Source organism: Chiroxiphia lanceolata, chromosome 1 (assembly GCF_009829145.1).
Source record: "Chiroxiphia lanceolata isolate bChiLan1 chromosome 1, bChiLan1.pri, whole genome shotgun sequence".
Taxonomy (NCBI): Eukaryota; Metazoa; Chordata; class Aves; order Passeriformes; family Pipridae; genus Chiroxiphia; species Chiroxiphia lanceolata.
Window position 1 is genome coordinate 58,433,130 of NC_045637.1, and position 72,089 is coordinate 58,505,218.

The window sequence follows — 72,089 nt, forward strand, 5'->3', positions numbered from 1 at the left end:
AAGTAGAACAGCATTGATTGATTCACCTTTTAAGCGCCTAAAGACAATATTCAGGAACACAAAGAAAATTCATGTTTCAGAGAATGACAGACATTACAGTATCTGTGCAAGGAATGATCAGAAGAGCAAAATGGTTCCTGTGCCAGAACCTTTAAACAGTAGAGGTCAAAATTTTTCATGACTGTGCAATGAAAAAATCCATTTCAGAAACCAAATTCTGGATGTAGCTATGTATGCATGCTGTCTTAAAAGGAAGGTCTTTACTACCCCCAAATCACTCAGAAATATAAATTCACTACAATTCCCTAGTACTGATTTTCTATTCCTGAGAGATTTGCAGCCCCAGCTGCTTTCCTCAACACTTCTTTGATGATGGGAGCCAGTTAAAGGGGAGAAACAATATTCATGACCCTCTGCAATTAAAAAGATCTCAGATTTCTGACATTAAATCTAAAATTCTTGCAGCAAAGTGTGTGTGGGTGTGCAGCCTAGAGATTAAATGAAATAATTCTTGCCAGCTTCTGTTGAGCAAATTAAAGTAATAAATACATTTAATTAAATGAATATGTTCAAAGATATTAACTTCTTGCAGAAACTGTATTAACAAAAGCAAGTTAAATTCATTATTGGATATACTTCTATATTTTCTTGTTATTCTCTATAAAGAGCTAGTAAGAATAAGGACCAAGAAAATATTTAGGAAAATATTTCCAGTCCTTGACTGATGGGAAAAAATCTCCATTGACTTCAAGAGCATTTAATCGGAAAGCAATTTATGCCTTTTTTTATCCTCAGTTGTACTTTTTCTCAATTTTCAGCTTCAGAATGTCCTTTGTGGACATTTAGCCATGGTACTAAAACAGCGGGAGACTGCTGCTTAGGTGCAGCTTGAACTGGTGGTTGAGGACATTGTTTCACACTTGAGAACACTCTTTATATAACTGTGCCTCTCTGCCTCTGGCAAGGTAGAGCCACAAGGAATAAAACTGTTCACATACTGCAAGTGGCTTTTATTCTCTTAAATCTCCAGATGTGATGGTTTAATAAGATACATGAATTTAGGGTAGATTTAGCAAGTTGGAAGAGGATGAAAGTTGCATTGGAATAGGTATAATTTAGGTGTAGTATCCTGAAGCTCTTAGACAGGCAAGGTAAGAGTTCTTTGATTCAAAAATCAAAGAGCACTCCTTGCAAGACCATCATGTATGAACAGTAGTTCGAGTGAAAGAGGCTACCTTCTAGGTAAGATTAGTGATCTTGTTCTGAAATCCCATGTTGTTTGCAAGGTCTGGCAGCTATTACCAGTATGAATTTTCCCACTGTTTCATTTTCACTTCCTTTTTGTTAAGGTCTTTAGGTTTCACACGTATGATCTTTCCATCTTTAATTCTTTGCGCCCTTTTCCCCCTTCATCCATTTATTACTAAAATGTTCCTTATTATTTAATTAGGTTCGCATTAATAATTTCAATTGAAAACTTCTCACGATATGTCTTAATTTTCTTGTTCTGGCAGACAATCAAGGATTGTGCCTCCCAGTTATTAAGACTAAGTACAAAACTCAGTTCTAATCAGAAGTATCTAAAAGTTCTTCTGAAATTGGGGCTACACAGACATATTGACTCCTTGCTTTTATGAGAATGAATTAAATTTCAAAATCTGGAAGAGTCTGTAGTGCACAGGCATGACTGGGGAAAGATTCTACATGTATGAACCTAAATGGGGCCACCCATATCACATTGCTCACAAGTCAGGTCCCAGTCAAGATTTTCTTGGGCTGATTTTGGGGGTTTTTTGGAGGTGTGTATTTTTCTTTGGATGATTGTTTCAGTTTTGTGGGGTTTTCTTTGCTTGTTTGTTTTAAATAAATGTTTGTCTTTCAGGTTTGCTGGCTTGGTTTTCTCAAGATATCCTTCTGATGTCCCTCTAAGGCACCTAGGTAGCTATGAGTAACTCAGGTGGGCTGGATCAGGATGATGCTATGGTTTGTAAGTATTTTCAGTGATCTGGTTGTGCCTGTGGTAGAGTTTATTAGTGGAGATCAAGCAGATAATTTCTGGCCATATTTTAGTTTAGAAAGCTGAAGGGAACTAATTTTCTTCTGAAAATTGCATTCACTCTGCTTTGGAGATAGAAGGTTTTAAAAAAATAGATGATTTTTTTATTTAGCATAGCCAGAACTGTATATGCTACCAACCAGGTAAGGAGAATTATCCTTGTTACTGTGTCACTCACATATCACTGTTATGGATATACCCAGCCCTAGAAGAAAAAATCAGATCAATTCTCATAGATATGCATCCTGGAAATAAAATTATGTAACTTACTACTTAATTTATTACAATTGTACAATAAATTGTTATGCATCTAGAATAAAAGTGTTCCGGTTTATTTTACTTTGGATTGGATTAGAGAAATAATATTATTTGTGCTTCTATTTCATTCTGCAAACTAAAAAAAAAATAAATTGAGAGAATGTTGGATAAATTCAGACTTACCTGTCTGAACTGAAATGTAAGTGGGAAAAACTGGTAGTCTAAGAGAAGCAATCTAAAGAGATGGTGAATTGCATCCTTCCTTAGCAGGCTTATGTACCTATTGGCAAACAGAAATGTGCTAAAGATATCTGTTTGGAATCTCACTTGCTTATGACACAGAGCAAACGAAATGATGGTTATGATCAGGCCTACTACATATGGAGAGTTTGTTCTCTTTTTCCATTTTGCAGTTGTCCCCTCTACCTTCTCAAGAGTGTTACAGAAGTGCACAGAGCATAAATTTTATACATGGAAATCTATTGGAATGTGAAAAAAGGGTGATTCAAATTTCTGGATTTCCTCATGTGGATATATACACAACTACATTATTCTGTTGATGCTCAGCATGTATTTTCACTGTTCCCAATGCAAACTATACTGAAGAGGTGTCAGCATTATTAATGTTGATGTTATCAGTACTACTCCACACAGCACTGCAAAGCCATGTATATTTTTGCTTCTGTGCAGCATCCCCTTCTTCCCTTTTCCTCACTCTCGATTGCTGCTGAAGCAGCAGTATGAAGGAGGGAGTTGTGGGGCTGTATAACCCTTTGTCTCCACTTCTATGCCTTCCTAAGAAAACCCTGCATCAGGGTGGAGCAGAAGTACAGCACATATGGGGCTATTGGGAGGCTGCAAATCCCGCAGTGGGACTGGGCAATGGAAAGGATTGTGCAGGGTAAGAGGTCCCAAAACCTTGAGCAATAAAGGAGACATTTTGTAGCTCTTTTAATCCTCCCTCATGGGGACAGAATGGGAAGGGCAGGTTGGAAGAAAAGAGGAGGAAAGGTGAAAGACCTATGTTTCCTCAAACATCAGCTGTGAAAAGGTTACGTAAGGTATTGTTATACTTTTTTGTTATCAGTATTATGAGAAATACAAGTGGTTTTGGCCATTAATACATCATCTTAGTTACAGACTAGATATTTAGTTTTGATGCACACTGCGTATATGTGTTGCGTATACTTCTGCATATAAGAATATCAAATTCATTACTGGTTTCAATCCTGCTTGCAGTCTTCAAAATTTTATGACTTTGTTTTGAGCAGACTGAAATGATGACTACATTGTGAATAGCAACTTCCCAAACACTGCCGGTCTCTCACAGCTCAGTTCAATCAGTTCCATTGAATTTTTGTCAAGAAAACCAGTCTGATGCAAATCTAAATGAATATGACATGTATATAAAAATGTGATACAAACATTAGTATATAATGGTAGCTTTAGAAATGTGGATTACTTTAGATACAGCTTTAGAGATTTAAGTTCTCTTTCCATAGGAAGTTCAAAACCTACAAAAGAGAAAGACTAGTCCAATCTAACTTGAATGTCTTTCATTCTTAAAAGCAGCTGCCAAGGAACTCCCAACAGGGACTTTGGCTTCACAAGATTTATGGAGCTGGGCTCTTTCTTCATACAGTGAAGTGGCCGGATATGAAGTTCTTGCAAGTGTGTGACTGTACCCCTCAGGATCTGACCTATAGACTGTAAATGTCACATCCAAACTTTATTGCAGCAGGGAAGAGAAATGACTTCAATATTTTAAAAAGGCTTCTTAGTAAATTCCGTCTGCTGCTATCAAATCCCAATAAAAATGGCCAGAGCAGCCAAACTAGTCTGCTTCCACATACCCAGATAATTCAGATCATATATATTCATATAACCCTCATGCCAGTTACTAGTAAATCCTACCTGTCTCTCTCTACTTTCACCAGGAAGGTGTTGCTCCCATTTCAGCATGTGGTGTACCAAGTGAAACAGGGTAGATGAAGTGTTTGGAGTGGTATAAAGCAGTAAATCCTAAACCACTACGATGCTGTTTTTACCTGTCTCTGAACAGGCTTGTATACAATTAGAACTTTGGCTAGCTGCTGTGTCTTGCGTAACTTTGAAGCAGTTTTGTCTTGTTAATAATCTTACTTTTGTCTTGTTAATAATCTTACTTTTGTCTGTGTCTCACTACACTCTTGCTTCTTTCTGTATTCCAGTACTAGACAGGAGAGCTAACCTGCAGCTCAGCCATGAGCTCTGCTGTGACATGTGATGTTCATTCAATTCCAGTGGATGGTTTCCATGTTTGCCAGGTGAAAGCATGAACTTACAGTTAGAGGTTTAAAGTTATTTTTCTCTCCTTTTTTTAAGTGGCCATGTAAATTGGCCGAATTGTGAGGACTTGCTAGTTCCACTATCAAGTCAGCGTTTCTCAGGAACTGGTTCCAAAGACTATAAACTACAAGTAAAAGCAGGATTGTAGCAGCAAAGATAAATGACTCTAATACTTTAATATAAATGGAATATAGGTGACTTTTTTTCTTTTGAATGCCAAGAAAAAGATCTTAATGGTAAAACCAGAGAAAAGTCATCTTGACCTCTTTCACCAAAAAATTGCATTTTGAAATATTTATCCTTTCCTGAACTCCACAATAACATACAAACTGTAAAACTACACTTGTGATTAGACAGAAATTATTGAGATATTTGATATTCATTTTACCACTTGATTTTTGTGGATGAGTTTTCATGTTAATAGTAAAACAATGTCTTTTCTTTGTCTCCTTCATTTACATTGATTTGGTTTTGACCTAATTTTAGTATTAAAGAGCTTCCAAAATGAAAATTGCCAGGAGAAATAAAGCTCTATTTTTCATTTTCCCCCAAACAGTTTCTGCGTTTTTCTTCCTCCTCTGTACATCCCACTCACCCAGATCCTAGAACTAATGAATTTTTTTTTTTTTTAGGATGACTACATAAATGTAAATCTGAATTTATGAGAAACAGTGCTAACACAGTTAAGAAACTTCTGGGCCATTATTTACATACCATATTTTAAAATATTTTTTCTTCAGGACTTCACTAACAAAATTTGACCAAACACATCTGGCCTGTTGTCTTTTGGGATAAAGTTCTAATCTGAAACTCAAGTTTTTACACAGAAAATAAGATGACACTGGTATCAGGCAAAACAATTCTGTTGGTTTGCCATCAGCATCCCCTAGCGGTGACAACTATTATCTTCTTATTAGTCTTATCAGACAGATTAGAATGCAAGGGTTAGAAGATCGGGAAACTGGAAATGCCTTATAGCATGCAAGCTGTGGACAAAAAATATTTCCAGGTCTTTCCTGTTAAACTTTCAAAATTAATTTTGACGTGAAAAATACGAGGGAAGAGACAAACCCCCATTTCTTGAAAAATTAATACTTGTAGGGAAATTAAAATATAAAGATGGGAAGTTTAAAACAGGTTTTCATTCTCAAACATGAACCTCTTGTTATTATTTTTTCCTCCTGACATTGCAGCAGAAAGTTAAATATAAAAAATGAATTAACCTGAAAATCTGTGTCGAACACTAACTTTTTCAAAGGTATGTTGAGATTGTGCTGCTGTGCATTTATATTTTACTTAATTTAAATGTTTGCATAATTAAAAATTGTAGACATTTATGTCTAAAACAATTAATGATTTAGTCTTAATTTGTTATACAGCATTTAAGAGCACCTAAAAAGCAGACTTGATTGACTCAAGAATCCCACCATTTTTCACTGATATTCAGGCTTCTCTACCACACTTAGTTAATTTTAATCAGAATAGATTTGTGTACTGAAAACAGACAGTACATGCTTAAAGCTACAATGTAATTTAGACAGTCTAAAATCCAAATCAGTTAACATTAATCTCTGTTTCTTTCATCTGACCAAGGGAAGATGTCAAAAATAAGATAATAATTCTCTTAATTAGAGGAAATGAAAATTAAGCTAGAACAGTTAGTCTCTACTGCTACTGTGTATGTGTTGCTCTTCTCTGCACCTCCTCTAGCTCTGTCTCCTTCCTCAGATGCAGAAAGCAGAACTAGGCATAGCAGTCCCAGTGTGGGCATGGCAAAATTTCTTAAAATGGCCCAGTGATGTCCTGCTCTGAACACCTTTCTGTTGATGTCCAACATCTGATTGGCTTGTTTGGGCTATTGCAGTACAATGATATCAGAGAACTGCAAGCGATGAATCTAAAATCCTTCTTAATTATAACCAAGTTTTTATAAGTGCAGCACTGTGCATGCAAGCTTTAGGATAGTTTTTTCTTATTGTAGCTTTTTCTGTTAACTCATCTGCCACCTTTTTACCCACTTACAAATTTGTCAAGACTTTTTAGCATTCTGGGCCAATGACTTGTCTTTTGGCCACTCGGAAGAGTGGAATTGGCTGCAGGCTCACAGATTTCACAGTACAGTGATTTCTTCAGATCGTTGATAAAGAAGCTGAACGAAGCAATAATCAGCATCAGTCCCTGGGGGACTTGACTGCTGACTCCTCTTGATCCTGAAAAGTGTTCATTAAGCCTTGTGTTTTGATTCATATTAAGATGTGAAAGATTTTTTTCTTCCCTCCAGTCCTGTGGCAACTGTTTTTTTTAATAATAAAATTCTTTTTAAAATCTCTATGAAGTGTCTGATGAATTTTTTTTAGCCACATGCGTATTTAATATACACAGAGAACTCCAGAAGGCCAACAAGTCAGGGTTTTCCTGCACAAAATCCATACTGGCTGCACTGTTTCCCTTGACACACCGACTGACTTTGTGTTGTGCTTTTCTCCTGTGGCTCTGTTATTTGGGATGGGTGCATGCACATAGTGAACTCACATTGGTGTTCAATATGTCTGGTGACTACCCATTGACATACCTCAACTGGCCTGATGTGTTTATCCTAATGTTTCCACATTTGCTGTTTTCCATTGTTTTATGCATTCCCACAGAGTCTTGTGGCTGCCATTCAGGAGTAGGTATAGATATGGCCTATAGGTCACTTTTTCCCCTTCATCCCCCTCTAACACTATCTGCGTAGCTCTGGCTTCTGCAAACTGACCACTCACTCAGTTAGCTATGCCGTGAGTGAGGGACCTCTGCAATGCTGCTTTCCACAGCCTCTGTCCCATTTGGAGTAACGTCAGTGACGTGAGTGTACTTTTGGTTATTATATGAGAGTCCGTGGTAGGGTGGTCCTTTGGTGACTGTGTTTTGGATGGGGATTTGTTTCATAGTTCTTCTTCCTCAAGACAATTGATAGTTTGTTCTACCAGTTCTAGGTGTACTTTTCTTCCCAGAAGAATTCACTTGGCAACCAATGCAGCCCAGTTGCTCCATGTAAGGGTGGTGTTACAGTGGCTGGTTTAGCCTTTCTCTGGATACTCAGAGTGGTATTGGCAATCAGGGCACCAATGTAGGCAGCTAAACTGCTCCCAGTATTTCAGGTGCTGTTTGAACTCCTCCATAGGGAGTAAGTATCAATTTCTCTTGGGAGATGGGATCAGATGGGCTGGGCCACAACACCCAAAGTGTGTGATCAATATGGCAACTGTTATTGCAGTGAGACAATTTCCCACAGCTAGTTTACTATTTACCAGTGCAGAATTTGGGAGATTAAGTACCAGTCTTCACTTAATATAGCTGTAATAGTCCATCAAGTACTTCCTTCCCATCTTCCCAAAAATGAAGGGGAAATATCAGTTTGCTCAGGAATAGAAGGCTCTTGACAGTGTGGCTCTGACAGGTACTGCTAGAGAAGAGTGGGCCAAGTTGGGAAAATCAGTACATGAAAACATTGAAACAGAAGGGCATCCCACTCTTCATTACTTTTGATTGACAGAGACTAAAAGAAGCTCATAGCTGTGAGCAAGAAAACAGTCTCATGTAGACTGATGTCTGCTATATTTCAGAAGACAGGCTATTGTAATTTTCTGAGGTGTGGGAGGGGGAAATCCAAATACTGTTGCATTCAGTATCTAACACCAATTTCTCTTTTGAATTTAAATTTTCTACAGGACTCTAAATTTTGTCTAGCAATATAGATTAAAAGACAGGTAAGAACTCCATTGAAAATAGCTTCAATTTCTCACTGAATGCTTTTTGTATCAGAATTCAGCATAGATACTCAGATAGGAGAATAAAAAAAGCTATCAAAAGTAGGGCAGAAGAGATAAAATGCAAGCCTAAAGTGAAAAAAAAAAAGAGTTGTTTCTGGATTCCTTTTCCAAAACATCTGATTTTTAGGAAAATGAAAATTGTTATAATTCAACTAGCGGTGTGGTGGAGTACATCTCACATCTGGGTGTTATCTGGTATTTGACTCTCCACTAAGTAAAGCTAGACTTCTCAACTGATCACTCACAGGCAACTGTAAAAATGAAAAAAAAGATTTACATTTCTCCTTATCATGAATACCTTCATTTTCCCATACTATACTGCCTAGCTGGATTATTTCATGCACTGTGATGCAAAGAATGATTGTGGACATCCTAGAACAGAATGGGATTTTTAATTTGGATTTTGCTTTGATGTAACTATGGAGAGTTACTGTCACCAGATTGTCCTGTGCAAATAACTCCATCTGGTTGCCAAACAGGAAATAAAGCAAAACAAACCACAAACATTGGTTTAGTTTACTTTGTTTTGAATTGGATTTACAAATGCTTTATCTTTCTGAAATAACCTTTTTATTTATTTCATGCAAAATATTCCATGCAGCTCTAAGAATTTAATTTTTCTGCCTTCATGTCCTTGGAATCGATTTACTTCAGATACAATACAGAGATTTAAAAATACAGAGTATTAAAACCCTTGCTTACAAGGTTGGCAAATGGCAGAGAAAGTTTTAAAGCTACTCCCTGGAAAAAAATTCCTAAGAAGCACCAATACCTACCTTTTTCTCTTATTTTACTTATGTATTCATATTCTCAGAATTTACCAAATTAATTCCAAACTGTTTGCTATATTAGCCCATCGAGTTTGTTTACCTTATATATTATATAAAAATTATACCAGTTCTACTTTAACTGTAATAGGTTACCTTTTTATTGCAATAGAACCTGGTGGCTTACGAAAAAGATCTGATTTTAAACCAGTTCTAGGTCTATGCATTGCTGTCAAACATGGCTTTACGTTTCTCCCCCATTCTCAATTAACTAAAACTTTCTCCTAAAAAAGAAATGATAGCATAATTCAGTCAATTTTATGTCTTCTAATTAAGTGGACCTCTCAAGGGTCTAATTTCCTGCAAAATTAAAACACCAATTGTGTGAATACGGTGAAAGAAGGTCAGCAGCAGGAACTGAAAACATTTTATTTCAGAGTGCTTCATAACATGGACACCTCTGCATTTCCCTCTCTCTAGGGGAGATGAGATTTCAACTGAGGTTCCTCTGTGTAAGGTATGATTCGGGTGCTGCATCTTTCAGCCAGGAAGATGACTTCCACCAGCCTTAAATGAAACCTTAAAGAATCTATTCAACCAAAACTGTTCGTTGAGTTTCCAAATAACTCTGAAATAAGTTTTCAGCAAGTGCAGTTTCTTGAACCCAGTTAAAACACATGTCGAAGTCATGGCTCCAGGCAGGAAGAACTTTTAAAACAACCCTTCTTTGCATGACACCAGCACAAATTGGTTCTCTGCACCAGAACTGTCTGACTTGCTCCAGAAATACTTAGTTACACTTCCTGACAAAAACTGCAGGACTTGCCACTTATAGTTGCAATTTTCAACTATAGAGAACCTCAAGGACTCAACACTCATCTTTTCCTGTAATACAATGTAGTTTCAAAGGCCCTGTTAGTCAGAAGGTACCAGGGAGACTGGGGCTGTTGGTAAATAGGGGTTATGGAGGAGCCACATGACTCCCTCATATTTCAAGGGAACTATTAGTCACTTGTAGTCTAAGCAAACTCTCAGTTCCTGCAAGTTCTCAAGTCAAACTTCCATAAAACCCTCCAAACTTGTTCTTACATAAAGTAAAAAAGCAATCAAGAGTAATGTTTGTGTCAGTAGTGGTATTTCTTTCATCAGAAGAGCGTCTCTAGTAATGTCATGTACAAAATGTCTTTTAGCAAGTAATGACTGCAGTTTGTCAAAATCCTTATTGAATGTTTTAAAACAATGCTGTTACCGCACGGAAATACAAATTGAGAACTTTACTTGGAAGCAAACTGGTAAACCAATGGGTTTTAGTTCTGTCATGAAAGAACTCCAACCTCAAATTTTGAATTTAAATCAATGTAACCTTAACCTGCAGAAATAGAAAACTGTAAGGAACAAGCACTGTACCAACTTTGAAAGTAGGACAGGATCTAAATGTAGAATTCAGCATGATATGATGTTTCTTAAAGGTAAAATTGTGGTCATGCTGAGATGTGTGATTGACAGCAGAAAATATCTTTGGACTACTCAAAGATCAATTTTAATTGGAAGTTAGGTCAGACGCAGGAAAGTAACTCTTAGTAACCAAAAATTTATGCCTAAAACTGACTCAAAATAACAATCAAAATCACAGGATTCTAAGGCCTGAGGTGACCTTAAAAAGTCTTACAATCCATCTGACCACTCTTAGGCAGGATTAACTATAGCTAACCCATTTCTGATGTGTCTAAGCTGTTCTTGGACCTTCAGTGTCAGAAAATTCAGTTTGCCGTCACTAACTACTTGCCAAACATCATTATTCGTAACTTTAAAAAGCTATGACATTCTTTTCTTTCCTTACTTGCAACTGAAATTACTTGTTCTGTCCTTTCCAGATATGGAGAATAATTCTTTTCCTTTCTTTGCAGTTACTTTATTAAGAATTCAAGAATGTTGTCACAAGATTACTTTCTGCTTCCCTCAACAAACCTGAAAATTTCAAAGTTACTGTTTCCTGAAAAAAATGCTTTCCAGACATTGCTGTTAGACTTTTTTCATTGGGTTCATATTTTTATAGTAGTATTGTACATCAGGATGGGTTTTTTTATTTATGAGTGGAGCAGAAATTGTATTTTCTCTGTCTTACATATATATATATATATACACACAATGTATGCATCATTTTTTTAGGAGATTGCTATTGGTTATATTTAGATATACTGCTTGAGAAGATAAGAACCCAGTACTCTTGGTTCTTGTCACCTTGTTTTCCTAGAAATGGCCCTTTGCTACAGCTCTCATCTGGTTTGTATATGTAGCTGTTATGGTACATTTGAGCCAGCAACTAGGAATGCTGAGAATCCCTCAGTGGTGGTGACACAGGTTCTGTAACAAATTCCTTGTTCTTATAGGAATCTCAACCAGGCAGTTTAATTTTCAGAAGAGCCCACTACCCACAGACCTTTCTGATCCCTGAGCACTCTAAAAATCAAGACAGAAGGTGTGGGAAATGGATATTGTTAACCACAGCTCTCTAGAATGGTCCTTTCAGAAGCTGTATTACCGAGCATAACTTCTGTTGAAAGTTCCTCTGAAACCTCAAAGCTGTGACTAACACTCATTGTTAGTGCAAAACTAAGAAAAAAAATTATTTTTCTCTTTTCCAGTTAGTGACAATATTTTTTTGTTATGAAATTAGGGTATTCAGAGGTGACTTTATGATTTATAAAAGGACAAACTTTATCAACACTTCTAAATTTGAGGCCATCCCATCCATCACTTACCTGCTTCCCTCCCAAAATATTCCTGACTACAGACCAGCTGATACAGGGAGGCTCTTTTTGTACCAGTATAGGCAAATATGTATTGAAACAAGAAAGATCTTTTAGATTAGTTTTAGAAGATGTTTTGGACAGTAGAGAAAATGTAAGAGGGTCTATGTATACTCTTAGTTAAAGAACTCAGATTCTAGAATAGGCAGTACATCACTACTTTTTTTTTTTTATTGTTTGGGAATTATGTTTAGAGAGAAAGAGATTATATTCTCCAAGGATTTCTGGAGTCCTTGAAAGAATAACCTTGTTGTAATGTCTGTAAGAGGGCACTTTATAAAACTGTGCAAAGCACTTTCCTTGCTCAAATCTCTTGTAACAAGTTTAAGACGCGCTGATGACTAAAAAAAATTGCCAACAGGTCAAACTCCCATCTGCTGTGATTTGTGCATGTCATGTTGACTGAGACTCACTGTTGTTCCATAATATGTCCATATTGATCTGCTGTGTCTTATCTTATATGCAGATGCTGGTTTCTGTGGGACAGAAATTAAGCTTTCATATTATGTTTGTGCTTAGAATGTCCCATGAAGAAGATCAGAAGTTGCTACAGTAATGTGGATTATAGAAATTCTGTTGCCTGTTTTCTGTAATTCTGCTATGTAGCCATCGTCCTGACAAATTGAGCACATCAGAAATGCTATCAGCATGAGAGATAGTTATATTGCATATGATCTTCCACATTTATCTTGTCTGCATCAAGTGGAATTTGTTGCATTTGAGTAAGGCAGTTTATTACCAAGACCCTGAGCAGCTCAGCTTAATACTGAGTTTCAGTTGAAAGAGAGACCAGGAAACCTAAAGAAGACCCTCCCACTCAAAATTATGTAACAGTTTACATTTGCCTTTTATTCTTTTAAAACAATTTTTCATTTTTGTTCCAAAAATTTTAGTTAGTGAGTTGCTGTATTTTCTTTTTCTAGGCAAAGATGCTGTGCAGATGGCTGGAAGGGTCGCTTCATTTTTTGGCTCTTTTCTGCTAAAAGGAGAGGCACAGTGCTCTAATCTTATGGTTTCAAAGACATGAGACTCCCTTAATGCCGGATCCTCAGATTCTTTAATGGCTGACTCAGCCCTTCACTCTTTTTAGAGAAGTAAACTGCAGTTTCCTGCAGTGTATAAATTTTTCAGTTGTCACGTTAAAAACCCAATGCCTTTACTGTTTGGACATTGTGCCCTTTTTTCACTCCATCCTACTACTGCATGGCTTTCTATATACAGAAAGTTAAGTCATAGTTAAGTGCCAGCACTGGTCCAGTAACATATACAGGAAAAAAGACCCCACTCATGAATGGATAAATTTGGCAGCATACTTGAGTAAGTGGGATAAATTAAAAAAGCTGGTATATTACTGAAAGCTTTAGAAGAAAGTTAAGAAGCAACAGTGAATGACCTTAAAAAAATCAATTTTTTAACAACCATTTACCAGAAAAAATGTCAGAAAAGACTAAAATAAAGAACTTTGATTCTTCCACATAGAATTTTTTAGACTCTTAAAGTCCAAGCTTATTCTGCCTGTCAGCAGTACAACTAATGAAAGGCTTTCTGAGGACTTTTGCTGTGATCCTCTGGTTTAAAAAAGAAGTGTGGAAAAGGAATATTCTGGTAGCTCCAATAGTGATCTTCAGATATTCCTATAATGCCTTGGCTCAAGATGCTTTGCAGCTGCTGCACAAATTTGACTTGGCATGATATAAATGATTTGACCTTCATCTCAAGTTTACATTGTGCTCACAGGAGCAGTGGGTAGTGATGAAGAATATGATTTTTCTCCTAGTGGCAAACAGATTGCTCAGTAGTCAGAGTGCTACAAGGGAGAAGTCTTGCCTAACCATCAGTAAACTTTGCTCAGAACATTCACAGCATTTATGGGCTGTCATTCTTGCTCCCTCCTCCTTTTATTTTCAGCAAGAGTTTTAAGTGCCCTGAACTACAACTGGGTCAAAAAATGTCCATAGTTTGTACCAGGAAACAGCAAATCTAACATCACTTGGTAGGGGCATGGTGCTAATAATGCCAATGTCATGGGTTCAATGCCCATATGGTCCATTCATTTGAGAGTTAGACTCAGTGATCTTTGTGGGTCCCGTCCAACTCTGACTATTCTGTGAATATCTTGGAATATCCAACATCCTCCTTGTGAAAACTAAGGATAGTTTTAAGCAGATAAAATAAGACTGTCTATGTTACAGGATATAAAAGCACATAGTCACCTCATGGCAGCATAATTATCCTTTAGAAGGATGTGTGTATTCCACCATATCCCTTAGGATTAGCTACTGTGAAAGGAGAAATGAAAAATAAAAGAAAACAGAATAAACAGACTGGTGTTTTAAAACGGCCTGGCAAATTCTAATTCTCAAAACAGTAAAAAGATCTCTCGAAGTGAGAAAATATTACCCTATGTTTTCTGCACACTAACCAGAAAGCTACAGGAAGAGGCAGAGCATCTCAACTGAGTTACTATAAAATATTCTGGGACTGACATTTTTCATTGTTTTGTAGAATTTAATTTAAAAAGAAAAATCTTCCTAGTATCTGTTGCATACAGCTAATCAACTTGCTCTCGTAGCAGCAGCATGAATGCAACTGATTGCTGTGAGGAACACTTCTATGTATGTAGCTGAACCTCCTCTCTCAGCCTGTGTCTTACCAATATGTGACATTCCTACACGAAGATGATTTCCAGTTTCAGTTTCTTCAAGGTGCAGAATTTAGTGATGAAATGCTTAATTCTTCTTTGTGTTTTAGAATATGTGTATGCACAGCCATCACTATATTTATAGCTGTATCCATGTCTCTATTGATATAACTATACCAACATATATCTGTATACGTATCTGTATGTATATATAAAAATACATTTATAGATATTGGTACAGTGCAGACACACATATATAGATAAAAGTTTTAGAGGTTAGTATTTTTTATCTGGTTTTCTATTCTATTGTAGACATCTATCTTGTTTTGAAAATTCTTCCATAGTACTGCTCTGCTTTGAAAATAACAGTATGTGACCACACTGTAGAGCTGACAGGAAGTGAACACTGAAATACAAAGTCAGAAGAGGTGGATGGAATTTTAATCTGCTCTGTGAGAACAAAAGGATGTTTCAGATGAGAAAAATAATTAGATTTTCCTGTGCTGATAACTATTTTTGAAACAAGAGCTTTTCAGTGATTTCTCTTTCCTTTACGTAAGCTCAGTCCATGGTTAAAATTTAGAGTTCCTCTGCTGTAATATATACCTCACTGTTTTGCTGGATCTGGAGCACTATGTGAAGGTACTCAGGATAACTTTCTTTGATCTCCAATCATCTGCCCTAGAGCTTCTCACTCAGCCTTTCTGGAAGCTGGCTTCAAATGGCTTCCTTATTTTGAAGTTATCTGTGATTATTCTTTATTTTGATCTCTCTTTTACAGAGGTTTTATGTTTACATTTCCATTTTTTCTGAGTGACATAGTGAAAAAGATGTAACTGCTAGAGTTTATATAACTGAAAATAACACCATAGAGGCATTGGGGAATGTCTAATGCAGATAGCACAGTATATAACTGCAGATAAGCTGTGTAACTATTTTGTTAGTGTAGAAGGAAAGGCTTAGATCAGATGGATTTCATTTCATTATCTTTAGCTTAGCTTTTTCAAGGAGACATCATGAATCTGAGAACAAATGTGATACATGAGGGAAAATGCCTATTTCTCGTCTTACCAACTTTGAAATTATCTAACTTCTGTATGAGACGCCATGTATTCACCCATGTTGTGAGGGCTTCCAGTAAGTCCCTGTCACGTAGTGAGTGAGTTCATTTACAGTACAGTCCTGTCCTAGGTGTGGCCTCCACATGAGCATGCTGCAGTTGATGTTGTAGTTGCTGGGATTACAGTCTGTAACAGTCCAATAAAGCTAACATGATCCCAGACATGGGGGTAAAAAGCAGGAATGATTTATTGAACATGCAAGTGCTATTTAAGGGTCTCGGGGGCTTACATGCTAATGAGGAGGCAGGGTTATTCCAAACACGGGTTTCCACAATCTATTAGCATTACCAGTATTTACATTTTGGGGAAAAAGGTCTCATATTTCCAGTAAGCAGGGTTACACTGGGGAAGAGTGATCAGTTTTACCCCGAAAGAAAGAAGGATTTACACAGGGAGGGGAAAAAACAATATCTGAAAGCATCATGCAAAGTTTCTCTACATCCTGCTGGGGGAGATCAGGACAATCCACACAAATGATGTCAATGGATCTTGACTGGTGTCTTAGATGGTGTTTTTTTTCCCCAGCCCCTGTGGCCCAAGATTTCCTGTTTAATCCTAGCAGTTCCTTTTCTGTTGGTATCCAAATTTTGGACTGCAACAACAGTCCAAGAAACTAGGCTGTCCACCTCCTTAGAAATGGACAAATGGTGGTTCCTGGTTCATATACTTTTCCTTTCCCGTTTGCATGCTTCCCCACTGTGGTCTGTCACTACCTTTGACTCTCCTGAGGCTGATTCTCAGATCCAGCCATGCCAGCCCTGCAGGTGGCACTGCTCCCCCATGAAGAGGCACATCTGCCAGTGACTCCTCCTGGGACCACAGAGGCTTCTTTTCATCAGGCTTAACATTTTGCAGTGAACCTTTTATTTTGTGTTCCAGTGGAAGTCCATAGTGAGAGAGAAAGGAAATGCTCCGAGGAGTGAGGTACAGACGATAGGGCAAGGGAGCATGTGGTGAAGGCGAAGTTGTGGCTGGAACCTGAAATGTGTCACATATTCTTGGCAGTGCCACCTTGGTAGATTTTTCTCTTCATCTTGACAAAAAATTTTCTGCAATATTGATAAGTGATTTCTATTAATTTATTAGCAAATTTGTATGTTTGAGAGAACTCGTGCCCCTCATCCCACCAAATGAAAAGAAAAACATACCCTGAAACCAAGCCAACTCCTCACTTCCTTCCCCCCAAAAGAGTCCACAGATGTAAGCAACACATGTATAAAGGGGAAAAAGACCACTCCGCCTTCTGTGGTGTACTTTTCTGACAAGTATGTTTTTTGAGTTGTTTACCGTTTCCAAAAAATTTTGTGGTGTTGTACTGCATGGTTTGAATTGCAAGGCCAAATGAAATGTGGGGGAAGTCCTGTAGTTTCTCAAGAGGTTTTCTAGATCAACTGTCTCCTCAAATAAACATGTATGTACCACATATCATGGTGTCAATCCAGGGCAAGGCATTCTAGACCTTGAAAGGTCTTCCTCTCCACCTCTGGTGCTTCCAAGTACAAAAAACTCCCTCAGCTTTCCTTTAACATTTGCACCTTTACCTACCTGTCAACAGTTTTCTGCTGAAAGAGTGCAAAAGGGTAGCTGTGGCTGTGATCTGGAATTTTCACCATACTGTTGAACACTACAAAAATGTACATATAATCCACAGCAAATCAATATATCAGGCAATGGGTTTATCTCTGAGGAAAAAAAATCCTAAGGCAACGGCTGAAATCTATAATAAACATAGATATTATGTTATGTATATCAAATATTGCCTCATGCACAGAACACATTTGCTAAACACATTGGAAAACTGGCTCTGACACCCTAGTAGCCAAAATTGAGACTATGCTTAGTAATTGAAGTAATTTAAAATAAAAAATATTAGCAAAAAAATGATCTAGAATGTTTCTCATACCAAGGTTTTGCAACGGAATAATTTAACCTGTGAAAAAATTCAAAATAAAGTGCAACTTTTAAAGACAATCTGCTGTAAAATTCCATAGCATGGGAAAAATAAAAAAGTTTTATTTTTTCTTCTCACTGCTAAACAAATTATAGTTATATCTGTTTTGTGATCAGTGAAATGAAAGTTTGTGTTTTTAAACAACTTAGGGATTGTAACAACTTCATCTGAACTTGTTGTCTCTTTTTAATGATTTGGTGAATTCCAGTATATGAGCTTTGTAAATTATTCTAATGAATATCTACATTTTCTATGGAATGGCAGAGAATTTACTTAATTGAATTGGGAAATTTTAGCTTGCTGTTACAAAATAAAATTTACTTTAATGAATAGAGAGCTAGTTGTCTGCAGTGAGTAAACAATATAAGTATCTTTCTGTATTACATAATGGTTTCCCCTCTTAAAAAGAATAAAATTTTGAAAATGGAAAATACCAAGAAAATAGGACTCTTTTTTTTTTTCCTCAGACGTGAGCATAAGCATCTAGGCCTTTTAGGATGTAATTAGACTATACAGATCACTTGACCCTTGATATTTTTCACAGTGACAGTTTTTTCTTGGAATCAGAAGGTGGAAGAGCTGATTTTAATGAGTTTGTATTTGTAAAAGTCTGCACACACACGAAAAATCTCCAACTGTCACAACAGCCGGTAATTGGCAGAGAGATGCTTTGATAAAAATGGGAAGACATCCCTGCTGGTTCAAGACAGGTGGACATCAACTTGAATCCAATTTACATCTTAAAATGCACAATGGAAAAGATTTACATTACATTGCCTAGATGAAAGGGCAGCTCTTAGTCTGAGCTTCTCATTTACTTTCCCCTCTTCCTTTTTTTCTTGCCCAAACACTCAAACTCTCTGGAGCAAACTTTTAATGAAGATAGCTTGTTCGGCTCCTGTTTGAGGCAGCTATTTACTTGACTAAGACTCAAATCTGAACTCATGCTGGGCTAAAAAAGAAAGCCCAAACTGATCATTGTACAAACCTGAAATTGTATAGTCTGCTTTAACCTCAGCTTGAATCAAGTGAGTCCATCTTCTGTATTAAGTTATTTTTATTTGATTGCCTGATTGTGGTCCCTTGCAACTCTTACTGTGACTTAACAAGAGAGTTGCAGTGAAATGCCTGCACTGAAAGGTACAAGAAATGGCTCCTGATGGGCATCTTTGAACTAAGTGAACCTGGCTGCATGTTTAAATGGTTGATCCATATTAAATTAGAAATTCAGATACAAACTTCTACTGCATCCTAAGTTTTCTGATTAAAAATCCAACACTGTATTGAGTTTAAGGAAGGGAAAAGTAGGCTTATTCTTTTTCAAGAATGGATGCTGGAGAATGGATGGTAGGGAATAGGTAGGTAGTCTGAATTTTTATTTCCCTGAAGTTCCTTCCCATGTGTTTGTTACAGGACTGATAGAAAATGAAAGCTTGCCTACAGAAGCACAGGAATTTTTTTGTATGCATATCTTCAGGTAGACATTCTAATCCTGCAGTCAGCAGTGTGAAATCTGTACAAACTCTTCTGAATTTATACGTGTACCTCACACTGACATTTCACTTTTGGTTAAATATTTGATTCTGTGTTGGCATTCCTTTTTTTAAATAACCTTTTCCTCATAGATAAGCCTCTCAGTCTCTTTGAAAACACAAAGCAGTAAATCACCTATGTAAATACAGTCTATTGTTTATAAATGTAACTTTCCTTCTTACATGATGCATGCAATTTCCTATTTTGTAAAGTTCCTTAAAAAGTGGCTATGTATGACATCAGAAAAATAATCTAATAACGTGCATTACTGCATGTTTTATTTTTTTCTAATTTTAGGGAACTTTTATCTAACTTCAGCATGCATGTGAAACTGAGAATTGAAATGAATGGAGCTACTGAGAACTTTGGGGTTAAATATCAGGCCACTGAGGTGTCTGAGTACAGGCTATTTTTGAAAATGTTTCAGAATCCTTTTTTCTCAAGAGAAAATGTCTTCAATAGGAAATGTTGACAAATGTCACAAGCTTGTGTATTGGTACATTCCAAGATTTATTCTACAACTTCTTATTATAAATATTGTAAATGTATTTTCAAATATTCTCATCAGGCAACTGAGTCAGGCTACCTAGAAAGATTGATAGGAGTGCCTGGTTTCATCCAGCCTGTGCAATGGATTTCCCTTCAGCGGAAACTAGAGTTTGAAGGCAAATATAGATGGGGCATTTTTAAAGTTGTCCTAATGAAGATGCTGCAGGAAAACATTCCTGAAGACAGGAGCATGATTGCAATTCAAGTATTTGAGTTTGGTGTCTGACAAAAAAGTGAAGAATGATGCAATCACTTAAACTGTCTATTGGGTACCTAGAGTACAGATTACTCTGCATAACCCATGGCCAACCTGTTTATTACGTGTTGAGGGAAAGAACCTGGTCCATATAGGTATGGATGAAGCCGCCTTTTTTGTAAGATCATAGTTTTTGTTTTTACATTTCCTCCGGTGAATGTGCTTTGAGGCACAGCTCAAAGTCACTGCCCTCCTATCAAATATTTTACCTCTGAAGACTCACTCATGACTAGTATAAAGGAGCTGCTTCCCATTGTCCAATCTGAACCTTATCGATGGTACAGAGGACAGAGTAGTGAGAATACATTACCTTCACTCTTCCCCAGGGCCCTTTCGTCCATTCTATGTGGGTCGCTTCCATGGAGTACAGTCCTTCAGGAGCAGACTGCTCCAGTGTGGGTCCCCTGTGGGGTCGCAGGTCCTACCACAAACCTGTTCTAGTGTGAGCTCCTCTCTTCATGAGTCCATAGGTCCTGGCAGGAGCCTTGTCCAGCACAGGCTTCCCCAGGGGTCACAGCCTCCTTTGGGCATCCACCTGCTCTGGCCTGGGGTCCTCCATGGGCTGGTTACAGATGGAACTCTGCTCCACTGTGGACCTCCATGGGCAGCAGGAGGACAGCCTATCTCACCATGGTCTACATCATGAGCTGCAGGGGAATCTCTGCTCTAATACCTGGAGCGCCTCCTCTCCCTCCTCCTTCACTGACCTTGGTGCCTGCAGGACTGCTTCTCTCACTTATTCTCACTCCTCTTTTCTCTGGTTGTACTTACTGCCACAGAGGTTATTTTTTACCATCTTAAATACGTTATCCCAGAGGCACTACCACCATCACTAATGAACTCAACCTTTGCCAGCAGCAGGTCCGTTTTGGAGCTGGCTGGCACTGACTCTGTTGACATGGGGAAACTTCTGGCAACTTCTTAGAGAAGCCATCTCTGTAGACCCTCTGTAGACCCTCCTTTACCAAAACTTTACCATGCAAACCCAATACAATGACCTTGTAGTTGAAGGCTTCAGTTGCACTTCACATATGTTCTTTCACTTTATTTGCATAATTTTTCAGGTGAACCCAAGTGGTGAAACATTAAAGACTAGGAAAAAAATTATTACATGCCAAAATTATATTGTGTTGTTAATGCTTTATATTTTGTTTAGTCCTTAAAATTTACCCGTGAGTGTTAGACTATCAGGCTGTACTTTTCTGTGCTGGATAGAGGTATAGACTACTAAGAAAAGAAGCATTTTCTGATTCCTTTGCTGTGTCTCTGCATGGTAATATGTCAATGACTCCAGCATTCCCTGTCCTGGAATATAATCTCTGGTTTATTTTGGAGTCTGAAGTGGAAAAAGGAGAAAAAAAAGGCTCACTGCTGTCATTTCTGATGTTATAAGGTTACAGGCTACAACCTTGGGAGATTTTACACTAAATTTGATTTTTATTGTTTTGCAAAATGGGACCTGTTTTCTGACAGTCAATAAAACTGCAGGTGATACTCCTCTTATAATAGATGTGAATGGACTATTACTCTTTGCTATAGCAGTTTAACTGCAGGGCAAGCTTATAAGAGTTTTTGTTAGAAAAAAACCACACAATCTTTTTTTAGCCACAGGACTGTTTCTTTATTTTTATCAAGTTCCCTAGTAATATTCCCTAGCAAGTCTGAAATAAGCAGAAAGTTCTCTATTTCTGAAGTTCAGAAGAAGCTGAAAACTGAAAATAAGTATCGGTGGGCTAGAATGAAAGTGGTTGTAACACAATATAAATAAGTAATCCCAAGATTTAAAATAATTTATAAAAGAAAATGTTTTATGAATATTATTCAGTAACAACAATGTAGAAATCACCTTCATCTCTTTGTGCTTTCTTTTAAGTCACATGAACAATTTTTATTTCTGAAAATCACTATGTGCATTTGAATCACAGAATCACTGAAGTTAGAAGGGAGTTTTGTGCATGATCTAGTCTAATGTTCTGCTAAAAAGCAGGGTTAACTAGAGCTAGTTGCTGTATCTGGTTATATTTTGAATATCTCCGAGGATGAAGACTTCACAATTTCTGTGACCAACCTGTGCCAGTATTCCAAAACCTCCATGGGGAAAAAGTGTTTTCTTACCTTTAAATGCAATTTCCTCTTTTAATTTTTGTCCACTGACATTTGTCTTGTCACCACCAAGAAGAGTCTAACTTTCTCTTCTTCATTCCCTCCCATCATATATATATTTATTTATTTTTTTATTTATTTATACACATGGATAAGAATGATGGATACTTCTCTTTGTAGTCCTTTGCTGGACTCTCCCCAGTATGTTCATATCTTTCCTAGACTGGGGAGTGTTGCAGTCCAAAATTCCGATACCAACAGAAAAGAAACTGCTAGGGTTAAACAGGAAACCCTGGGCCACAGGGGCTAGGGAAAAACCCACCATCTAAGAGACAAGACAAGATCCACTGATATCATTTGTGTGGATTGTCCTGATCTCCCCCAGCAGGATGTAGAGAAACTTTGCATGACTGCTTTCAGATATCCCATTGTTTTTTCCCTCCCTGTGTAAATCCTTCTTTCTTTCGGGGTAAAACTGATCACCCTTCCCCAGTGTAACCCTGCTTACTGGAAATATCAGACCTTTTTCCCCAAATGTAAATACTGGATCCAAGAAATGTAAAATCATTTTTCCCCTTATGTCACCCCAGTTACTGGCAAGGCTAATATAATGTGGAAAACTCTGTTTGGAATAACCCTGCCTCCTCATTAGCATGTAAGCCCCCGAGACCCTTAAATAGCACTTGCATGTTCAATAAATCATTGAATCATAATTCCTGTTTTTTACCCCTGTATCTGGGATCATGTTAGCTTTATTGGACCGTTACAGGGGAGCCCAGTACTGGACCTAGCATTCCTGATATGGTCTCATCAGTGCTGAGTAGAGAGGAAAGACTACCTTCCTTGATTTGTGGGAAATGCTTTTCTAATGGAGGTAAGAGTATTTCTAGCCTTTTGCTGAAAGGGTGCATTGTTTGCTCATGATCAGCTTGTGGTCAGGAAGGACCCACTACTAGTTCTCTGCAAAGCTTCCTGGCAGCTGGTCAACCCCAAACTGTCCTGGTACATGAGGTTATTCCTACCCAAATGCAGGCTTTGGTGTTTTTTGAACTTCATGAATTTCCTGTCATCCTATATCTCCACCTTGTTGAGTTCCCTCTGAATGGCAAGATGACTCTCTGGTGTATCAGTCACTACTCCCAGTCGTGCAGTTGCTGAGGGTAGAGGCTGTCCCATCATCCAGGTCATTATTGAAGCAGTTAAACAGGATTGGCCCAGTATCGATCCCTGGAGTATGACACTAGTAAGTGGCCCCCAGGTGGATTTTGTGCTTCTTATTCCAATGCATTGAGCCCAGCAGCTCAGACAGTTTTCAATCTCTCACTGTCCAGTATCTAAACTATAATTCCCGTAAGACTTGCTAGTCCTAATACAAACCTTTGTGTTTTTTACTGAGACTATACTCTGCCCCATTGTTTAGATCATTTATTGAACAGGATTGAACCCTGGAGTACATTGCTAGTTACTGCTCTGCAACTAGAATTTATGTTTACAGAGAGGATAATCAGCCATTGGAATGGGCTACCCAGGGAAGTGGTGGATTCTCCATCCCTGGAGGTTTTTAAGATGAGGCTGGACGTGGCACTTAGTGCCATGGTCTAGCAACTGCGGTGGTAGTGGATCAAGGGTTGGACTTGATGATCTCAGAGGTCCTTTCCAACCCGTCTGATTCTATGATTCTATGATTCGATGATTCTATGATTCTATGATTCTATGTCATGGATCACCAACCACTCTCTCTCTGGGCTTGTTCATTCAGTTGGTTTTCCCTCTGTCCCACTGTCTGCCCATTCAGCCCATTCCTCATCAGCTTCTCTATGAGAATCTTATGGGAGACAGTGTCAAAAGCCTTTCTGAAGCCAAAGTACTCAATATCCTCTGCTCTCTCCTTACCTACTAAGCCAGTCATTTCATCATAGATGGTGATCAGTAGATCAAACATGTCTTTTTGTTGATGGGTTGATAAAGGCTACATCTGATGAGCTTCTTGTTCATGAGGCTTACATTATTACTTGCTTCATCACCTACCAAGGGATTGAGGCTTAAGGTTCTCTGGGTCTACTTTTTTGTCCTTCTTGAAGATAAGAGTGTCATTTGTATTCTTCCTGTCCACAGGCATCTTTCTCAGTCATCATGATTGTTCAAAGATCACCAGATGGTATTGCATTGACAACTTTTCCATGTCTTGTGTCACTGGATCCCCTGCCCCATTCAGAAGCAAGCCTGCTTTTTCCCTATCCTTGGACAGGCTGATTCCACCTTGTTTGTTCCATTTACAAATTATAGAACTACTGTGTTTGACGTCCTTTCTATCTTTACATGAACTATACTCTCACTTCAGACTCTTAACCAACTGCAATGCTCATGGTAGTTGTGAAGAATGAGCAAAAAAATATAGTGAAAATACAGATAATATATGTTAACATGTGTTTCTAGTCTTTTCCATCTTTCAGTTACTATTTTCAATCCTAAACTGTGAATGTTTCTAGAAAATGTCATATATGTGTAGCTGTACAATGTCAAAATACATACTCTGCTATTTTACAGGATGTTGAAGTACTGTGACTTCAACAGTGAGTCTGTCAGGATTCTATGATCTTCAAGTAATGGAAAATCAGATGTGAAGTCTATCCTCTGAAGTTTTGGAAAATTTTCTGGTACCTAATTCTATAGAATAGTAGGAGTTTAATGCATTAATATATCAATGAAAAAATAATTCACTCCACTATTTTAGTTTAAGAGAATTAAAATACATATGTCCTAGATGGTCAACATATTTATGAAGCTCTTATTAACACAAACCATTTGCCTGGTTTGGAGATAGGCAAGAGTAAAGAAAATTAGCTGTAAATGTTTATTTAATGAGGTTGATATTTCAAGTATTTCAGTCATTTTAGTTAATGTCTTCCTATTTCTGGTTATATTTTTTGTAAAGTTTTTCTGATTGTTAATAGTTTCCTTGTAGCTATCTTCTTTTTTTTTTTTTCTAAAGTATTGATCTATCCTTATTTTTTAAATTCAGATTTATGAAATGTATTGTTTACAGGGTAGATGGAAATCATAAGAGAGAAGAAATAAAGAAAAAATTAGAAAAGATGAAAGACAGGCTGTGTGAAAGAATCTGGTTTTGCAATTTGAGATCGGAAAGCTTAGTAAAGCATGTAAATACCAGTAAATGTCAGCTGGCATTGACTTATATTTGTGAATTCAAATGATGAGCTCATCATCACAAATGTTTAACACCTCTCTGGTGGCTTGGTTTTCACCTGCAGCTTTCTGATATCTTACCTCTTTTATCCTTCCTTTCTCTTTTTTTTTTTTTTTTTGGTAGACTTTTTGTTCATCATATTGGGATATTATGATATCTTAACTCTGGGCGTAACGTGAGGATCTGTCCCTAAACTGCAACCACAGCACTTCTCTGCCCGCAAGCTACTGTGATTTGTATAACCCTGTAGCACATTTTGTCCTCTCTGATAATTGTGGAGGACAGGGATCTCTGTAATCCCTCCACCCTTGATGTCTGATTTCTTTATCAAACTCAGTAACCTCTTGTGGTGTTGATCTGGCAGTCACCTCTTGAAAATTCTCTTTATTCTTTTTCTGCTGCTAAGTACTTGCCATTTTTTAATAGAACAGGCCCTCTGGTTGGGGAAGAGTTGCTGGCTAAAACTCGTGAGACTGATCCACTGTTTTATTATTATTTCTTTCAGAAGCTTTTCAGTGTCTTTGATGTTACCCATGCATTTGCATTAAAAACTGTGAGTGATTTATTTTAATAAAATCCGATTATCCTGTTTAGTTCCTTGTGAAAAAGTGATAGATATTTCCAGTTTAATTGTGAATATAAGCTCATGGAAGGAAATGCATCAGTCACTGGTGGAAATACAGCATTAATAGGGCCAGCAGCAGTGATGAGGGTTATCTAATGCTGGGCAGACTTGTGCAGAAATATTTGGGTCCAAGGAGAAAACCAGCTGTTTTCAAGGAGCTATGTTAGAATAATGCTAAAATATCCTGTGTCTAACACAATTCAGTATATCTACATGGTTCTTGTGCTGTGAAGACATGGGAAAAGAAATGATGTTTCCAGGAGGTGGCCTCTTCTGCTTTCTAGGGTGATTTTGTTGAGCCTGATCTCTTACAACTTCGGTTTTTCTGTAGTTTCTCAAAGAAAAAAAAAAAGGGAACTTCAGTCCCCTGAACTGTTAAATCATCATGGTCTCATCTGTGTATTTTCAAAGCAAGCTTCTTCTCCTTCAGCAAATCTTTGATTTTCCCATGTCACAGGGAACATTTCCATGTTACATGGAACATTTCCCATGTTACAGGGAACAGCAGGAGGCTACGCTTCCACTACTATCAGCTTCTTTTTATCTGAAATACAGGATTGGCTTCTCGGTACTGCTAAAGTTTTCCTGTTGGTGCGAAGAGAAAGGAAGAGGTGAGTAGGTCTTTGTTTTCTTAAAATTGGGCTGGTGTGGACCTGAATTACATTATAAAGTTACTTGCACCAGCCAACGACCTGTACAGGTTGGCTGTGTTATCTATGAATTATAGTAAGCCAGTTGGCTTAACGCCAGAAAAGGCTGGTTATAAGCGGTAGTGAGATTACACCAGTTTTGTTTGGGGCACTTGAGAGTTGAGATCATTTAGTGATTGTAACATATTCTGCCTGAGACCCATTTGTGTTCCCATTTGAACACAGCAGCTATAATGTGAGAAGCCCATCAGGCCTGAAGCACCAAATATGTATGTAACATCAATCTGCTATGTCTCAGTGGTATAGATGATGGCCCCTCCCTCCCTTTGCACCCTGCTGATTAGTTTTTGAAAAAAAGTCTTGCAGTGAACCTCAGCATTTTTGCATTACCTCCTCTCCCCAAAACCAACACAAGACCCGACAACTAATTTGTGCAAGAAGTCTCTATTCTTATTTCAAGATATAAATAATATAAATAAAGTCTTGAAATGGAAAAGGAAAATTAATGATTTTCACTCTGGAAGTATACTAATGATTATCAATTATAAAAAAAAAAGCCCCAAATTCAATGCAGTAGAAAGCATAAAAGAACAGAAAACATTGACTTTCATTTCATTTAATTAATAAATATATCTGGGTAGGATAATATGCTTCCTCTTTATCAGATTCATAATGGAGTTGGTCCACGTTATTGTCTATCCATCATATTATTGTACATAGAATCATAGCATGGTTTACGTTAGAAGGGACCTTTAAAGGTCATATAGTCCAACCCCCCTGCAATGTGCAGGGACATCATCAACTAGATCAGGTTACTTAGAGCTCTGTACAACCTGACCTTGAACCTGACCTCATCTGTCTCATTACATAATTAAAAAGCTGAGGCTACAGTTCAATATCTATCCTATATTGCTTCAGCTAAATTAGCTTTTCTACCTTACCTGTTTCTCTCTTCTTAATCCTACTGTTGGTACTTCCTGTGGTCATAAACTTCTGATTATCTTTACATCAATATCTCTGCAGAAATTTTTAAATGTTAGCTACAGATGATGATATGCAAAATGTTATTTAGGTTTCCACCTTTCTTCCATTCTAATACCAAGGACTTTTTATCCAGATGGATAAAGCTGAATATCATTTAGTTAAAGGATCCCGTAGAAAAGATTCCATAGAATATTAAAAATTTCATAAAATCTTTGTTAAACAGTCTTTATTGAACAATGTCAAGAACTTCATCAGTAATTTGACTGGTGGTACTCGTTAAACCAAGCTTCTGGGAATACATATTGAATACAGAGTTCAAAAGATTCAAGGTTTCAATACAATAAATTTGATTCATGTTTTTAAGATGTCAGGATATACATCTAACTTAAGCTAAAATTAGCAACAGAAATATTCTATTTTGTTTATAGTGATAATGTAAAAATCTTTGGTAACTAAATGAGAAATTATATACAAGTAACTTGATAATCAGTAGAATAATAAAACCATAGAATTGTCAAGGTTGTAAGAGACCTTCAAGATCATCCAGTCCAACTGTTAACCCAACATTATTGCTGTAACTCCTAAACCACTAAACCATCACCCAGTGCCAGATCCAGACACCTCCTAAACACCTCTAGTGATGGTGACAGCAGCATCTCCCTGGACAACCTATCCCAATGCCTGACCACCCTAACAGCAAACAATTTTTTTCAAATATTAAATATGAATATTCCCTGTCTCAGCTTCAGACCATTTCCTCTGGTCCTCTCACTGCACATTGGAAAAGACTGGCTCCCACGTCACCACAACTTCCTTTCATACAGAGAGTTGAGGTTTCCCCCTGAGACTCCTCAGGGCTAAACAAACCTCAGCCATTCCTCATAAGACATGTCCTTTCATGGGCCTTGTTGCCCTTCACTGGACATGCTCCAAAACTTCAATGTCCTTTTTAAAATGGAGGTCCTAGAACTAGATGCAGTACGCGAGGTGTGACCTCACCAGTGCCGAGTAGAGGGAGATGATCACTTCCATAGTCCTGCTGACCACAATACCCTTGATACAGGCCAAGATACCATTGACTTTCTTGGCCACCTGGGCACACTGCTGGCTCATATTGAGCTGGTTGTCAACCAACACCCCCAAGTCCCTTTCTGCCAAACAGCTCTTGAGCCACTCCTCCCCAAGCCTTGTAGCGCAGTGTGGGGTTGTTTTGACCCAAGTGCAGTACCTGACACTTCACTCTTTTGAACCTCATGCAGCTGTCATTAGCCCATTGACTGAGTCTGTCCAAATTTCTCTGGGATACAAAGTAGTGAGGATTCAAAGCATTTTCTCAAATAGTAGGCCTTTCAAGGGTCAGTAAGACTTCAAAATGGCATATAATGTCAGTGAGGAAATACTGGCTGAAAATAAATTTTCAGAACTCTAGGTAGCTTATTGGCCTTTTTCCTCCCCCTTAGCTAAACTTTTATGTGAAACTATTATTGCAAAATCATGTGCTTGCAAATCTTGCAGCCCTGTTCTGCTAGCCACAACATAGAAAACTTACAGAAATGTTGTGGGTTTTGGGTTATGCTCTGAACTTTGACATTCGTGATAGCATTCCCACAGCCTGTTGGGAATGACTGCTCTGTACCCAGGGGGATTTTCAACTTCTGCAACCTTGTCTGAAATAGTACATGTAGTAGAGATTTAAAATTAACTGTTATTAGAAGATAAAACAGTTATTTTTTGGTAGGTGGGCTTAAGCAGAACTTTTCACAATATGCCTAAGGTTATGGCATAGTTCTAAAGACTGGCTATGATCCAGCTTTATATTTGTTGTGCTAAAATATTTATTGTTTATACTGAGGCCTATGGCAATGGCTGGTTTGAAGATGTAGAAACCAAATGTACTTTGGAAATTTAGATAAAACTCTGTTGACTTCTATGTACAAGAATAATTTAAACAGCAAAATTAAGGGGCAGGAGTTTGTACACAAGCATAAGCATATAATAATATATATAATTTATATAAGAGAAAATATTGATATGGATTAATAAGAACAATCAAAATGATAATGCACTGATGTATTAAGGTTATGTTCTTGAAAGTAGGTGATCAGTATTCTTGTAAGACCTCTTAAACTGCATTTTAAGGTACCTACAGAGTCACTATTTGAGAGCATATGACCACCTGTGATACATTATTATGAATGATGGAAGTACAATCCTAACTGCTAGAAAGAAATGTCAGTAGCTTATGTGTATCTAACCAATACACATATTTTTAAACTTGGAATGAAAGGTAAAAAGGTTTCTCAAATGAAAATCTCTATATCTTAGAAGAGAACTTAGGTATAACATTCCACTTGATTCTGCTCATTCTGGGGTGGTGAGCATTACAACTGCTTCAGCTATCTTGTAACACTTGTTTAATCTTAGGAATGTACACTTTTTATGGTGCCGGTGTATAGCATTTCCTACAAGAACTTTAGACAGTAATGTGAAAATCACGGTTTCGTTAAATTAATTGAATTATTTATGGTAAAGCAATTAAAGAACAAACAGTTACATGTCTTAGTACCAGAGAAAGTAGATTAAAGGAGACACTTTAACTGTACAAAATAGAGGTAACTATGCATTGTACAGTAAAAGATTAGACATGTCTCAGACATCAGGCACATAAAAATTTCAGTAGTTTAGAATAAACATTGATAATAATTTGTTGAATAGCTTTCTCCAAAATGTTAATTATTCATGACTGGTAAAAGTTGTTAGTGGAAAATCCCTTGCTCATTGGATTGTTAACTTGAACAGTTTGATGACGCAGAAATTTCATATTTTCTTCAGTTATCCACATGTTCTGGGCTACAAAGAGTTGAATTTTGCCTGTATTAATGCATGAGATGGAAACAAAATAGAAACTGCCATTTGTACCTCAGTGTTTTGCTTATAAAGCAAAGCAAAAGGCACTCAGCACAATGTGAGAATGAAGCAAAAATCTTTTAAAATTATTTGGCAAAGAATTACTGGTTTTAAGAAGAAAAAGTGGATATAAGATTAAGAAATATCTATTTTTCCTCCACCTGAAAATGATACATATATTCATATTCCTTTAGTAATACATCTAGAAAGGTACAACCTTGTAAAAAAAAGTACTGTGCGCTTTGGAGTTATGTTTTGGTAGTGCTTGACTAGTGGTACCAACCTTAGACCATATATAAGTTGGACCAGATAAAAGTGAAAAGCAATGTTCCTTCCACCTGTTCTGCAGAACAGATTGTGTGTTGCTGGGTTTCAAGTGTATTCTCTTTCTTCATGGTGTCATCTCTTTTGTACAAGAGTGGTCTGAGCTCTCAACAAATTATTTTGAATTGTAGGTCCTTTATGTTGTCTAGTGAAGATGACCTATTTTTCAGCATTTTAGACTGCATTTTCTTCTCTCACTTCATTGTGAATGCTTCTCACTGTACATCGATAATGATTTCAGTTCTCAGTGAGAGGTTTAAAACTTCAGACTAGTGCTAAGTGTGAGTATTTTTATTTGCCTTATCACAGTTTTTCCTCACAGAGGCAAGTTGCTACAATATCTGAGAAGAGAAGGAATCCGTAAAAAGTATCTGGTATTCTGTCAGTGGAGTAAAAATAATGTAATATAAAATGAGTAATCAAAATTAGCAGGAAACGGATGAATCATGGAGAAAACCTGCAACTAAAAGACAGAATAAATTTATATTTGGAAAACTTAACTTACTAATATAAATACTGTTTCAAATACCAAAGTCAAACAAGCACCAACTATCAAGGCAAATATTTGACTTACATTCATCGTAAGTCTGTTGAAAATAGCACACACTTCAGAACTAGGAGAATAATGAGTGTGGAAGGAATGGCGAGAAACAACTATTGGGATTATGCTCAATGAACACCAAAATTTGCTCCCTATGATTAGCTGGTTGAAACTAGCTCATCTGGGGGTGTCGTAGTCATTGCTTCAATTGCAGATGAAGGGCTGACATCGGACTTTAGTGGTTAAAATACAGTCAATACAGCAACATCATGTTCTGAAATTTCTGATGAAATGTATTATGACAAATCCCATTAGCTGTAGTGCTTAAAATGACTTAAAGCACCATTTCATCTGTACTATTATACACTGCTATGAGCGTGACAGGTAGTGACCCACCTTTGCAAGCATCTATGGTTGACTTCTTTGTAACCCTGTTCTGTACAACTGTGCTCATTTGTGATTTTCTTCTTCTTGAAGGATGTTCAGAGGAATGTCTGAATCATCAGTATGAATGTCCAACTTGGCAGCAAATGAGACGTAATTTAAATAGCAGTGGTGGTATGGAACACTACGCTTCGAAAGAAGCCACAGTCATAAGCAACTTGAGCATCACACCTAAGATAACCTAAGCAAGCTGTGAAGGAAAAAAGGTGTTATATTATTTTCTCCCCAGGTTGCTTCTAAAGTTGCTGGAAAGAGCTGCTCTTATAGCAACAAGGAAGAATGTTTATCTTCTGGAAATAGAGAGTATTCAGTGAAAGCATTTCATCACTGTGTTGACATGAAATTGATTTGAAGATAAAACAACATTTGAATGAGTCTCACTACTACCTGATGCAGAATCTGAACTAAGATACTTCCCTTAACTAGAATAATGAAAGCACTTTTTTAGCCATTATCATGAGAAAAGGCTTATCAAAACAGTTGTCAGAACTAAGAGTTCTATTTTATGTATGTGTACGCAACACAAGCTGTGATCCAGTAGAGAAGTATGCTGCAATGTGCCAAAAGTACAGGTACTTCACTATCAGCAATAACATTTCTGCAGCTTCTGATTGACACATCTTTAAAATGTAACAGCAAGTAGTCTCATAAGTTTTTGCTATGTAGAAAACTTTTGTGTCAAATAACCCAGTCCATTAAATTTTTTATTTTCCCTTACACATTCATAGTAATTTCTAAGAATATAGTACAGCACCCATCTGGATCTCCTATGTGGAAACCCACTGGACTATATTATAATTATGGGGACCTTAGAAATCATGTTGACTTCAGAATTTGAACAAAATGTTCCAAGAAAATGTAATTTTCACAGCTGAGGAAAATGGAAACAGAAAGCAAATGGTATTATTTGCTGTATTTCTGTTTGGAAAATCACAGGCGATCTCTGGGAATTTTTCCAGTGTATCTATAGTGACAGCAAGTATCAACTGCAATAGACCAGAAATATAACTCTTTTACACAATTAGGCTGGGAAGAAACAGTAGGAAAAAGAGTATTTTAAGAGAGAACAACTAGATGCCTTGAGATGAGTGATTTTGAATTGACCATAATTCTCTTTCTTTCTCATACCATAGTTCTCTTTTTTTTTTTCCCTGGCAGACAAACAATCCCTTTGAACAAAGCTTTCTGAACTGTCATTCCAAGTATGAAGGGATGGAGAAGAAAGCCCTTGAGCCATGAGTGCGTGGAAACAGACTCACCAAACTCTGTGAAGGAGTGGAATCCTACTGGGATCATCACTAGATTCAAATATAACTGCAACTAGCAAGACACAATCCGTCATGTTTATTTTACATTATCTGTCCTGATTGCATAGGCTAAAGATGTCTGAAGACACTATGCTTTTGACATGTCTGTGACAAAGCGATAACAGACTTGATTTATTGATGGGAAGCTGCCCAAGCCCAAAGATATCTCATCTGCCCCTTCCCTGCCACACACTATACATTCTCAGGTGTCATGGGTTGAGATTGCCCCCCCTGAGAGCCGGGGGGCCCAGAGGTGATTGGGTGCCAGGGCACTGTTCCCTGGAGGGCAAATCACCCTTTGTCTTATTTGCTGCTGCTGAAAAATCATATATACACAGCCATCGGAAGCTGTTGGCAATTCTGTCTGGGTCTGCTGCTTTGTGTGGGTGTAGAAGGCCAGGGGGTGGCTGGGCCTCCTTCTTTCCCTCCTCCGGGGCGGGAAGGAAGGGGAGCCCTGCGGACCCCGACTCTGCCTAGACCAGAGTTGAAGGCAGCATTGGAGTGAGTGTGTTTGTTGTGAGGAGAGAGGCTCACAACCATTGAGGTAAGTGAGAGAGAGAGAAGGCAGGCCTTGCAGCCAAGCCCTCTTCTTTCCCCCTGCCCCCCCACTTTTGCAGTTAGGCTGTAGAGGGGGGTTTTTTCTTTCCCTCCTACTGTGAGTGGAGGAGAGGCTCAGTATTGAAGCAGAGCCAAGTGGACGGGCTGATAACGAAAGCAGCTTGGTGCCAGGGAGAAGAATCCCAGGTGAAATTGGAAATAGACCTGAGAAAGGTCCGAAACGGAGGACAGCCAAAAACTCGGAGGAGGAATCAACATTCCAGGACGCGTACGTTGATAAGCTGACTGAACTACAGAAGCCTACAGAACCGAGGCATGAGACTGAGAGAGAGAGATTACACAACAGAAATGACACAGAACCAAGGAGAAAGGACTCAAAGCTATCTTCTTAGACTTCGTGAGGAGAAGGGACTTCAGCAACCAGCTGGAGGTTTGGTGAGGGAGAGTTTCAGGTTCCCTAAACACTCCCACGAGACAGAGACTGCGTTACCTATCAGCCTTAAAGGCTTTTCCTGGACTAAAGTTAAAAGAAGAAACTTCAAAGAGACTGATAGAAGTGTAATATATATATATATATATATATAGTTGCTTTTAGCTTGTTTAGTATTTATTTATGTAAATAAAATTTAAATACTTCCCCTTTCCCCTATAGAAGCCTCTTGCCCGAAAGTTTTTCTCTTCGGTGTTGGGATAAATTGTGGGAAGGGGTGGGGGAAGCCTAGAAATTGGATTTTGTATTTCTAATGTGGCTCAAACTGCCACATCAGGCTACACTTGTTTTGTTACTTTTAAACTCTTTTACGTTTAGACAAATCATTATTTTCGATAGATTTCTGTTAGGTTTTGGGAACAATGAGAAAAAACAGAAGTGCTAGATGATACATTTTGCTCCTGACTGCTTGGTGGTATGGCAGGGATTTCTGTGAAAATCTGGCTACTCCAACCATGCTCTCCATGCTCAACACTATTAGAACAATATTTTTCTCTTACTTCTAGGGTAGCCTGGGCCAGTCTATTCACATTTCTGTGTTTAGACAGTCTTTATTTTACTAATGGCAGAAGTATTTGTTTTTGCTAACAATCTAACACCGAGCATAAAGTTGTATACTTCAGCCCAGAGAAATGGTAGTTACATCAAACAAAGTATTTATTCTGTACAGACTTCTAATACACAGATGTGAAAAAAGCCCACCAACAAACCCCTCCATTTTTATGTATCATAACTATTTTATGTGATGTGTGAAATAAAACATATGGTCTGTCTGCTCAGAAAAGACAGTATTTAGAAAAGGAACAGGATTCCATCACATGCATTAGACCTCTGGAATCCACTGTATGCCTGTGCTACTGTGCTGCTGAAGAATATAGTCAGATTTGATTTGGAGTTTTTGATGATATTTTCTCTTCAAGTAAGCTGAATCTTTTGGATTTCCCACCTCCCTTGAAGTATTGCTTGGTTATTAAAATTTTCTTCCAGATGACTTTTCAGATCTGAGGTTCAGACCTGAAAGCTATCCTGTAAGAAAGTAGCCAGTTATTCAGGAGTTAAGCCAGTAGTGGGAATAAAAAATGTTTTAGTCAGAGAAGATTTCAAAGCACACATAATAAAGCAAATTAATGTGCTTAAAGATGTATAACAAAGCATGATACATTCCTGTTTCTTTGTTTACTTTTGTCACCTAAAAATAATTGCTTATCAGATTTTGAACTTGTTTGGCATCAGGCTGAAAAAAAATTCCAAAGTGTTCTACTCTAATATACTGTAATATAAAGCAGAAATAAACAAAAATTATCAGCTTATCACTGTGATAAGTTTAAACTTTAAACACAGTTGGGCCCATGCCAGAGAATACAAGACTGACTTGGTTCAATTGACTTGGAGAACAGGATGTGTTAGAGTAATACAAGATGTCTTGATAGTTTTTCCTGCTTTCAGCCAGCTTCTTGTGACCAATGGGTTTTGCATCTGATCTCTTGATGACTTCCTGGGTTGCTTTCAATTAGTTTTGAGAACACTCAGTTCTTAAGTAAACATCCATAGTTAGCCAATCTGTGTAGCTAATGAAATCTATCTGAGGAGGTAACAAGTATTTTCTATTATGTCTGACATCTTCAAGGCTTTACAAGACAACTGAGGTCCATGCCTCATTAACAGCTGTGGCAATCAACTGGCACTTATAAACTAAAGCTTTATATTTTCACCTATAAGCTAAATAGTCTTTTAAGAGCTTTGTATCTTTCACCTATAAGCTAAATAGTCTTTTAAGAGCTTTGTATCTTTGTAATGCTATGTTATGTATTGCATTTTTTTTGTCAGTTGGTGAACAAACTCACCACATCATCTGCAGAAATCTCCAGAGGAAGCTGCAAGAGGACTTTTCTCTTTAGGCATCTTCATAAAGAAAACAGTAGTATAAGGGAAAATCACGCAATCAAGATTGCAAATATTTGCTCACAATAAATGTAATAGGACTGGACTTGTATTTACACTCAGCTTAATTGTGAAAACTTCTTTAAGATGACTGGAAAATATGCATAAATGAGCAAGAATGGTGCAATGTGTACCAAAATTATGAGTCATATTGAAAGAGCTAGACTTTCCATATTTGCTTTTAAATAAACTTAAAAATATGATCTAGAAAGTGAAGTATTAGAGCAATTTCAGGTTGTTTTCTTCAGTTTTGGGAATTATGATATACTGGGCTTCACAAGTTTGTTAATTCATATAATGTATTACTTTTACCTTCAGAAATATATGCCATAGTAAAGAAAAAGATTGTAAAATATTTGTAGAATCTGGTGTATATATTTTAAAAAGATAAATGTATTACCCAGATTGCTTGCTTGAAAGCATTTTCTCTTACTGTTAAACAATTATAAGTGGGATATTTCTCTTTGTCCTATAACACCAACATAAATACTAAATTTCATATATTTGTCCTTATTAAAAACCTTCAGATATACTATTGCTCTAAATTATTCAATGGTCAATACAACATGCCATTATGTAGAATATGTTTTTTTGAGGACACTGCAGTGGTTTATATGTGTAACAAATGTTACAACAGTGAGGAATGAAAGAGAAACTTTTTCAAACAGGCTTCTTATTTGTTCTATAAAACTTTAGTAGTGTAAACAACTATGAATTGTGTTTGATTTTGGTGCTGTTGGTATTTTACTCCACACAATCTCTAGGAAGATTGCATGGTGCTCTGCATGAACCAGTAGTTTTCAGATCGATGTAATTTGATAAGTTCTGGTCATCTCAGTGGGTGTAGCAATGAACAAAACACAGGTTACTCCTGACTTACCTACAGAGACTGCTTGCTGTAAGGGACATGAGCCTGATGGAGGTGTCTGAATTCTCCTAGCACTAGTGGGTTTCACCATTGCCTTAAGGTGACAAATTCTGTCTGTGGTACTGAAAGCAGGCTTTTCAAAGACCACACATAATTGGGATGTCCCATATAGCTCTATTTCATTTCCCTCTCCTAAAATGAGTGCATCATTTACATTTCTGTACTGCTTTGTTCTAACAATTAAGGGCATAGCATTTGAAGTAAAGAGAGAGATAACAGAAGAAACAGTGTGGACCAGAAAAACGTGTAGAAAAGGGACTCAGTAGAGCTTTTCAGGCAGTCTGTTCAGCTGTTGTTGGGTTTTTTTTGTTTGGTTTTGAGTTTTTATTTTTTTAATTTTTTAATTCTGCACACCCAGTGAAGGATGAATTTGTTGTTGTTGTTGTTATTGTTTAGTTCAGAGTCCATTATTGATGCCACCAAATAAGTTAGATCAAAGTACAGCTAGCTCAGAAATAAGCTGCCCTCACCAGAGTAAAAGAAAGAGCATGATTAGTGTGGGAGTCTTGAAGACTGGAGTGGTCTTGTCTTTTTTGCTTAAACTTTTTAAAAAAAGTCACTACCTGTGACTGATTGCCTTCCTGAGGTCCTTCCACAGGAAGGATGAAATAGGTCCTGAGTATGGTCTCTCCTTCCCAGTCAGGTAGTCTGCAGATGCCCTCCAAGCAGAGTCTTACCAGGATTTGATTTAAATGGACATATTAGTTGAAATAAATATGTCTTTTGTGTATTTATTCATTTTTAGGTTGTGGGACTGCCTTATTAATTCGGAGCTGTGACTGAATCTGTTTCCTCTGTTGTACAGCAAAGGAAGGGCCAAAGGAAATCTTCTGAGGAACCACATAACCTAAACAATGCCCTGACCATCTGTGGGCTGCAGCCTCCACACAATTTGCCTTTGCCTGTGCCTTCCTCAAAGTAACCTTGCTTGCCCTGTTGATTCAGATCAGGCATGAAGCTTTTCCCCATTAACTTTCCTCTATCATCCCATGTATTATTTCTTAGTAAAAATCCTTTTCTTGTTATAATAAACATGAGCATTGAAAATACTTCTGTCATTTACTGTGGCTGTTAATCAGATTTATCAAGAAGAATGATTATTAGGACATAACAAAGCAATATTTTGGCAGGTTTTGGATAATTTGCCAATTTGTATTTTGTACTAATATGTCGTAAATAAAATATAAACTGGTACTTATAAGCATTAAGTTTTATGGGCTTGGTGCTTTATTCGTGTATTAGTGCTTCTTTAAGGATGGGAGAAACAGAGGTTTGGCACTTTTATAGGTTAGTGGCTGATGTTTGTTACCAGAGGTGTTTTGCCAACCCTGGTACGCAGGAATCCGAGCTCTCTTATTTCTCTGTGTTTCTCAGGATATATCTGCTTTCTAAAAGTAAAATTGCCGACTCTTGTGAATCATCACTGTCAGCGTCATTTTTTCTTCTCTCTCACTAAATATCAAGAAACGTCCAGTACGGAAGAGCGGCGGACGATTTCTACCAATTCCAGCAGACCATCGCTAGAGGGCGCTGTCCACTGACAGTAACTCCTCATTCCCAATTTTCAGAACTACTTGAGCACACAGCTCGTTTGGAAACCTACTCTGCTTTCGGACTGGAGACTATTGGCTCTATTTACCCTATCTGTAGCAAGAGATATTGTATTAGAATAGGAGAAAGAGTGAAAAAGCTCAATTACTCAGTAATAAGAAAAATACATTCTATTATGGAAGTGACCACGGATATTAACAAAATTAAAAATTATTTAGTAGCATGCTGTATGGCAAATATGTCCTAAAGGCATACCATTTTTATTCTTAGGATAGCCTAATGCATCCCATAAACTTGCAGCCATATACTTCTGTAATGCTGATGAGCATCTAAAAGCTGTGATTTGCTGCTTGCGTTTTCCACTGCTTTCCCCAGTCCCCCCAATATCTAAATTTCCTAATTTGTTTTGAAAATAAAATCTCTTATAAGCTTCTGTGGACTTGCTAAAATGTTCTGTAGTCTTACCAGCAGAGGTGGGAATACGTGCTTTTACCTACACCCAATTTGCTTGCCTATTGCCAAGAAAAATGTGAGTTCAGAGGGCTCAGCATCAGACAGATTGCCTGGGGAGTGTGAAAGCTCCACATTTACTGGAAGAGGTTTACAGACAGCACAGATCAGGAATAAAATATTACCAGATAAAGTAATTCACTATTTATCAACTTCAGCCTGCGGGATACTCTCTGAAACCACCCTTACATGTTTAGTTTGCCCTAACCTGTAGAATAAGTTCTCCAAATGTGCACTGAGCAGGAAGAGATGCTGCTCAGTGTAACTGAATTGTGTGCCCAGTGTCATCTTGCAGCTACAAGCTTTCAGTTAAGCAGGGCTGACTTTCTGGGGATTTATATAATTTCAATTAAGTAAGTAATTTAAATAATTTAAATAAATACTTTATCGCACTAGTCATTACAGTTCTTGAAATGTAACACTTAGTAGGAACTATTAACAAAGGGATATGGATAAATGGAGGATGTATCCTTCATTATTAGTAGGATGCTACAATAATGAATTAGCATCCCAGTGATTAAACAAAGCAAAATGTCTTTCAGATGCATAAAATTTTAAATGCAGAACATTTCTAGAAGTTAAATCACTGAGCAGTAGATAGTCTTTGTGCTTGTACTTTTTTCTATTGCTATTTATTCCCTAGTAAGTGCAACTTTTTTTTGCCCTTGAAAGTAAAAATGGCATTCCTAGTAAAAAATGACATCCCTAGTATCCACAGATGTCTATTTATTACTAATAGCCAGAAAAAAAATTCTGAATGCTGAAAAAAACCTTTATAATATTTATTAAATATACTATTCTAATGTATGGAGTTGTCTGTCTTTATATAGTATTTTTCCACTGCGACTTAAAACCAGTGAGTTTATGTTCTCCTTCACTATTAGTTTTCTTCTTTTCACACACACGGTCAAGGATATTTAGGTCTGTAGGTAAAGTTTGTCTAAAAGACCTCACGTTTGTTGTGTTGGTTTGGATGTATTACGAAAAACAGTCCATCTTAACAGATTCACAGAATTACAGAAGTGTTTGAGGAAGGAGAGCTCTGGAGGTTGTCTAGTCCAACCACACTGCTCAAGATGTGTCACCTAGAACTGGACGTCCAAGACCATGTCCAGATGGGTTTGGAATATCTCCAAGATGGGAGTCTTCACAACTTCTCTGGACAACATGTGCCAGTGCTCTGTCACTCTCACAGTGACCAGTTGTTATCTGATGCTCAAAGGGAACCTTGTGTGTTTCAGTTCTGTCATTGAGCACCACTGAGAGGAATCTCTCTGCTCTCTTTACACCCTCCCTTCAGGTGTTCGTACAGAGTGATCAGATGTCCCTGAGTTTCCTCTCCTTCAGACTGAACAGTTCCTGCTCTCTCAGCCTTTCCTCATAGGAGTGGTGATTTAGCACAGGTGCTTCAAAAATACTGTGATGCAAATTCTCTGCAGCTAATACTCATGATTGAGGGGATGGTGGCAAGACTGGAAAAAGCACTTTCAAACAATAAGTAAAATCTGTATTATAAAAAAGAAATCTAGGCAAAAAATGTAAGCTTGGTTCTGTAGAGTCTGGCTGAACTGGAAGAAAAATCCATTTATTATTTTATTCTTGATCCCCTGTTAGACCAAGGTAAATGCCATACAAGGTTTTGACATTTCAATTTATATTAGACTATGAACTAGTTCAGAGAAAAGGTAGAAAAACCCCACACTGAACTGTGTCAGAATGCAGTCTGAATCCTTTGTGTACATATTTTGCAAATGTCTGCCAGCCTGAATTTTTAGTATATAGTGAGTAAAGTCTAAAAAACAGATCATATGCAACAATAAACTAAGACCTGTGACTAACTACTCTTGAGATTTGACAAGTAAAACTGTCTTGAAGATGAAATTTGTATTTGGCAACACATTAAATCTGTCACAGATAAATCGGTAAATATTATCACATGGCTGTCAGTGAAATTGTAATTAAAATTGTAAATGTAATTACACAGAATGTTGTGGATCCTACTATGTATCCAGACACATTTTATAGTTAATGCACTTCTTTGAGCACCATTATATTGCTGATATTGTGTTTTCTGGGCACACCTTTCTGCCAGACATAAAAACTAAGGCTGGGAGGACTGTATAAAAGCATACAATTTCCCCAAACTGAATTGCTTTTCAGGACTGTCAACTAAACTTCATATTGCTTCTAATAATTTTTTAACTGAACAAGAGTTTATATACATATATGTACTCTAGATTTCCCATTCTGTACTGTTTCTGAAAAGCATGTACTTAATTGTTATTGTTACTAATTTCTCTGCTTCATTTAATTATATTAAGGATGAGGCTAATGAACAAAACAAAAATCAGAAAAAAATATTTTGTAATAAAATCTGTAAAAAATTCTGGTTAGATGGCAGCTAGGCCCAAATTTCATAGGACATGACATTGAAATGCAGGTCCAAATTGCTACTGATCATGGTGTACTTATGCAGCTTTAAATGAATAGGCATAGACTTAACTGAACCACATTAATAAGCCAGGACTTTGTAAATAAGGTCTTTTTTTTTTTCCCTGTATAGGCAGGGAGTAGAGACTTTTTTTCACAAATATACGAGTGCAGGTGCAGTCCACATCAGCATACTCAGCACATTGGGCTGTGCAGTTGGCTAGTGGAGTTGTTCCTCTCTATCCTTGGGGATATATAGCTATAAAGTAAAATGTCAGGTTCTGTTTTAAACAAGAATCTCTAATCCTTTTCTTTGTGTCTTTGTGAAAAATAATCTTTAACCAGTAAAATGTTGTAAGCTCGGTTACTAAGGTTGAGCCTTTTGCTCTAATGTGTCAGTCTCTGAAGTTCAAGGCTTAGTCATTCTCTCTGAGACTCTTCAGAGCTCTTTTTGGGACATTTTCAGACTTCCACAGCATCTGTTGTTGTTAGAAAGGAGCATCAATTAAATTCCCAGTAACAGGGACATTTACAATATCTAGGTATAAGCCCACGGAAGTCTTTTGTGTGCTAGCAGATTAATTTTTGATTGATTTTAAGCTTTACTGCAATCTATTAATGACTTGACATCCTCTTGGTATCTTATACTAGCAGTTTTTATGTCTTTATTTCTCCGACTGTAAAGTGAGTGTAAAATCCTGTCTTATATCCTGGATAGGATACTGAACAATCACTGTCACAGTAGTTCAAGTGAAGTCATTTTACTTTGCAGGTGGGACAGGCTAAGAAATCATGAGCCATACCTTTGGCTTTGATCTACTGTCCTTTAAAATATATCAAAATTTATTTCCAGTTCTATAGACAAAACAGATACAACTATTTGAGATTCATTGCAGGAAATTAAGCATTACAGTGGCACAGATCAAAGATAATTCCTGGCTTGATCAGGTTCCTGTGTATAGCGAAGGATGTGGAATAGCTGAAAAAAATCATACTGACACTCATTCTAGAAGGGGGACACAGCCCTATGAATAGCTTTGAACAATTGTATAGGCAAACATGATGAAAGTGAAAAATTTTCAGTGAGCTCAAGCTGCACGTGACAAATGTGATCTGTTTGTTGTGAAATAGGAAAGTGAGATAACATAGAGACTGAGAGCATTACCTTCAGCTTCTTACTGTAATTACAGTATATTACATTAAATTTAATGTATATAATGTATTTTGTAAAAGATATTTTGGAACAAAATTTTGCTGTGGTGTTTTTGCTATGTGCACCTACAAAATTTGTGTCCGTGTTCCATACACATCCAAAATTCAATGCAATTAATAACAAACATATCAATCACCAATGATAGTGTTTGAGTCATATTCATACTTGCATTGAGTCTTTTCTTTTACACAGCCATTTTGATTGTTCTACCTATCTCTTTCTTTCCCTTCTGTCCTTTCAATAATACTGTCTCTTAAAATGCTTTATTGTTTTCACTGGCCCCCTTGCCCTCCTTTCCTATTTTTAGTGTATTGTTTGGGTCCTTCTAATACTTTCTTTCCAGAATAGATCACACAGAGCTTTAATTTAGCACAGGGATCTACTCAGAAGCCTGATGAAATGCTTGCTGATGCTTAGGATATGGCACAAAAATACTACCTCAGTCCATTTAGTTCTGCAAGGCTGTACTTAACAAATTCCTTTTTGTGAATTTTTTTTGAGACATTCAAATGTGTGAAAGTACAGTGGCCACTGGGGACAAGGACCAGGCTAAGGTTACACAGAATATACCCTCCATATTTTTGACAAATCAAAAAGAAATTGGATAGGTCTGACTGTCCTTCATTCTCTTCTGTTTCTTTCTTCAAGGGTCAAACTGAATTTGAAGCTCAGAGATGACATCTGATATTTGGTTAACCACACAGTGTTACCAGACAGTCACCCTTTCTTAAAGCAAACCAAGCTAAATTGTAGAAACCACTTCTGTAATGAATAAATGGCAAACATAAAAGGGCATTCTGATAATGTGGATCTTGAAGACTGCTTATACTTACTGGTTGATCTTAGAATATGTGACAATGCGAGACTAGTTTTAATGGCATCTAAACTGCCATGCAATTTCTGAATTACAGAAATTAAGGTGATATCAACAAAATACCTACGTGCATGACATATAGTTAATTGAGGTGTGATAAACAAGAACACATTAGCGAGACAACACTTTTGATGGCAGAAGATGGATGATGATATTGACAGCCATTTAAATTGTTGTAAAATGTGCCTATCAAATGAATTGTTCCAGCCCTGGGACCATTTTACCTGCAAAAGGGGGCAAGTAAATCACATGAGACAGATTCCATTGACTTTGCAGGAAAAGGAAAGACAAGCCTTTTTATTGCTATTGATGTTTGCTCTTATTGACTAAGTGTTTGCCCATGGACTCAAGTACCACCAGACACATAAATACAAGGAGAACCTTGTGTGTGCCTTTATCTGACTGGGGGAAACAATTTGCAATTTACATCCAAGGGATCTGCAGTTTTCCTCCAACACACAGAACAGTTTGAAAAGGCTGTGCTGAAAATTGGTTCAAATAATCCTCCTGTCCTACAAAGTCCTTGCTGAGTTCAAAGAGAATGTTTTCCTTTATAGTGCAGAAGAAACATTTGACACTCTATCACTGTGATTTCACTGCCTGAATTATCTCTGAACTTTGATAAGTCACAGCCTGGCTTAGTTTGCTAATGTTATATTTTGTGAAGATGCTAGGGTGTAGGGTCACCTTAAGAGAGACTGATGCAGGAATTCCCTTCCTCTTATATTTTTGTGGGAAAAACAGCTCTAATAAAAAGTGTGCAGCAGAAAAAGAAAATGAAAAATTGGAGCAGCCTGGATGATTAAGAGGAGGAATATTTCTGAATGATCAAGATACAAGTAAAAATCTATTAAAGTAATATAACTTTCAGCTGTCACATCCCTCTCTAGAAACCACAGAGGAGCTCATGTTTCCAGAAGGGATAACAACCTTCAGCTGTTACATCTAACCAAATCACTAATTTAGCTCTGGAGGTAGAAATCTGTAATTGTTACCAGGAGTTTCCTGTCCAGAACTCTCAGGAGGGTCTTGCAGTGAGACCAATTGGAGTTCGACTAATATCAAACAAAGAACACAGCCTTTGGACAGGACCGCAGTTGAAGTTCTGAGAATAGAAAGCGTGTACTTGAAATTAATAGCCATCTAATGAATCATTATTTTACATATGCCTCAGCTTATTTCAAAAGAGCTTAAAAAATAAGCTCTTCTTATGCTGTCTGTAGTCAAGTAGTTATCATATCTTGCATGGTGTACTGATATAATGTAGGAATTCATATATAATTTACATAAAAGCTAAATGTTGGACTTTTTTGTGATTTATTCATTGTCAAAGCTTTAGCAGGTGGAAGAAACTAAAACTGAAAGGATATTCTAAGCCTATTTTCATCTGCTGATGAAATATTGTACATTTTATGATGGAATACACTGAATCATTACAGGACATAATATAAACCTAAATGTGTCAGCTAAGCAGCCAATACATGCCTTTTGGGTAACTAAAAATAAATGTAACATAACCCCAGCTACAACAGTGCAATAAATGTGAGTTGATGACTTTCCTTTTTTATTATTATTTTTTATTGGCACTGTTGGTTGGATAGAGATGATACTATAACAAGAATACTAGTCCAGTTTTGTTAGGGTCAGTAAAACACAGGGTTACTGTGAGAAAAAGAACAGGCAGGTTTACAGCTATGTGAGTTATCTGGGTAAAAGTGGTTTTGTCTTTACAGGAACAGCTGGTAAGCATATCTTTATGCTGAAAAGAGAATGGGTAAATTTCAGAGGGAAAGTGATTTTGTTGCTACAAGGATTACAAAGACAACCTTGAAATATAGATCTGTATCTACTCCTGCAAGGTGACACTCCATTGACTTGACTTGGTACTTGCTTACTGAGAATTGGTCAATAGATTTTAATGCAGACAACGTAACAGAAAAATTGCTTTCTGCACTGCTGAGGGTATAATGCTGTTGTTTTAAACAGACATGATGAATTGAAACACTTTCTCGCTCTCCTCCCTCCCTCTCACTCTCTCTCTCTTCCACTTCAATATTCAAATGACAACGGTTTTTCCTCTACTTAACCAGTTCATAGATGCAAATTAAGTCCTATTCTTAAGTCACTTTTATTTTTGTCGACCTGTTTGCTTGTGTAATGCTGGTAGGAGAGCTTTCTAATCATGGCATTCTAATCTGAAGAAAATCTATAAGTCATATAAACAAGAGATGGCTCAAATCCACCTTGTAGCTAGTGTTTGCTCCAATAGAACAGTCTCGGAGGCGTTTGTCATTATAACTAGAAAATGCTTAGGTCCTAGGATCAAAGGTCAGGGGACCACATATACTTTTGTGCTGCATGTAACCATAATTTACAATTGCACCGTGTGAAGTGGTAGTCAGATTTTGTTGGTTTTGTCTTATTTAACTTGTTCTCATTCAATAAAGCCTATGTACCAACACGAAGACTGCAATGAAACTTTGATATTTCTCCTTTCACTGATGGGTCACTATGCTCTTCTAAAAAGGTGGAATGCTCAAAGTTTTGCACCATTCTACCTTGGGGCAGAAAAAAATAGTGAAATATAGAAATCCCACATTGTTAGACCGAGATTTTTTTTGAGCTTCCAGGTATGTCAATATTTCACATTTAGAAATATCTGTTAAATGTTCACCTGATAAAGTCAAAGAGGAGTAGATACTGATTGAGCAAATGAGTTAGAGCATCCTAGACCTTGGGATTTCAGTGCTGCCATTCTGTGAGCTATTAAGCTAATGATGTTTGTGTAGATAATTCTTGGCTTGACTCAGTATTAGCTGAAGATGGTAGGAGCACTTCTGTCTTCTTTAGTGGCATTTCAAATAGGTTCATAACTGAGACGGCGCCAAAGCCGGTTGGGGGAGAAATAGTCTTTCCAGATGTCTTCATTGCTCGTATATATGTGTGTGTGTTTATGTATGTAGAATATAATAAATAAATAAATAAATCTGTCTTTGTTGCTTGTATGGAACCAGGTTGCCTGATCCCCAAAAGAATATACTTTATTCTTTCTTGCCCCTACTTCCTTTTACAGTGTATAGAATTCACACTAATCCTAGCAAGGGCAAGTCTAAACCCACTGAAACCAGCATCATAGCAATGAGGATTTGTGGCTCTTTATGTGTATACATACTTGACAATCCATAAAGGTGTTACTTGGACCACTTCATTCTCACACATGTTAATTAGGAGATTGAATATTTATATAGAGATGATACTTCCTGAAAGTTATTTTCTTGACAACATAAGCGTTTTTCATTTCGTTTTTATGAATCATCATAGAATGGCCTTGGAAGGGACCTTAAAGATCATCTAGTTCCAACCTCCCTGCCGTGGACAGGAACAGCTTCCACTAGAGCAGGTTGCTCACAGTTGCTTCCAACCTGGCCTTGAACTGTGCCCAGAGATGGGAAGTTCACAAACTCTCTGGGCAACCTATTCCATTTCCTTCTGTAAGGGTGATGAGGCACCTTTAGAAGACTTGTAACTGTACAGTGCCTTTTGCTTGACAATTGAAAAACTTGACATAAATATTTGCATTTTAGATCTTGGCCAATACTTGAATTTTACAACTTTGCTTGTCACACCAGCTGAAATTAACCTAGCCTTCAATGCTTCAGCTGGGCTTGTAACAGAGATTTGCAAATACCATTTCAGCAAGCAGTGGTTAGAACCCACCAAGGTTTCTCTAAAAAAAACCAAAACCTTAAATCCAACACTCTTCCCCCAGTAACTCAGAAGTTACATAGTAAGATGACTAAAAATCTCCCAGGAGAAATGTGTTTAAAAAAAATTTTGTATTCTGGTAAAAGTGAATACAACTCAAACAAATATTCTATAGGAGAAAACAAACTAATTAGGAATATTGCAGTAGAAGAGTCACAGTACCTAGCAGACCCCTGTTATTGAACTGCATGATACTTTGCCACATAGATCATTTCCCTAATTGTGATGATTTATTTTATTCAAGAGCAGTTAAACCTCAATATTATGCTGCCTACTCAGCACTGCCCTTGTCTGGAAACCCCTATGATTTAAACCCCAAATGTATTAAACAAGAATTGTAAATAGTGGCATGAAACCTTTGGAAGAACTAATTGGAATGTAAAAGAAGTGTTATAATTTAAAAGTGGAAACTGTAAACATGAGCACAGGTAACCTTTGGAACAGAAAAGTGTGAGAGAAAATAAATCCACATTTGTTACCCCCTTTGTAAAATAATCATGAAATCCAGAAATTCACATCCATTTAAATATTTGGAAAGCTATATACTCCCTGAATACCTCATTCTCTCTTTTCATGACAGAAGATAATTTTTTCCTGCGAAGAAAAGAGCCCTCCTTCCTCCTCTTCCAAAAGCCATCCCAGAGAATCGTGTAGAAAAATCTTCTGATAAATCCTACAAAGCTTCACAGCTTTCTATCTGCCTTGACTTTGCAAATAGGCCAGCTAGTTTGCCTTCCATGGATTCAGCTCAATTAGTGCATGAGGATTTTTTGATGGTCTTTCAAATTTCTTATCACTACAACAGCTTCCCAATCAAAAAGATTACACAGTGAACATCTTACAAAATGTAGTTATAATGTAACCTAGAATTTCAGCTCATGTGGAGTGAGAAGGGATGACTAATGTTATTCATGAGGGACGGTACCAACACAAGTTGTGTAAAATGACGATCTGTGTTTGGGTGTTGCAGGCAACCATTATGAGTAAGGTATTTTAAGACTAATCAAACTGTACTTTGAATGTCACAGATTCTCAGGGTCTCTCTGGACTACCTAATGGAACTGGAGGGTAATGCTGTGGCATTTGTGAAAGCCACCCCACACTTAAAAAGAGGAGACTTCCAGGTGGGCAGGCTCCCACTGTGGCTGTTAGGTTTGGTCTTCTGGTGGTGGAAGGCCTCAGAAATGCATCTGGGAAACACTTTGGGAGTCTTTGATGGCTTATGACCTCTTCTCACCCGCCTACCAGGTGAATGTTCCATTTGTGTAGAGCGATTTTGCCATCACACACCCAAAACCCCTTTTACCTCCTCCACCTGCCAAGTTGGGGCTGATTCCTATCTGAGTTTGGCTGTTCATGGATACATTCTTCTTCCCTGAGCCTTTCTTACTTCTCCTTAGACCTGAGATAATTGGTAGGTAGCTTGGATTTGAGGACAGATGAGTTTATGACGTGTGGAAAAGTTAACTTGAGATTGTGATGCTATAATATTGCTGACAAAACTATAGCTTTCTATTGTGGCAAGACTGCTGTAATGAGCCTGTTGGGCATAAACCCTGACCTTTTACATATAAAGACTGATTCAGAATTATCCTGTGAATATCAGAAATCTAATAAAATACAAATATATTTTACCAGAATATTGGAAATACAGAATTAGCAGTTCTTAGTTTAACATTGATTAACACAGATATCAGCCTCAGTAGTACTGAAGTGAACAGGTATGGAGACCCAGATCTGTTTAAATAAGACATTAAAATTGGGGATAGCCAGATAGAAGGAAAAACAAAGGTAGTAATATCAAAAAAACCTGCTAACCTATAGAATAGCAGAATACCAGAAGCAGTGGTAAGAGGAAGAACAGCACACACACAAAAGTGACTATAATGCTAGTAAGAGATGTTTGAGAGATTGAAAGTGCTACACAAAAATAAAGAAAAAAGAATTAAAAAGACCAATATTAATGAATCAAGGGAAAAACCATACATAGTCTGTGGTCAAAATGAAGCTTAGAAAATTTTTAAACACCTCATAAGAAGAGGACTATTGAGACTAGGCAATGGAACAGAGAAGCAAAGGTAAAAGATGATGTTAAGGTTTCACAGGAGATTAGTACTGCAATTAGACATTTTTAATTATGTAAGAAACAAGAAATGTGAGACAAATATTTAATAAACGGCCAGCATTATTTATTCATAGAGGACAGAACCAATGGAAAAGGAGAAAATATTAATTAATTTTTCACTTCAGGATTCCCGGTAGAGTAAGTAGAACAGATGCTAAGGCAAACAAGTCATATACACTGCAATTGGACTTTACCATAGTCAATTATAGTCATAGAAGAGGATTAATATAAAAACCTGAGTGGAAGTCATATAAACTCGAAGTCCAGATCTTAAAGCAATCTGAAATTCTAATTTTTCCTACAAAATAATTGTTATTTTATCAGTATTTATATTTTAATAGTCCCATGTATAAACTTCTGAACAGACATTTGGTCTTTGCTCAAATACTTATTATCTAAGTTTTGATGATTTTTTTTTTTCTGAACCAGTGTTTCTGAATCTTTCTGGAATTAAGCTTGAGTCTACCGTTTCTTTTTCACAACTCATTTCACCAGGTGTCATTCCCCGATCTATTCTCCAATCTAAATTTTTATTCCTTCCTTCCTACTGGGGTTCTGCTGCTTTCATCTTGCTTACCTTCATCCAGAAGCAAAAGCACAAAGAAGTTAAATAAAACCCACAAACAATTTCCACCAGACACAGCTATGTATCACACCTTACCTGTAATCTACTCCAAAGCATGCTTTACCAACCTGTGTAGTGATATTGGCCAGAAGATTTATTCAGTAGGATGATATCATTGACTGATTTAAACTGAAACAAAAAATTGTGAGAAACAAAACTCTAGACCTGTATATTTATCACTGTCTTGTCCAGAACTGCAAGTGAGAAAAAGATTGGAAAAATATTCAGAGATTTTTCAGAAGTTTTCAGAAGTTTCAGTAGCTTCTTAAAATTAAAAAGGAAAATCTCATTATTTAAATAGTTACCCAGGTGCAAGTTATCCATCTGCACAAAGCAATAGCTGGGGGAGTTGCTGGAAACTTTGGATCAAACCGCAAGTATCATTTGACAAATATAGCACAGGTTTCCTCTCCAGGAATCAACGTTTCAGAACATAGGAACTTCAACACACTAAAGTCTTTTGGACCCTTTGCAGAGGGTACAGACAACAGAGGTGTTATATTTTTCACTTGCAGACTGCTTCCTAATGAATAGGAAGTACTTGCGTATGAGCCACTGCTGAAATGTGTTTTGGAAATGATTCCCTTGATAGCAACAATTTGAGACGTGGTGAAAATTATGAGATAATAAATCAAAATAACTTCTGCTACACAGGTTGTCAGAGAACAAACTGAAGCTCAGACAAAAGAGAGCAGTCATATTTTCAGAGGAGAAGAAAGATCCCACCCATTTACAAATTGTACCTTCTTTCTTTGGGTTCATTTAACTTGTGCCTAAAAACAGAGAGTTTGGGATGTTCATAGCGTCAGAAATTGCATAGGAATCATTAATTATTGATTATTCTTAGGCAGACAGGAAAAGGAAGAATTTCTTCCCTGGAGAAGTTACATGTTCCATAAATTCTTATTTCAAATGGGCAAAGCACCTCTTCTTGTGTTCTTAACTAATGGTACCCATTTTACATGGAACAATAAATGAAGCATTCACAATAACTCATTCACTATCGAAACCAAAGCACTCTGTTATTTGGAGGTTTTTCTGGAATAAGGGGTATGAAAAATTCACAAATTTGCTGCCATAGCTCTATTAGTCCTTAACACACTTTGCAAGAGATAGGAAGAAGAACTTAACTAGCACATACTCTGACATTTGAAAACTAAAACTTGACAGAGAAACAAGTCCATAAGACAGGGTTTCCTATAAGTTTTAGAAACTTGTTGAAGTTCCTAATTTAACCGTAGCCTTTCTTCAGCAGTGAAATCAAGTTCAAAGAGGACCTTAGAAACCCAGCTCAATTTTGTTCTCAGCAAAACCTGGAGGAGGTCAAAGAAACATTTTTCTTTAGTTGGATCTTTAAGAACAAATCACAGTGTAATGGAAGATGTTTAACAGGCAAGGGAATTCACTAAAACTTTACACATATCTTAAGTATAATAGAAGAATAACATTTTAACAGGAACTTGTCATATTTTGCACCTCTGAGGGGACAGCACAGACGGAAGGGCCAATTTTGAAGGGCGCCAAAACAGAGATTTCTAAGTGATCTAAGTATTTGAGACTCTGCTCTATTGGAAGACCCATCCAGCTAGCTCTATGTGTTTTTTACAGATCTATGAGTTTTAGAGTTTGATCAAACTTTTCAAAAAAAAAAAAAAAAAGGTATGCTTTTTCTCCTGTATTGCATTGTATTTTGATTTTTATTATCTTTCTATCCTTTCCCTCTGACTAAGTTTCCTCATTAGTTACAAGGTAAAGTGTAAGCAAGTAGATCTAGCCAGCATAAATATATTTTGAAATTGTCAAGCAGCCTCCTTGCTACCGTTTAGTTTACTCTTCAGTACCACCTTTTCGGTACATATTTACTACTGAACTATTGACTTAACTGACTAAATTGAAATTGTTGGTAAGATACTATTTAGCTTATGCGTAAAGTATGCTCGTGTCTTAAAAGTTCCCTTATTTCTCTCCCAGTTTTCAGTTGCTCAATGAAATAGCATTTTGGCTACTTGTTCTTCAAATTTCCTTTCAGCCTCTGCAATTACCGTATTACTGATCACAGAGTATACTGTTTCTACTGTCTTCCTGTTTGGTAAGATATCTGAACATGTGTTGCTTCAAGAAAATTAGGAATGTTTTGAATGTATGGATGTTTTTACTGTTTGAAAGAAAAAAGAGGATGCCATTTTTCTTTTTCTTTTTTTTTTCTCACAACTTCCATTGTCATCAGTGAATTTTAAAGAAGTAAATTTATACTGTGGAAAATAGCAGTTCTTACTTGTTGTGTGGGCATACTTGTTTGAATTATTCCTACATGGTTCCCATCAGGAATGATCAGACCTGAATGGCACTACCAGAACGACAGTAGCAGAGGCAGTTTGCTGTCATGATTTGACATCAACTTTTACCAGCTGACCATGAAAGAAGCACTACCAGGTAGAAAGAAATGTACAACAGACTTGAAACGGAGATCTGATGTGCTAGACCGATTTTGAAAACTGACCACTGGATGGGGATGAAAAACCTGGAATACAGAAAAACAAATAATGCTGCTATCATACAAGGTTGTTTTTCTGTGGCAATTTCTGGCTGAATAACAATTGCTAGTGAGTTCTGAAAAGATGTCCAGTAATGCTGCAAATTCTATTCATTAATTACTTGCCTGGGAGACATACCTCTTTTTTTAGTTCTACTCAGTGATAGCTTACTTGGTGGGATGGATCTATTTTGATTTTTTAAATCGATCTCTTGTACAGTTCTCACTATTTACAGTATCATTGCAATAATACTCTTTGTCTCAGAGAAATGGGGTTGAAGGTAGGACTGGTACCCTGGAGGTAAGTCAGCCAGCCTTTTCAGAAAGATTGCGTCAAATACTAGTTCTTCTGTCCTTGAAGTCTACAAAGAATATTGACTCTCTAGCAAGAGAAGATTCTTAGGTATTTATAGAGATTATGAACCAGATATTTTCTTTATGTACAGAAAATTTCTAAATGATAGTAAAAGAAATTTGATGTGACTTTGGGAATCACCACATCAGACCAGAGAGGCACTTTTGTATCAGGCAGAGGCTGCAGGAACTGCTATATAGACTTCAGGGACACCAGCTGTGCCCTACATAGATAGAACTCATGTCACTGGGCTACTCAGGGATGCTGTAATGTGCTCACAAATGGCTTTATTTTAGGAGCTAGTGAAAATGGACATGAGCTGGCAAGATGCACTTGCAGCCCAGAAAGCCAGCCCTATCCTGGGCTGCGTCGAGTGGCCAGCAAGTTCAGGGAGGTGATTCTACCCATCCGCTCTGTTCTTGTGATGCCCCAACTGGAGTATTGCATTCAGTTCTTGGGCCTCCAGCACAGGGAGGACATTGACGTGTTCGAGCAAGTCCAGAGGAGGGCCACCAAGAAGATTAGAGTGCTGGAGCATCTTTTCTATGAGGAAAGTCCAAGAGAACTGGGATTGTTCAGCCTGCAGAAAAAATGATTTCAGAGTGACCTAATTGTGGCCTTACAGTATCTCAAGGGAGTCTACAAGATAGAGAGGGGCTTTATACAAGGGTATGTAATGGCAGGACAGGAGGGAATGGCTTCAAACTGAAAGAGAGTAGGTTAAGACTAGATATTAGGAAGAAATTCTTTACGGTAAGGGTGGTGAAACACTGACACAGATTGCCCGGAGAAGTTGTGGATGCCCCATATCTGGGGGTGTTCAAGGCCAGATTGCATGGGGCTCTGAGCAACCTGGTCTAGTGAAAGGTGTTCTTGCCCCTGGCAGTGAGATTGGAACTAGGTGAGCTTTAAGGTCCCTTCCAACCCAAACTATTCTATGATTCTATGATTGCTGAAGATGTCCAGAGTATATTCAGTATTACTGCTGGATTACCTGTGTCAGCTGACACAGAACCTTTCAGAGCCTGTCTTGGCTCTCTTTGAATAAAGTGTCAGCATCTCCAATTCCCATTTGCTATTGACTAAGCAGTGGAGCAGCCAGGTGACCTCCATCAGCTGTTCCTGAGACACGCTGAAGAATGCAAATAACCAACTCTGTAGGTTCAAGTCCCCTTCTTATTGGCAGCATGGAGATATGGATGCTGCGCATAACAGCACATCAGAGCTTTTCTGATCTAAACTGGTACAAGCCTTGCCACCTGACCAGACAAAAATCCATCTGTTGTTCAAGCAAGCAGAAGGTGCTCAGTATTTAGCAATGAAAAGACAGCATAAATCCTTACACAAACAGTGTATAATATACCTTTGTGAGACTTCCAAAAGGGCACCCCACCACCTCTGATGGTAGCTTTTGCTCATGATTTGCTGTAGGCTACCTGTTACCCTGGTTTGGCTCCACCTGATTATCAAACCATTTCTAGTGGTATATCCATTGTCAGTGTTGTGTGTGTGCATTTGAGGGGAGGGGGCAAACAAAGAGAGAAAGCACCCAAGGGAAAGACATCCGCTTGCAGAAGCCTAATATTCTCAGGATGATCACTCAGGGAACCAGATAAATTAGAAAACATTTTCCAGCCAGCATTCACCTGAGGGGTTGTCCGTGCCTGCCCCACTTCTGCTGCTCATCACATTTCACTTTGCAAGCAGCAGGCAGCCTGAGATGCATTTCTCTGTGGAGGTCTGTTGAAAAGACTTGTCCTTTCCAGCGTGGCAGTGTGTTGTTTATTTATGGTGCTGTTGCTGCAGCAGGCATGAGACCTCTGCAAAAGAACGCACGGCTCTGTAAGATAATAAAACAGCCAGAAGGCTTTCTGTGTGTTTGTATCACTAAAGGCTCTTCAGAGAGGAACAGTTTTAGTGTCTGAGGAATGAAGTGCTATTTCAGAATCTAGGGGATGCGGGTTCTTTTAACAATGGAGTGATTTGTCCATATTTTTTATGTAATAAAAAGAGCAGCACAATATGCCTCCTTGCTTGCTTAGAGACCATTTGAGATTTTTAATACTTAAACCAGAGACATAGCAGGGAGTTCATTGCCGGGCTGACATGAACACAGAAACATTTTTTTCTCTTAGCTGGGGACTGAAAAGGGCGATGGAAAAGACTTTCAAAAGGAGTGTGATCAGGAGGATGAACTGGGGGGTTTATAGCTAAGACCTAACTTAAGTCTGCGTTGCAGTTTCGGATACCAGATTACCATGGTATGAGTTTGCCTCCTACTTGACTGTTTCAGTTTAAAGCTCTTTATGATTTTAATCCTAAATCTGAGAAATTAATCTTAAATGCTGCTTTTTTTTTAAAGTAAATTACTTTTGTACAGACCACATTAGATTTTCTGTTGTAGAAGCCAGCTGAGATTCCTAGTTTTAAAGGAAAAGAGATGCAAATATTTGTATCAAAATATTGCAAAAACTTTGTACTAAGCTATTTAGAGTGTGGTGAAGAAATTAGTGCAATGAAGTTGCCTGGAGCATAGAGTTTGGCTCTCAAAAATTGTAAGGCAAGCTATCTAAGTGTTGAATGGCAGTACAGAATTTCCCACAGAACAAAAATATGGAATTTTTAAAATGAATTTTATTTTGAATGAGCTGAAAGCACAATCAGAAAACTCTTTTTCAGAATAAAACTACTCCCTGAAACTGTATTTAGAAACACTAAATCTTTAATGAAATACAATACAGACATTGAAACAATAGTCTGTTTCAATGAAGGCGCTGCAAACCACTTGTAGGCAAAGTTTGTGTTTATATTGGCAGACCTTTCCAAAACACCATGATGTAAAGAGCTGTTACTTTTCAGCTTTTAACTCCTCTATTATTTTTACAGTGAACAATTTTTAGCTGTCAATTATGGGTATTTGCCAATTACCACTAAATGAATTTCCAGGTTGAATGCTCATCCCACTCTTTCCTCAATGCTGCACAAGTTTCCATGTAAGTGCTGGTCACTGGAGTACAAGCACTCCTGAGTAGACTCTTACATTTCCAGTTTCAAAATTCATTCAAGGGCAGGTCAGAGAGTCTCTGATACATTCTGGTAAATAGAGTGATCAGTGTTGCTTAACAACACCCTGGTTTTAAGACTTGTTGTACATTGTGAATAAAATACTTTTGTTTACATTTAAAGAGTTACTTCTACCACCCAGGCTAAAAAATATGTTTATACAGAAGCATATGCTTTGCAATAATGAAGTAAAGGTACGAAAATAGATTAAAAGCCCAGTATAAGTTGTTACAATTATACTCAAGTATGAGGATTTTCCTTATATACTCTAACCTCCTAGCTTATAAGGTACAGTACCAAGTCTCCACACCCTGCATCATTGTAGCAAACCTTAGAGAAGAGTACATCTTTTCGCATCCAGGTGTTGAGAGTCACACAGTGCAGATGTCTTGGGGACTTCTATCCTCTCAAGATGGATTAGCTTCTTTTTTCTTTTCTTCTAATGTTTATATGATCAAAATTTCTTTTGATTTGATGCGAGGGCATCACATGATTTGGTGGAATATTATATTATTTCTTTTTCCTCTTCTTTCTAATAATTCCTATTAGATACCTCAATGAGTTAATTGCTGGCTGCAGACTGCACTCTACTGATTGCTGCCTCTGCCTAAGGTGCATAACTTAATGATTTGTGTGTGAGGAGCAATATTCTTGTCCTGCCACATTAGAAAATATTGGTTTTTTTCCTCTTGATACATACTTCTCTAGTTTTTTTGTATTTCTTAGTCATTATGTATCTGAGATATTTGTTTCAATCATTTTCAAAAGGATTTTTTTCTGGAGATGTATGAGTTTATTGCATTCACAATTATGATTTCAAAGAAGAAGTGCTGCTTGTGAAGATAATGTGATTCATCAGTTTCTTTATTTTATATATAAAACTGGGTGCTTCATTTTAAATAAGCTTCCCAATGCAGCTATCACAATAGCTTGAAGGGAATAAGCCACTTTTATTTTACAAAAATAAATTACTATTGTTAATACACCTCCATATTATAAAAACATCAAGTAATGATCAGTAAGAAAAGACTAAGAGAAAATTATATTTCTATGTTAAAAATGTTATTATTGTTATTATTATTATTATTATTAATAATCATTAACTGGAGGGAAAAAAACAGTTCTTTTTAATGTACTTCTAAGGAAGAGATACTTTATTGATAATGCAGGTGAATGCAGTCCAGTAATGGTTGTCCAGGTCTCTTCACTTTCTCAGCTGTGTTTATAACACCTCAGACTATGAAATTTTAACCTTGAATAGTTTATTCACTTGAATGCCTATTCAGTTATGCTTCGGGAATACCTGCGGGAGCCATGAGATGGAACTGGTCATATTATTTCCAGTGTATAATACTGGGTATGAATTTTCTCTGCTTTGTGAATCAGCCCTGCTTTCCCTTATGGAAAAGTTCTTTAAATGGCAACACAATGTGCATTTGAGACATCCTGGTTCTCTTCTGTTTCTTTTGTATAGCATATAAGTTGTGTATATAAACAATGTGAAAGGTTATTATATTCGCTTATATTTTATGAAATCCTGCTTTACTTCATCACCAACATATCTGCTTTATCACTTCTTTTATACCAAAAAGTTCCGCAGGTCAACATTGCACCCACTGGTATGCAAAAATGTGGACAGATAATTCTCCAAACAAGCTTTTTACCCTACAGGTACCTAAGGCATATGCAAATGTTTTTATTCCCTGAAGTGAATAATTAAAAATTTTGATGAAGATAGTATGAGGAACTGTTAGAATGAAAATGGTTAATATAGTCAACAGAAATAGTATAATGTAAAAGAAATATTTTGAACAGTCATTTTAGGTCTAGGAGTTTCCAGCTATCTAAGTATTTAGAAGTTTTACAATATTTGAGATGGACAGGACAGCTTTTGAATCTCAGGAAACTGGGTTTATGTATTATCAGAGTATCAGTGTCATATTTTTAAGTTGTTTGTACAGCTCTATCAATAACATGAACAAATTGTGTAGTCTCCTTTATGTGAGAAATGGAGCAGTGACTCATTTCACTAAAAGCATGAAAGCATTTAGAAGGCACTAGATGAAAACTTACACACAGACAAGGGGGGAGTCATCATTCACATCACAGGTCTAATGGAGTAGCGTGCTCCTCCCTACCATTTACATAGTTGAAATATTTTCTCCATAAATTGAACATTTCTTCTCTAACCACTGGTAGCTGAATTATAGTCAAAATGCCTGAAATGACCCAATATGCAATCTTTGGGACTTGGCTGTGAGTGCCTAATGGAATGCCTGGCAACTCTAAAGGTGGGCTTGAAAGGAAAAGGCATCGCAGTCTTAAACTGAAGCACAACATTCTCTTCACCTTGGAAACATGAAATCCTGATTATTTTATTTTATTTTATTTTACTTTATATTATTTTATGTACTAATTGTTTTATTGGAAGTCTTTGAGACCAGTTCCCAGAGAGGAAGTGCTGGTCAACTACGTGCAAGGCAAAGAGAGTTTAAGGAGACAACTGAAAATTTGCAAATATATCAGACTTCTTGGGAAAGTTGTCTGTGTTCTAGGGTAACCAGAGACACTACAAAATATTTACCACACAAATGTTACCAAAACTGTAGAAGAATACAGAACCCCCAGGTTCTCTGAGTAACAAAACTCTTCACTAATTGTCTTTACTCTGAAAAAAAGAAACTTTTCACCACTGTTTGGCTTGATCTCTGAGGTACTAAAATTTAGGTTTTTAAAGATAAGTTTAAAAAATTCCTGGAAGTGACCCTTTTAAATTTTTTTTAAAAGTTATGTGAAATTACATTTCTATCTTTTATTTATTGAAAGCAAAGAAGATATAGGAGTAGTGTGTTTATACAGAATTTCCATCCTTCATTTGTAAAACTGACACCAATTGAACAAGACTTAATCCACTAAGACAAATCTGTTTATAGCACAGACCAACTTCTTCATATATTTTATTGCGACAGATATCAATAGTCTGTGTCTGTGAAAGCAAAAGAGAAACCCTGTTAATTCATTAGCAGGTCTAGGTTACATGCTTATAATGTGCCAGTCTACATTAATATTCCATGGAAGTGAATCAGTTGGAAGATAAAGAAATGTTTTGGTTTTGGGATAAACATCTTAATCACATCTCTAACAGAGTCTGTGTCTGAAAGACGTAGGAGCTGAAGAAGTAAAATGGAAAACTTCTCCGCTCTTTATAACTTGTCCTACCAGGTACAGCTTTTCTTCTTGAAAGGACAGCAAGAATATTTCCTCTTGTTTCAATGTACTTTACCAAGCACTGAAACTTAGGGGAGCTCTTTCATAGCTCTCTCTTCCTACATCTTTCTCAAATCTGCAAGTGAAAATTGTGTATGTAATATGTTAATTTCCTGCTGTTTGTTATGGGCATTTTTTTTCCATAGTAAGCATCTAATCTGAAGTGTGGCTTTTTCCTAAAGTGCCAGCTCTGGGAAATTATATATTATGATTCAGATGATAATTCCCAGGTTGGCAGTGAGCAAGGAAAGTAATGCATACTCAGCATAATAATAGTTGCTTTATTTTTGGTCAGCAGACGTAAATATTCATGTTAAAAATCTATCACCAGGCAATGGAACTCCTTATTCAGTTTCTTTTAAACGTTTCAAAGATTAAAGCTAAAATCAATTATTATTTTTAACAGGAATGTCACCCAAATAAAATGTGAGAAAATAATGTAATTCACATATGAATATATAATTCAATGCAGACCTTGATTTTAAGTAACTACACTTGGTACTTCAGATATAGAGTACTTCAGGTGATATACATTTTCTGAAGCTAAAGCTAAAAGCTAAATCTTCAGAATGGTCAAAAAATGGCCAGATTTTTTTTCTTTACAGTATGCTATTATCACAATCCCACTCCTTTTCTAAATAGCACTGTGGTGAAAGTTTAGCATCCTACATCCTCCTAAGGGATATATCAAACTGGCTGCTGTGATGAGTATGACTATGACAGCATGTAGCCATGTCCAAACATATCTCTCCCAAGCAGTTTTGACTCTGCTATTTAGTCTGCTTTGCAGTCATGTAAAACTCAGACTATTTTGCCTACTAATTCTAGCACAGTAGGTGACAAAAATACCTAGACTCTTAAAACTATAGAAATGTTGTCTGATTTTGAAAATATAAATCTGCATTCCTTTTGGTTGTAAACAGACAAAAAATATCTTACGTACTGCATATATAAGTGAAAAATCAGAACTCTGTAGGGTTTTTTCATCTTTAAAGAAAGTCATGAAGTGTTGTCTATTAACATTTGTTAAATTATATATATTATGAATACTTGGCAGGTTTTGTTCTTTGGATAATGAAATACCTAATAATACAAATAATAAATACAATAATGCAAAGCTTGTTGACTAGCTTTGTACAGATTTATATGGTTTTATCCCATATTGTTGCTCCTAAATTATGAAAATTCTGACCTAGAACAAGGAAAGTTCCCTTGTGCAAGAGGTAATTGGAAATACCAGCTGCTGTCTTTAGACTTACTGCTTTGTCATGGATTTCCGCAGCTTTTCTATTGGAGAGTACTACTGCATTCTCCTTTTAAGTTGAGATATATTTTTTCCCACTCACTTCATGACCAGTTGCACAACAGTTGTTTTGGCACTGTGTCCACTATGGTGCAGGAACGATAATAAATTTTGGCAAGGGAGCTTCTCAAAATGGCAAATGATTATAACAACAACAACAACTGACTGTCAGATGTCGGACTACCCCATCCATCTTCAATGGAGTGGTGTGCTTTTCTTTGGAGAATATATCACCCACAGCTGTACTACCTATAAGTCTTTCTGGTTTTTTTTTTCATTTCAGCCCAATCTTGTTTTGTATTAAAAACATATTGTGTCATTATAATTTCTGATGTTACAGTAGTCTGACACTTTAAAATACATTCTTATGCCACTGACTTTGGTATCTTATACTGAGTGAACCAATACTATTTTCTATATTAACACAACATTTTAAATATGGAAATATCATGAAACACCATAATATTTTTTTAAAAATAGCACAATTTCTTTGGTTACCCAGAGGAAGATATTTTTAAAGATACGGTTTTGTACCTATTTCTCTAATTTTACTTGCTATCCTGCAGAGAATAATTTGGTCAAAATCATTTTAGAGTAATTAGGATTATTGTTATTAAGATCATAGTTAACTCTAAGCATGATGAATAGCTATGCCTTGTTTATCAGTAAAGAAATGACATTTATTATGTGGCAATCCAAGAACGATTGTCAGAACAGTTTGTTATTCAAGTGCTATTCATATGAGTCTACAGCAGTAGGTACAAAACTTGATTACAAAGAGAAAAAGTATAAATAGAAACTTAAGAGCAATATAATAGTTTATGAAGATGCATAAGTTCACAGTCTCAAGCAGTATTTTAGCAATCAAAATCCAATTCTTCAACAATTAAAACATTACTTGGCATAATTGTTAAAAATTAAAACAACTGTAATTTTGTTTGTAATTTGCATGTCAAACTTACAGAAAATAATTTTTCAGCATACTTAACTTGATAAAAAAATGGCCAAGCAATAAGTAGCCTCAGCCTCAGAGCAATGTGCGTGGCTATTTGCATACATTTAATTCCTCGCAATTACGCTTCCTTCACAAAACAAAATATCTAGCATGACAAATTTGATGTGTAAATGTTTTCAAATGGATCGGTATGCAAAAGTTTGCAAAAAGCTTGTATTACGCCTTCGTTTTGGTTTAGTTGTTCTACAAGTCCTCTCCTCAAGCACAGTCCTTTGTATTTCTCAGTAAACAAGGATGCGTGAGACAAAAGGATGGGCCTAGAGGTGTATCTTCCCGAAGCTCCTGCTAATGGTTCCCTGACATGTGTTGTCCCAGTTTTATAAATTAGAAATCCAGTAATTTCAGATTAGTCTCTAAGCCGTACCAGCTGTCCCCCTTTCTAACACTTCCAAGATGCTTTGAAGCTTTTTCAGAATTTTATTGATAACATTACTGCAGAAAGATATGAAGAATATAATAGCTGAATAAGGTTACACAGGCACACATAGTTGACTATGGTAATAAAATATTATCTATTCTTTTCTAAAAAACTAGATATTGGTCTCCTTTGATTAAAAAATCTTTAGATTCAAAAGAAACAAAGTAAAGCTAAAATACCTTTGCTTCTAACTTTCTAAGTTAAAACCAAAAATGTTCTATTGTGAAATGTCTCTTCTATGGCTGTGTGCAGTATATGACATACCATGCAGCTCGGAATAAAAAACCCTCTCATCTTTGAGTTGCAAGTATTTTGCAGTTGCTTCTCCTAATTATGAAGGGAAAATTGGTGCTGTAAAAAAAAAAAAAACAGTTATGGGAGAAAAATGACACTTCTGGGGGATGTTGTTTACTTCGTCTTGATATTCGTGTTGTTCACACACATTTTCCAAAGCATTCATTTAAATTATATGCTCAAAATGAACATGGGTAATACAATCACAAAGAGAACCACTGGATGGAGCTGTTTGTTGTGACTTTTATTTTACTTAGGGATATTAGAAACCCATAGGTACAAACAAACAACCCTCAGGGGGGAAAAAAAGAAGAGATTGAGGTACAAATGATAGAGGAAGTATACAGAAACCTTATCAGAACCCTGGGCCTAATTAGATAAACTATTGAATGGAGAGATCTTGATTGAAGGGGACAGCGTAGAGTATACTAGTAAACTGCAAATAAAGCTGAGAAGTGAAGCAAAGCAGGAACAGGAAAAAACACCATCAACCATACAAAAATTTGCCCCAATAATTGTAGTAGTATACTATTCAGGTCTCTAACTGGATGTTTAGTGCTTAAGAGATTGTGTTTGCATGTATTTTGCTATTTTTTCTTCAGAAAGACATAACTCAACATAGGGAAACAGACACTTTTTATTTATAACCAAGAAATGAATGATAGGAACAAAAATGAATGATGTATTTTCAAAAGAAGGACTAAAAACTAACTTCACCAGGCTCAACAGTGTTCTCTTTAGATGCAAGTTTACTAACTGTAGTGTCAGCTGTTTAAAATAAAAAGGCAAAAATCTGTGCAATGCAGCAATAAACTCTTAATCACATGCTCATTAGTACTTTGGGAAGTTTTGACTTTTATATTTCTAAGACTTGGAAGTGCTAGAATGATTTGTAAGTTCATGAAGGTGGTGGTGGTGATGTGCGTGGGGGAGAGCTAATTCCTTTATTTATTTGTTTCATCTGTCTCAGAGCTAAGTGTGGGAAGATAATTGTTGTGAAAAATAAAGGAAAAGCCCTAGTAGAGACTCTATACAAATTCACTTTATTGAGTCACTCCTAGAGTTGTTCAAATAAAGCAAGAATTAAATGAGAAATTTAACAGATTCATTCTTAAAGTGGTATGTTAATTTCCACCACAATCACTACTGCAGTTTTAAAAAAGAGCAAGTATTGAATAATAAAACTGTCAGAGGAATGGTTCAGAGAGGTGTTAATAGTAATTAGAGACATGTAAAAAGTGAACCCTAAAACCAGAGAGCTTTCAATTGAAAACATCTATTTTTTTTTTTCTGGAAAAATATAACTAAAATAAAAACAGGCTCGTTAAGGGGTAAGTGTCAAGCTACAGAACCTCAAAAATATGATAGTAATTGTCCATATGACTATTGTACTTTTTAATAAAAGGAAGAGAGTCATAAAACAGAAGACAGCAAAACTGAAAGAGATAAGCCTTTGAGGAGATTTATAAAATATTTATTGAAATTCCTTCTGTATACTCAAGAAGTACACAGGGCTAGAGACAGAGATTAAATGTTCAGCATCTACATTGAGATATGCTGAGTTTTTAATGCACTGAATATTGATTGTGTGATGAGTCCTAGAAGTTTGTTTCCTGCAGTTGCTCACAAGAGGAGGGAGAAACTTAAATTTTTCAGAAGACTCATGTACACAAGATAGGGTGTTAATGTCTTTGTTGAAAGGAGAACCTTCTCTTCCGTCTGTGCATGTCACTAATAATGTCTAAAAGCCCATCAGAGTCGCTGAACATTTTTGCTCATGAGGACTGAAAAGTCTGAGACTCAATTTATGGTTACTTTTATTATGGAAGCTTCCAAATAAAATACCGGGCTTTAAAGGTGTCTCTTAGAACAAGGATTTTTCTTTTGTTTTGAGTAAGCTTTTCAACACTTGAGAAGTAAAAATTCTGTTTCAATAAGAATTTACAGCTCAAGAAAATTAATAACTGGCATGGCTTTTCAAATAATAAAAGTATACGATATGCGAAAATTGTAGTTCGTCTTCTCAGTATTCCTAGTACTGTCTCAGAGCTTTACCAACATAGTTCCCTTACACCTATGATCCATTCAAATAAAAAATCTCCTAAGATCCACAATCTTCTTAATATTTTCTCTATGTTAACAACAGAAATGATGTGACAAAAATGGTCAGCCAATTCACTTTGAAGAAGCATTTATACCTCATAAATCCATTGGCAAAGAACTCAGTTGTGCAAGCTGTTGCTCTCAAAAGCTACAAGTTGAATTTGGCCTGTGTGAATGCTTCAGGCCACCTGCACTTTTCAGCCACTGGATCTTTTCTCATCTTCCAGGAATCACTGAGACTCTGTAAAGTTGGCTTTTATGGTTTAACAGAGGTCAGGCCTGTCATAGGTTTACTTGTTCTAAAAAACCAAGCAGGAATTTTTCTTTTCCCTGCCCCACTGTAAAAGAAAGAGGTTGAATGGGGGAGGGTGGTTTTACCTTGGGTGATTGATCTACACAAAAGAATTAACTGGCAGGACTGCATTCCAAGCTGATGACCCTCTCTAAGGCTGTGAGAAGGGGTGATGAGTTGACTTTTTTCCTTTCCTCGTGTTGGAAACGGGGACACTTCACTTTCACCTTAACTCAGGCAAGGTGTGTGTTGGAGAGACTCCGAGGTCGTTTTGTTCTCAGCCTGGTCATCTGGCTGTTTGCTGGTTCCAGTTTGACTTCGTTTCCTGCGCCCTGTTCTGCCCCCAGCCTGGACCTGCTCGGACTTCATCGGAGAGGTTTGACCCACCTACAGTGGAACTTTTTGGGGAGGAGGTCACCCTTTCCCTCCTCCACTCCTGTGTTTGGAAGCAGTTTGTGCCTATTGACGAAAAGGGGGAAATCCCCGCCACAGCCAGTCGCAGACAGCGCGAGTTTTCATGGGAAAACTGGGTGACCGCCAGAACCCAACAGCACCCCCTGCTGACCAGCACAGGGCAACTGCAGGCTCTGCTCCTCCAGAGATCCAACAGCACCCCCTGCTGACCGTGGTTAGAATTGTGCCAAAAAGCAGAAAGTACCAAACTCTTTCGTTTTGAAGGGGATTTTTGGGTACAGGATTATTGTTTGGTTGTTTTTTGTGTTTTTTTTGTTGTTCTGCCAATACACATATATCCTTTAATAAAGAACTGTTATTTTTTCCTTTCTCCATACTTCCTCAGTTGGAACCTCTTAACTTCGGATTTACAATTGTTTATAGGGAGAAGCTGAGTCTACCTCATAACTCATACTCCTTAGCAAAACACTTCAGTCTCATTAAACTGAGACAAGGCTCTACAGTAGTACTACTGTCACAGCTAGGGAATAAAGGACACAGCTCTGGGAGGTAGATGGACGGCTCCCCTGTAGTGGTCATACATAGTTTCCATTGCTCCCTATCCACAGCATCTCGTTGTTCCCTTGTGCCACAACCAAGATGATTCTACTGGACAGGGATTTGGAAAGTGATGCTGCATACCTCTGGGTAATTTAAAAGATGACAACCTTACATGACTGGAGAGAGAAATTCTACGAACAAAAATGAGAATTAGAAAATACCTGTTGACTAATTCAATAAAGTAGGGAGCTTGCATAGATCCTAAACAGGCTTATTGGAGTTCTGTTTTCTGTTGTTTTTATTTAAAAAGTGGAATCCTTTTTATTTATCTTCTTCCAATATGCTTAAATTCAAGAATTTAAAATTCTTACAGATGTTGACATGTGCTAATAATGACGCTCAGTATACGGTGGCATCCATGTAAGTATCAACAATCCTCCCTGTGCTAACATGAGTAATGTTTTAGGAGGTAAGAAAGGGATCTGTTTCCTTACATATCTGTTTCAAAACATAATTTTGAAAAATCGTGGTTGAAAAATCTATTTTCAACATGAAAATTAAGCTAAAAATATTTTTGGGATGGAAAATCCCAAATCTAGGCCAGTTGTTTGTTCTCTTTGGTCAAAGTTAAACTAGAATGATAATTCCAGTAAATCCTGCTGATTTTTCTACAGAAAATACCTTAACCTATTTCAGTTGAAATTTGGGTGAGCAATTGTCAAAAAATAACAAAGAAATGGTGACCTATCACAGCCTACACAGTCTGTAAGGATGTAATTCGGATCCTCTGCATGGATGGAGGGGTACAATGCGCTTATCTTAAAGATCTTCTCACTGGAGATATCCTGGCAGTCTAGTCTACCAGATGAACTGTTCTGTAATCCATTTCAGCCACATTTTGCTGGCTGATCAACTTAAAAATTTGTCTTTGTCCAATGGCTTATTTTAACTAAGTAGTTAATGAGCTATTAAGAAGAAAGTTGAATTTTCAGACCCTCAAACCATATTGAGGGTCTGCAAAATAACTTTAATCACTTTCCCTGAAAGAGGCATATATTTGTGTCAGGAGCTGGATGCAGTTGTCAGTAAAACAATAGAGTCATGTAAAGTTATAAGACTCAGTAACTCCATCAGTCACATCTGCACTGAAATGACCCATTGCTCACCCATCCAGAAATCTAAATGTCTACTATTACTGTCACTCATTTTTTCATAAGTCCTCCTGGCAAACAGGAAAAGGTTGTGCTTATAGATCATTCCTCTATTCCACAGGCTACAATTTACTGTCCTTTATAAGCAGGTAAATGGGAGAAACAAACAGTAACTGACTCATGTTGATTGTTGAAGACTTGAAATATTGGTGCTTCCTTTACTCAAGCTGTTCAGCTTGTAAAAAAAGAAGACTTGCATGGTTTATTCACTCTCCTATGTTCAATTGCTCTGTGATGCTCATTAAAGTAAGTAAGAAAAAGTAAGTTGATGAGATGCAAAAAAAAAAATATGTCAGCCAGAAATCACAGATTTTAATCAGGTTTCTGTAGACAAACAGGGAAAGGCAGAAAAAGAGAGATTTCCTTCTTCTCCTTCATTTCACAATATCACCTAGAAATCTAATGAGTCTAGACTTTTTCTTCTTTCCTTTTCTGATTTATGTTATAGAACACTGTTTAAAACATAAAACTTTATATTTTTTATTATTTATCTACAGGTCAAGATATTTATTTATAATTAGTCTGCAGAACATCAGACCATATTAGGTTCAAAAGTACTTTAAGCAATTCAAATTATATATATTCTTACTTCATAGGCTGAGGATTACTCAAAAATATCCACTTTCACACATTCTATAAAAACATACAGTATAAAGTTAAGACAAATAGAATGGATTAACCCTCATCTTTTTCTGGATCTGTGTGATACAGTTTAGCAAATTTTCTGGACATTTCCTGAGCCATCAACCTATATCTATCAATCTACGTTTACTAGAGAATGATACATATTCATAAAAGATCTGGAAAAAAAAATGAAAAGCTATGTGACACGACTTATTGATGATGCTAAGCTATTCAGTGTAACATTTATATTCTTACTCAGTAAAGCTGAAAATGAAGGATTACAGAAATATTATACAACTAAATGGCTGGGTGGTAGTATGGAATATAAAGGTCAACATACATATAGGTAAGGGAAACCTCCCTCTGCCTCCAAATCTACCTTTATGTGTGCAATGTTGTCTTGCACTTTTTCTCTGCATACATATCCTTGTGGTTTTTCATATAGTTTCATATAAGCAGTGGCTCAAGAATGGTTATAAAAGTAAAACAAGTTAAAATGATTCACAAAGCAATAGGTAACTGTGGCAGGATAGTCCCACCCTGCCCAGACCCAAGATCCAATCAAACTATTGATCAAGCTATCATGGAAGATCAGCTGCTGGAGCCAGGGTGTTGTCTTGGTGTTAACTATGCTAAAACCATCCTGGTTCATCAAACTTTGAATACACACTCTGCTTTTTAAAGTCTGATTTGACATATAAGCTGATAGCTGGCCTGTATAGTGTGACTAGCAGTCAATCACTTTATACTATAAAAACTCCAGTCCCCTGGAGTCAGGTTCTTCTGACTTAACCCTACTTGGAGGGTGTGTGTGTGGAGATTCCTCCCTTGGCTGGGGATGTCCTCCAAGGTCACTCCTCAAGGCTGAGAGAAAGAGATCTCCCCACAAGCATTGGTATGGGTGAGTTACATCAATCTCTACTTAATAATTATTTCTTTTTGCTAGATTTAATATAATTGCTTCAATAATTGCTTTGTTACAGCGCAATATACTACTTTATGCTATGTTATACTCTACTAGTAGATTTTTAGTGTTTATATTGTTTTAGTGTTTATGTTGTGTAGTAAAAAGTTCTGAGTAAGGTTTTTTGCCTGATCATTTGTATAAAATAAAATATTCATTTTATATAAATATTCTCATTTTGCCATTACTAAAATCTGCTGGACAAAGTTGTTTGATGCCCCTATAATTCCTTTAAATTTAAACCATTAACACAGTCCGAGGCTAAGATAGGATTTTGCTGCACCTAAACCCTTCCCTGAGAAGGAGTTTAGAAAGCAAGGGAGTCCTTCCTGCACCTCGAGACTCACCAGCAAGGCTTTGCTTTTAAAACTTTGTCTAAGTCTTCCACTCTCCCATGACAGTAACAAAGCAGAAAACATGTCTGAGTATACTCAGCAGGGTTCCATCTCAATAACTGTGTGCTATTTGTTTCTCTTTTCTTAAGACATATACTAGATCTCAAAGAGGCACAGAAAAGAGCACCAAGGTTGAACCTGTACTGTTACAATCAATTGTGAAATGAGATAATTCTTTCTTTCAATTCATCCTTTGGAAAAGAACATCTGAAATTTAAATTTCTGGGAAAAGTTTTGCTTTTTTTTTTTTCCATTAGCACTTACTGAGTTAGTCTTAGAGACTTAGAGAAATCTTAGAGAAAGAATTTGATTTTCAAGTTCTTATTTCTTTCTCTTTTAAAGGAAGTAGGATACTAGATGATTCACTTTGCTGAGACTTAGATAAAGTCCTTTGTATAAGCTAGTTAAAAGCTAACATGACATTCCTGATATTTTTAAGTAAAAATGAGTAGAAAAAAGTTAAATAATATTAACTTAAATACTAGAGACTTCAAGAAGAGAGGTAGGAATGCAAAATCAATTTAGAAAAATAATCTAGCAAATTTTTACTGTGTAAACTATACTGTCCATTTGTACTTCAGAAAGGACAGAGTTAAACACTAAGGATTCTGGAAATATAAACTGAAACCCTTCGTGCCACCGAAGGAAAAAATAAAAAGGTTAAAAATAGAAGTCAACTGTTACTTTTACACTTAGAGAGATATCTCTTTAGAGAATACAGGCCTATTTTCAGCTTTGCTATTACCATCATAAAAAAACCCTAAACCAACAAACAACCCCAAACCAAAAAACAGAAGTGAGAAATGCAGTTCTAGCATTTCTGCACTTCGTTGTGTGGTTGTATTAAAAATGTGTTAAACATTCTGTTCCAGACTAACACACCTAGATTCCAGCTTTTTTAAGAGTATCAGACAAATACACGAGCAATACACTGGAAAATGAGAACAGAATCAGTTGTTCAAAATTACACAGGTGAAAGACATTCTTACATATGAAAGATATTCATAGGAATTTTATTTTACTGTTTAAAACATGACTATATTCATGTTATTTTTTTTTTTTAAGACTTCATGACAAAGCTTGACGTTATTGTAAAAACAACAGAAAGACTCTGCCTTGGGTATGAATATGTGTCATTTAGTTATGTGAAAACCTGTGATTGCATATCTAAGAGATTATTTGTCCCATAGCATTTCAATCAAAGTAAAATAACCAGTCATGTTTTTCTGTAATGGTTTTTGTTGCTATAATTATATATAAGGAAAAACAGATAATGTCAAATCATTTTTGTTGTCAATTATAATAGCTATACCAGAAGTAACTATCAAACCAAAATGCACTGATGTGATGTTAAAATACAACAATTGGGAGTTGGTTTTAGGCAAAGTTTTTGCAACATCTACACTTCAAGGAAAGAGAGGTTCAGATGAGATGAGTAAAAAAGATTTAAAAATATTAATACTTTAATATAAATTTTAATATCGTATAATAGAAAAAAATGAAGACATGATCACATTACAACTTTAAAATGTAACTGATTTTGTATTATTGCGTTTTTGTATTTCTAGTCAATTTAATCTTAATTTATATTTATGTGATTATTTTATTCATTTTTCATGAAAATAGGTCAATTTTATGTAATCTTTGTTTCTTACATGGAAATAAAGCATTAATTTCTTCCCATTTTTATATGTGAAAAGGTTATTTTGACATTTCTAAATGATGAAGAGTAGTTTCACACAGAGCAGTTCTAATTCCTCTGTTTATATTATCTATTCAGGGTCTCTTCCAGCTACCTGGCATGGCTACAAAGGGAACATGCTGTTACTTTTGTGTCTGGGCATCTGTGGAAATTGCTGATGATATCCAGTCTTTCTACCTCTTTGTCAAAATGATATACATATTTAAATAACTATATGTTCATAAGTAAGCATTAAAAATTCCTACTGAAATTCCAGTGATATATTAATGTAAAGAATTTTTTCATTAGGTATTTTTATACATATAATTTTTTTTTAAAAAATCAGAATATCACCTTGCTCCTTTTTATGTCTATTGTTTTTTCTCTTGACAAGTCTGTATATTAAAAATTTATAGTTACTTGAATTCTTAATTCCTGGGTACAAAATGGAATTATAAATGCCATTTTGTCTGTCATTTTGTGTGTTTTATTCTTAGTGTTTGTTTGTTCATTAGCAAATCCACTGTGTGCATTCCTGTGCAATGTCATTACTTCAAACTGGAACAATGGTTTTAGAGTTTGAAAATAACCAGGGCATATATTGATTGAACAAGTGAACCTTTCATATTTTCTGTGACTGTACAGTAAATGAAGAGTGATTTAACTGTGGTTTGTTTTTCTGGATAGAACTGTTGCTGTGTTGCATCTAAGCCTCACTTAGCAGGAAATCTCCCCACTAGCAACTTAAAAGACTTTCATGGTCCTGATATAAAGGTTAGTTTCCTCCTTCAAAGGCTAGGTAGATGCTGTGAAACCAGATTTCTAATACTCTCATGGCATATTTTTTTCTTTTTCTGTAATATTCCAGTCCTAAATACTTGCCTTTTTTTGTTATTGTTATTGAGGTTTTTTGGTGTTTTTATTTGTTTTGTTGTTTTGTTTTATTTATGGTGTGTCATAGCCATCTTCAGAGTTACTGGGCCAGACTGAGTGTCCAGATATAGGCTTGGAATGACCTTGTGTACCAAGCATTTTCCATTTACAGAGCTCATTGAGAATACCGAGTACAGATTGTGACAATCAAACATGTGAGCTGTCACCAGGATGTCCTGAGGCTAAGGGAAGGAATTCCTGAGAAATTTGCCTTGGAGTGATTAAAATACAATGTTTGCAGACAATTACTTTCCCAGTGAAAAAGTAGGTTTACTGTTAATAGAGCTTGACAGACACTTGCTTTTGCCAGTGATTATGAACCTGCAGCGTATGGCCAGATGCATTCACTTTGCATTCATTTGCAGCAATAAATGAAAAATTAATTTTGAAATTGGAAGTCCTGCAACTGACAGCTTTCTAATGATGAGTGATGAGTTATGCCAACTTGTCTAAAATCAAGATTTCTTATATTCTGGTCTTCTTCTTTTTGTCTTTATGT